The 63,569-nt window shown below is 37.2% G+C and overlaps 4 protein-coding genes across 7 annotated transcripts in view; 1 reads left to right on the top strand and 3 right to left on the bottom strand.

The window, feature by feature from the left end:
- The window catches only part of LOC139133197 (voltage-gated purine nucleotide uniporter SLC17A9-like), a 37,694-nt gene extending 27,900 nt beyond the window's left edge, over nt 1–9,794 (bottom strand). For 2 of the 4 annotated variants that reach the window (XR_011552546.1, XM_070699636.1), the window contains exons 1-7: nt 9,413–9,794; nt 7,731–7,857; nt 7,033–7,252; nt 5,651–5,750; nt 5,138–5,362; nt 4,915–5,011; nt 4,312–4,434 (exon numbers count right to left, since the gene is read on the bottom strand). Coding sequence is in view for 2 of the 4 variants with exons in the window: in XM_070699636.1 (XP_070555737.1) it covers nt 4,312–4,434; nt 4,915–5,011; nt 5,138–5,362; nt 5,651–5,750; nt 7,033–7,252; nt 7,731–7,857; nt 9,413–9,537 (1,017 nt within the window). In the remaining 2 variants the exon portion in view is untranslated. Of the gene's footprint in view, nt 1–4,311; nt 4,435–4,914; nt 5,012–5,137; nt 5,363–5,650; nt 5,751–7,032; nt 7,253–7,730; nt 7,858–9,412 lie in introns of those variants that run through there. The other 2 variants (XM_070699633.1, XM_070699635.1) reach the window with 2 other exon arrangements.
- An 8,607-nt stretch (nt 9,795–18,401) lies between these two features.
- LOC139133565 (solute carrier family 35 member G1-like) lies at nt 18,402–19,439 on the top strand. The gene has a single exon (XM_070700294.1). It carries the CDS (start codon nt 18,402–18,404, stop codon nt 19,437–19,439), a length of 1,038 nt encoding a protein of 345 aa, XP_070556395.1.
- Nucleotides 19,440–24,776: 5,337 nt separating this feature from the next.
- Nucleotides 24,777–37,327, bottom strand: LOC139133196 (voltage-gated purine nucleotide uniporter SLC17A9-like). Its single transcript, XM_070699632.1, has 9 exons — nt 37,069–37,327; nt 36,010–36,136; nt 35,073–35,292; nt 34,512–34,611; nt 33,168–33,416; nt 28,944–29,040; nt 28,391–28,513; nt 27,307–27,478; nt 24,777–25,756 (listed from the first exon to the last, which is right to left on the bottom strand). Exons 1-9 carry the CDS (start codon nt 37,188–37,190, stop codon nt 25,587–25,589), a joined length of 1,380 nt encoding a protein of 459 aa, XP_070555733.1. The 5' UTR covers nt 37,191–37,327; the 3' UTR covers nt 24,777–25,586.
- Nucleotides 37,328–51,227: 13,900 nt separating this feature from the next.
- Nucleotides 51,228–60,315, bottom strand: LOC139133195 (voltage-gated purine nucleotide uniporter SLC17A9-like). The gene is made up of 9 exons (XM_070699631.1): nt 59,080–60,315; nt 57,815–57,941; nt 57,113–57,332; nt 56,875–56,974; nt 55,390–55,614; nt 54,609–54,705; nt 53,418–53,540; nt 52,873–53,044; nt 51,228–52,069 (listed from the first exon to the last, which is right to left on the bottom strand). Exons 1-9 carry the CDS (start codon nt 59,295–59,297, stop codon nt 51,900–51,902), a joined length of 1,452 nt encoding a protein of 483 aa, XP_070555732.1. The 5' UTR covers nt 59,298–60,315; the 3' UTR covers nt 51,228–51,899.
- Nucleotides 60,316–63,569: the final 3,254 nt, after the last annotated feature.

The following is a 63,569-nucleotide window of genomic DNA, read 5'->3' as shown; positions in this document are numbered from 1 at the left end:
TACCGTCATATTTCTTTCCGTGATTGTCGTTCTAGAGTTGGCATATCAAAACTCGGAAACTATTACCACATGCATTGTTCGCATGAAATAAGTGAGAAGATGCAAAGACCATCGCTTTACAATATGCTTCAAATAAATCGAATATCGAACTTTGGTGCAGAATAGGAAGGTCCATTAATCAAATTTTGATTTTATGTTGTCTTTGACCTGGCGTCTTAAGTCGGACGAATATGCCAACCATAATAAGCTTTAACGTAAATGAACATTTCAGTCAGGCATATTTATTTACGTACAAACGAGTACCTCTGCTTTCTTTCCGAAACAGTGATGGTACATGGTCACCATGCCCCCTCCTAAAAGAGCTGCTATGGAGTTGCGTGAGAAAGAGTGGACAAGGTTTCATGGTACCTACCTTTCGGCTAGATGCGTTCCTTATTCAGAATGAAATAATTGATGGGGGTTGATAAATACATAATTGATTTGCCGTTCTCTACAGCTCGATGTCTTTTCTTACTTTCTTTTTTACTTTTCCTGGGATTAAGAAGTGCCTTTACGTAACTATCATCGACTGACAACTGTTCTAGATCCATAGCTGTCCTTGTGCCAGACTTTCAGATCAGCCTCAGGCCGAGTAAATAGCGTCTCAGCATAGATACTACCGTTTTATCAGAAAGTATCACAACGGGAGGAAGATCGCTAGAAGCCAGCTTTTTAGGCGTCAGCTGTTAAGGAAACCGTCGAAAGTATACGCGGCCGGATGTTTTGTCTAAAATGTATCAGTCTGAGTGGGACGGGATCATCACTAGAAATGTAAACATGGTCGGTTTAAAACCAATATCGAAAATCGCATATCCGAAATAAAGGGCTGTGTATCAAATTGCAATATTCGATTTTGCGCTGGGCGCAAAATGTATCGCATCTCGCGCAATATAAATTTTAGAATTCGTTCACAAATTCGCAGAGATTTATGTAAAAATTGCTTGAAATCGTCATTTCCTTAGGTCTGAAATCCGTAATAAAATGCAATTTAGACATATTCTATCATGTCTTTCTGTTATTTCCACATAGAAATATGGTTGGCCTAAAATTGCCACGGATTAGAGACGTTCCAAAAAGCCAATGAGATATAAAAAAACTTCATATATAAAATTTAATGATAAGCATGCTTTCAGGAAATACAAATATTATTTTGCAGGATAGTTTGGTGGTCATTCTCTCAGGAAGAATCTTATATGTGATTTATCCATCGATAGATGCAGGAATACTCTTACTTATACTGACAAAACAATTCAAATTGGAACTGGTCTGACTTCCATGTAAACGGCAACATTATTGTTTACACTGGAGTTTGAAATATAAAACTGGATCAGAAAACTGAAAAGCGCTGAGCAGTTCTACCAAGTGTTTTTGTACCCGTAGTAACCTTGGTGTTTATTAGTTCTGGTACAAGTTAATGCAAACTGAAATTGTGTGTACGATGGAAAGAAAATCAGAGTTGCTTGGAATGATTGATGGCGAAATTGACATAGGCCGGTACCGACATCAGTGGTTCAACAGTATTTTAGCATTGACATTCGTGAAATGCCCAATCTAAATGTAAGCCATGTACTGTTGCAAATTTCGTGAAAACTATTTTTATGTTCATAAAAAACATTTTTGTGTTCATGAATTTCATGTTTATGTTCATCAAAACTATTTTTATGTTCATGAAAACTATTTTTGTGTTCAAAAAATACATTTTTGTGTTCATGAATTCCATGTTTATGTTCATGAAAACCATTTTCGTGTTCCTGATTTATGTTTGATCATCAAAACAATTTTGATGTTCATGAAAACTATTTTTGTGTTCATAAAAATGATTTTTGTGTACATGAATTTTATGTTTATGTTCATAAGAACCATTTTTGTGTTCATAAAAGCTATTTTTGTGTTCATGAATTCCACATTTATGTTCATAAAAAACATTTTTGTGTTCATAAAAACTATTTTTGTGTTCATAAAAACAATTTTTATGTTCATGACAACCATTTTTGTGTTCATGAAAGCTATTTTTGTGTTCCTAAATTTTATGTTTATGTTCATAAAAACATTTTTTTGTTCATAAAACTTTTTTGTGATTATGAAAACCATTTTTGTGTTCATAAAAACCATTTTTATGTTCATGAAAACCATTTTTGTGTTCATGAAAACCTTGTAGTAGTAGTATGCCTGGAATAGTTGCATGTTTTCTGCTAACGTGCTGAGGGATTACGGGGTAAGACGTCGACTAAACTTTGCCACAAAGAAAGCACGTGTACTTCACCCTGGCTAGAAAACAAATGATCGTCCTTTACTGTTATTTTGCCTCGCGTAAACATAATCTCTGTAATCTCCGCGGTCTCTTGGTGATACGAGACAACCACAGCAAACCGGGACGAACAAACCTGGCAGCCGGGAAATCAGCGACCTGTGCTCGCAGATATATAAAACTATCGTTTGAAAATCGTTTGAAATCACGTGATGGAGTAATTACCAGTCCGTAACTAACACGCGGTTTCTCCTCGGAATAAACGTCGTGTTAGATCTGATGACACACAGAAACGCACTGTCCGTTGCGAATTTCAGTCCCTGTCGAAACTTTCCACCAGAAATAGCAAAGTGCGACAAAGGGAGTTTTCGTTTAATAAGGATAAGGCAGATGATAAATTCCATGGGCAGCTTGAGCTTTACACTTCCCTTGTATTTCATCCAGGAAACTTATGTAAACCGTAAGGTTCCTATCTGATTTAATGCAATCTCTAAATTTAAAGTGAATTGAATTGGCCAAAGTGGATTGGGACTCGTGAAAGGGGATTGTGCGCACTGAAGTAATTTACACTGTCGGGCCCTAAATTTTGCCAGACATTCCCAGAAACAGGCGATAGGCTTAATAGCAAGTTTGTCTTTCACAGCGATGATCAATGGTTGTCTGACCATGGCGGATGCACACTCCAAGAGAAATTTTTTTACAGTGTATGCCAGGGGCGCGATTTGCGCCTTAAGACGGATCTGTTATCGAGAAAATGGGTCATCATCGTGTCGTTTTAGCATTTTGGGATATGCCGCGATGACGGTTTGATGGGCAGCGTATTCGGAGGGTGAAGGGAAAAAAACACTGCGGCCACAAATCAGTCTCTCATAATATGGCCACCTCTGAGAGCCGCAGAGCGCCACGTAGCACTGAAAAAGTGCATGCATATAAACATGTTTTTTTTAGAATGCAAAAATGATTTTACGAAAAAAAATATGGTTCACACACGTAGACGTGAAATCTATGAACACAAATTGTTTTTCATCAACAAAAACATAAAATCTATGAACAAATGAATGTTTTTCAATGAACATAAACATCGAAATCATGAAAATAATTTGTTTTCAGGAACACAAACATGAGATTTGTTTTCAGGAACACAAACATGAGATTTTATGAACATAAAAACAAACTATAAACACAAAATTATGGTTCATAGACACAAAGATGGGTTTCTTGAACATAAACTTAAATTCAAGAACACAAAAATGTTTTCATAAGCATAAACGTAAACTTTATGAACATAAACATAATTTCAAGAGCACAAAAATAGTTTTATGAACACAAAAACGGATTTTATGGACAAAAACATACATTCAAGAGCACAAAAATAGTTTTATGAACACAAAAACGGATTTTATGGACAAAAACATGACATTTATGAACATAAACATGAAACTTATGAACATAAACATAAATTCATAAAATAGTTTTCATGAACATAAACATGGAATTCATGAACACTAAAATGTTTTTTATGAACACAAAAATAATTTTCATGAATATAAACATGGTTTTTATGAACATAAACATAAATTCATAACATAATAATGTGTTTCATGAACACTAAAATGTTTTTTATGAACACAAAAATAATTTTCATGAATATAAACATGGTTTTTATGAACACAAAAATGCTTTTCATGAACATAAACATAAAACTCACGAATTTTGCAACACTTGGCTTGCCATACATGTGTTCTCTTTAGCAGGCAGTCAGCATTGATTGTTTGACTCTGCACATAATTAGTGCGTAGTAAAATAACTAAACGTTAACATTCGTCCATGGAGTTGAACATAACGGGCGAATGTTTACTTGCTGAATTCAGATGAGTGCGTGCAATAAGGTACATGATTCTGCCCATCACGAAAACGCATTTTGTTCATTTTTGTGATAACTTTAAAGTAACCATCATATTCGGGGGTGAATGCCTGTATGCCAAAGGTCGTCACGGTTTCAAAGTTCAAAGGTCATGACTTACTTGTAAAAATTTCCTCGTGGCTGTAGTACTGATTCCACTTCTTATGAGTCTATCGGCGACCCATCCACCAAGAAATTCAGTGGTGAACGCGATCGCCCACGGTAACACGTTGAAGACCCAGCCCTGTAATTGTATGCGATGAAAACTCAAATTGAATCAAATTTAGATAACAAATATACTGCTCAAGCCGGAATCATGTCATGGCATTTTCCAATCCTGCCTGTAAATGTACGTCGAAAATAGGACGTGCTTTCACTGACTGTAAAAATGCTACTTCTACGAATATTTTTAGAATACATTCTCGGGAGTGTGCGAATGAAAAACAAAATAATGATGTAATTACAAACGTAAGTGTAAGTGTATAAGAACTACGGGGTGCACACACATTTTGGAATAAGATATTTGAAAGTTTTTATTAAAGTTTTAAGACCTGTCTTAATGAGCTTAAGATGTGACCACATACTTGTTTAGCCCTAGCCATGACCTGACCAGAGAACACGAGAAAATTCCTGACGCATACAATTACACGACAGTTTGCTGTATCGATAACAATAGGAAAACGTCATTAAAAGTTGCAGTTTTCATCAATACTTAATCAGTTACCTTCTCTCCTGGGAAGGATTCTTCAAAGTATGTTGGCAACCAGGAAACCATTAAAAGATACGTGCCTGTTATGCAAACACTGGCAGTGACCATTGCCCTACAAAATGTAATGATCTTTCATCAATTACATTAATGGCATTTACACAGCTACCAGAGGTACGCCTTGAACAACTGGCTGTAGCAACTTAAGCTTATTTGTGTACTCTTGAAATATGTCACTCACCAAAAGGCTCTGTGTTTGAATAAAACCGTCCATTTCTGCCGTTTGCTTAGCCTGTTTGTTTCAGGTATCCCAATTCTCGTGCAGGGGTGTAGGCACCTCTTTCCCATCAGAAGTATTCGTATTGCGATTGAGGTAACCGTTGCCGCCGTGCCGAAGAGGTAGAAACTGACATGCCATCCGTAATATCCTAACAAGAGGGACCCTACACTCCCAGATAGAATATTCCTGTGACGAAAACATGAGCAAATAATCAGTTAAATAATATATTTGATGCGTACATGCATGTATGTATGGATGGATGGATGGATTGACCGATGGATGGATGGATGGATGACACAATTGTTACTTCGGTTGAAATAAGCTGAAGGTTTCTTCTTTCATAGATCTTTATACTGAATATTTGTGTTTTAAACATTTTAAATACGTCTCATAAGAGAGATATATTGTTATGACTTTTATTCAAATGACATTTGATTGCCTGAAAAGCGAACTGGTTCGTCTTTTTTTACTTACCCTACCGTAGTGCCTGAGTTTATGACAGTGTAAAAGAAAGACCTATTCTGTTTTACGACTCTTGATGCGGCTATATTCGTAAGTGTTGGATAATGGAACCCTGTGAAAAGTAGTAAGAACACTCATCAATAAGAAGTGTATATAAGAATACCCATGATATCGTACACTTGGAAATGACTTTCATTATTAATTTGTACTCATTTCAATGCATATGGTGATTGGGAGATCTGCAGGATCTTCAGGAGCAGGTCTGTACTAGTTTTTAAGAACGGGCATTTCTTTTCAGTGACTTTAAAGAAGACAGAATGCACGTCGGCGACAGAAATACCGTCACTCAAACTTTTGCGATGCGTCTAACACTTGTTGGCTCTCATTTTGAAACTCTTGGAGTAAGTAATTATACTGTTCACTGGCTTATTTGCGTGAAAATTGAAAATGTCTTGCCCCATCCGTCGAGTCACCAACGGGATGGCAGCCATTTTGAATTTTTAAGTATCGGTAAATACTGGGTATTTTTTCTCTAGTACCGAATTTTGCACCCAATGTTGTTGTTGACTTCGAAAGGGGAAGGAATACAGTTTTCTTACGGAAAGTTTGAGAAAAGTCTAAGTCTTGCAATGTTGATGCGCGTGCTACCTTTATGGTAAAGCCCAAGCCCATTATAGTAGAGCAATGCCGCCATGTTAGAGTCCAGGTTTCGCTAGAACACCAACAGGCAATTGGAATATTTTTTCATCCGTATGATATGGCATGATACATCATCGCAACAAAGTAATCGTTGTAAACGATGCAGTTGCTTTAAAGCGATCAATGTTAAACGCAAGAAACAAACAAACAAACAACAAAAACACTGTATGGCCTTTCCATTTTGTTCAGTTCTAATACACATTTTAGTGCAGTATTTCTGTATTTCTTGGAAAAAGCTACTGCAATTACTTGTTTTTGTTAAACACAGTGTTCTATATTATTTTGTGAATCAGACAAAACGCAAAAACAAGCAATAACCACTCAAGAGTTCGCATTATTGACATTAAAGCTTGCTAGTTTGACAGAGTAGTTTGTTAAAAATATTTTAAAAATTGACACAAGTGCCAGTGTTTCATCAAAGATGGCTTACATGATTGAAATCTGATAAGTAGCAAAAGTCTATAATCTGGGTATAGTATTTAATCAATTCACTTACATAGCTAAACGACTTTAGGTAGGCAGATTTACAACAAAATAAGTCGGATAAAGCCCAAGATATCTTTAACCTAGGGAACTTTAAACTTACGCAGCGTATATAAAGAATTAGCAATGTCAACGTATAACCGAATTACATGTATTCTTCTTATGCAAAACAAAGGTTAGGTATTTGAAGAGGTATGGTAACTTATACTCACCTGTCATTACTCCGAAAATCACTCTATTTACAACGATAAACGCCAGCTGCGATGACTTATCGTCAAATGCATAGGCACAGAAGGGGTATATGATGGTCAGGGGACCCCAGATCATGGAAGCCATGGTGACCACTTGATCGCCGCCGTAGCGATCACTCAGAACTCCAGAAAGTATCTGCGATGTGACATATCCCCAGAAGAAGCTAGACAACACAAGACCCTGTTAACGCAAACGATTCAGTATTTAGCATGTCTTAAGGTAGTACGCGCGTTGGGAACACTGAGAAGTTCGGGGTTTCAAATTTTATCAATTCTCTTCTGATCTACCACTTGTAGGGGCTCATTTTGAAGCTCTTGATTAAAGAAAGGCTTTCACTGTCTTAGTTTTTCGAAAATCAAAAATTTCACTTGTCACCATAGAGTTAACACAGGGATGGCGGCCATTTTGAATTTTGAATTTCAAATATCGGGAAATCTTAGGAAATTTGTCTCTGTAGTACGACATTTTGCACGGTGAACCGCGACTCTTATTCTTGCTTTGGTAAGAGAATGTTCGAAATTTTCATTTTTTAAAGTTTTTCACTTTCGAGGATTGTACTACCCTAATGGTAACATCGCAAATGTTCAAGATTCGACTGTGGCTTTGCTAGCAACTTTTCCTCTTACCAAAAGTCAACGTTTATCGACAGCGCACTTACCGTTTCAGATTTGTCCCAGCCGAACTCCGTCGACATCGCCACGGCGCTGATAGGCATGCAGTTACGACACGCGTATGTCAGGGCGGTCAACGTGAAAAGTGCAGCACCCCATAGTATTGTTGACCTTCTGTAAAGGAAGCAACACTTATGTGACGCTGGGGTCACGGTGGCCGTCGTGTATCGGTTCACACGCGCGCTAGGGCCTACTTTTCTGTGGAACTTGAGGAACAGTAGCTGCAACTTCTCATAATATTGATATTTTCATTACTGTTCCCAGAGGGAAAGTGAAAAACCATAATTGCACTGTGCTAGTGACGCCAAGTTCCTGAAGGTCATTGATGTTCATACCATAGCCAAAATTATAAAGTTTTTGGGGTCTGAAACAGCAATTTTTATAAGTAACAGTCGATGGACGTCCATTAAGGCCTTATATTTGAACGTTTTAGTCGTGTATTATAAGCCAAAAGTGATGATATAAATTTATTTTAACATAATCAAGAGTGCTATTTATGGCACCGATGACAACAATAACATGAGCATGTGAGTAACATAATCTTCTCGGAACTGCATTGAGCTTTATACATTACAACGCGCGTATCTTTAGCATGCGAAGGCTACACGGGCCAAGGTTTAGAAGTCATGTTGGTATGTAAATTATCAATTACACGTGTTTTGAATTGATTCGATGCATGTATTAAAGCAAACATGGTAGAAACAGACTAAAGCCTGTAAACCTCGGTCAATTACCGACACTTTAGAAGAAACCAGCACTTACAAATTCGAAAATGAAGTGAAAACCAACAACATAATTTGATGGCCCAGTGCAAGGTGGCTTGTCGCCCGTGTTAAAGCATAGGAGATACGCCCCTCTTGCACTGGACCAGTTCGAGTCAGATCTGATAGTTGACTGGCTTGATACAAAATTAAAGTGACCGAATTGGTTCAGTTTCCAGTTGTATGCACGGCGAACTTCATATGTGTGGATCGGACAAGGAGGACTGGACCTTAGACGTGGAGTGCTTGTGTTCAGTGATTGGTATACCGCTACGTATACCACACTGGCAACTCCACGCGCCTTTGGCCTTGACAGGCCGTCGGAACAACAGGAACAAGCCACCTCAATCGAACGACATCATAAATCACGTTTTGTCTGGAATTAAAATAGTACAGCCAAATGTTTATCTACGTGTGCTCCACAGTATTCCTGCCAATTTAATATCGTTTTATGTAATTCGTATGTGATGGGGAGGCCATTTGGATTTTTGTCACAGATATAATAACGTGACTTATTTTCATAAACAAGGTCATTCATAACAAAATCATCCACTATTAAAATTATAAAACGTTAGTGATTCAAATATACGACTTACATTGGTATCACAAAATATAGTCACGTAAAAGGCCTTCCGCGGGCGCTCAATCATGCAAAACCTGCAGCTGGTCGTGGTGTTATTATATTGTAACAATGGAGGTAGCTTTAACGAAAGTGCAGTCTGGATATGACAACAGACCTGTGTTCACACTGAGATTGCCACGTAACGTCGGGTACACGTGTACAGTGTGCCCGAGGATATGCTGACATAATTTACGTGTGCCTGTGAAATTAAGGAAGGCTCTGGCCATGGAGGTAAAACCCGTCTATTATACCTCCATGCTCTGACTTCACACAACGAAAAACATACCTATTCCAAAGATCCACGCCGTGATTATCGTCTGACAAACTAACCGGGTCAACTGCAGACATGTGACCTTCGAGCAGCCTTGTTTTGCCGTCATCGGAATCATCCAATAATTCTTCGGAATTCATCGGATTACATGTAAAGAACGGAGCTGATAGATACAATTTCCCCAGCCAACCTAATATGTGACTCAAACAGAAAAGCTCCCTAATTCATGTTTGGTGGGTGAGCTCAAAAAGAGAACCCCATTACTATTGCTTCCTTGACACGTATCAGTAGCTGTAGTGAGTAATATCCTTCGACGGTGTCACAGTTTGTGACCCTTGTCAGAGGTCATGGATTTGAAGCTAATAATATGAACGCTCCTCAGGCGAGCACTCGGCCATTTTGGATTTAAATGACGTTGCTCATTTGACTCACCAATTACTCTTGCCCAATGAGCACATGTCAATGTCAACGTTCAAACTCGGCATGCGTGGAATGAAATCCTACTATTGTAAGTTAAATAAATCTAGGAACTAGGAAAACATTCGATACGTTCAGCGGCAGATAAACTCCGGAGACAACAAACCGCATCGGAAATCGCCGCAAATTTGGGTAGCTTCTAATAGTTTTGATCCAGAAAGGAAGATATAAGAGATAAAGATTGAAAAGCAGTTTTCCTCAGAAAGTGATTGTAGTATTAAAGCTTACTTCAGTTCAAATGAAGAAGCTGGGCCAAATATGGAGAATTTTAAACAGAGGCGCGTAGACGTATGTATCGAAGAAGTGGGACTCGGTAGACATTGTCTATCAGTGTTCGTATATATATATATATATATATATATATATATATATATATATATATATATATATATATATATATATATATATATATATATATATATATATATATATATATATATATAAAAGAAGTGGGACTCGGTAGACATTGTCTATTAGTGTTATATATATATATATATTATATATATATATATATATATATATATATATATCGAAGTATACAGATGTCCTTGATGTAAGAGTGTCGAGCTAGAAATCCTTTCACTCTATCTGAGGATTGCAAGATGCATGAAACTTCAGTAATAGATTTCATTACTTTGTACTTGAAGTAATCTGTTTATATATATATATATATATATATATATATATATATATATATATATATATATATATATATATATATATATATATTATATATATATATATATATATATATATATATATATATATATATATATATATATAATATATATATATATATATATATATATATATATATATATACAAAATGTATACAATGTGGCCTCCCGGTTATCACCATAATGGCTTTATGGCAACCTCTGAACTTGGGCACAGAGAGTACGGTTACACATTGTTGAGGATTGAAAATATGGACTCACCAGAGCACTCCAACGGCAATACATACCATGAGCGAAGCATAGTGCCACAGTGAACGCCCCTTATATTACGCAAGAGACTGCCCAACAATCTCAGAGTGCTCTAACTTCTATTAAAGCAGTGAGCGAAATACACAAAATGTATACAATGTGCCCTCCCGGTTATCACCATAATGGCTTTATGGCAACCTCTTAATGCTGCTGTTGTTACACGACGCTACCATTCATTTTGTAAGACTTGCTTTGTGAGGGTCTCTGCGTTCCTGGACAGTCCTTAAATTTTAAAGCCCCCCCTGGAAATCCTGTAAAATTCCTTAAAAATGAAAGTGAGTCCAGGCTTGTCGTAGAAAATAGACGATCCATCCATAATTTAAAATAAAAGCAAGGTGATAAGTTGCGAAGTCGTAAAAATGATATAATAAATAATATGCAAATGACACAGTGCACGATACAAGTTATAAATCACCTGTATATTGTTCAACTTAAACTTATATTTGAGATTGCGTAGTCTGTACAGAATCCACCGTAACAAACAAGACACTTCGTGTAAGAGTTTTAATTATTCCTTATGAGATATTTTAACACTGTGATAAGCCATTGTTGCAGGTTATGTATAGGCTTAAATTAGACCTTGAACTATACTTAGGTACTTTCTCTCAATATGTAGCTTTCGTTTTGACAAGAACTTTTCGTGTCACGAAATTACACGCCCGTTCCGTAAAAGTGCACAGGAACGCAACCCTGTCACGCTCACGGGTTCCTTTGTTTGTACCACAGGCGCCCGTTGCATTTCTAGGACTGTGATCTGATTTGAATCGCAGGGTTTCTCGATTTTGATATTCACCCCACTGTTTGTTGATACGCGTACTTTTTTGTTGTGAGTGCTACGGGTAACAAATGATATCATTATACATATCAATCCATGACGTCATGGGGTTATTGCCTTTGTGAACAAAGATCGAAACAAATGGCGAGAAATTTCTGACATTCCAAGCATTCTTATCTCCAAAGCTTTGCGGGATATAACTTTAACAATATATCTCTTTAGCATTCCATAAGGTATTATAAAATCTTATCGTGCTGATACAGGTCTTGCGGGCCTCGATAGTACAGCGTACAGGTCCTTCGCAAAATTCGCATCTGGGCCACAAAGATAAATGCCGGACTTACGATATGCGCACGCCGACATTGTGTGCAGTGCGCATATGCACTGCAACCGAATATCGTTAAAACGTCAACTCGACATTATATCAGAGATATAATTATCAAGGAATCCTAGGATTCGAAATCAGATCACCGTCTTAGACAAGTAAAAAGTACGCCTGCTGTTAATACTATCGTTTGAGAGATGTGCAGTGCGCACGTACGTTATTGTTGCGGTTTATACCCGTGATTATAGCAAAAATTCATCAACTAGCTCACCAAATAGAATACCACCTCGACAAGAAAGAGTATTTTTATGTACACAAGTCTAGACGAGGAGATCATATAATTATACATTATTTATATAATTGTATGTCGGTTTAGTCTTTCAAACACTGGCATACGCAGAGACAAAAATCGTTTCATATCATTGCCAAAATTTGAATTTGTTGGTACGTACATGTGTGTATGCATGCACGCGTTTATGAAAACAGCTACACATGGAACAGTCACTCATCCCCGTTATAATTTATGTTATAATTCATGATGCAAAAACCCTATTCAGTGTAAATTCTGATATGTCACAAGTGAGCCTGCGTGAGACTGGAGGATCCGAGTTTGTTTTGTTGATGTTGTTGATGAAGAAGAAAATTAAAATAAAGAAATCATTCTGCGCCTGATTTTCAATTTCTCCGTTGCTGAGTCCATGCGATGATACGAGAGCTATAATAATTATTTACCAAACTGTGTGCCATAATGTTTATTGTTGATATGTGGTTCATCAGTCTCTCAGTCTTCTGATGTAATTTCATCGTCATCAGTTGACATAGTAAGGAAAATTTGTTTCGCTGTGGCCGAGCAAACCTGCACAGATGAATGTTCGTGAGTCGAGAAAAAAGTATGGTGAATTTGATATGTTCTCTTTAAAATCGCTTCCGTTCTAGCTCATAGTAACTGTTTGCCGGTCCAAGATCATAAAAACGGACCATCCTACAAACATTATGGCCGAAGTTACAGTAAAGACGGCACTCCAACTTGCAAAGTATTCCAGTATGAATCCGCTGAGATATACACCGACGAACCCAGGTATCGAACCAAAAGCGTTCTTAACACTTGCAAAAAATTGCACTCGATCGATTAGCTTATCAATCAATCAATCAATCAATCAATCAATCAATCAATCAATCAATCAATCAATCAATCAATCAATCAATCAATCAATCAATCAATCAATCAATCAATCAATCAATCAATAATAATATTTAATAATATTTATTTCCTATAGAGCGCATTAAAAATCTCAATGCGCTTTACACAACAATAAAAAAGCGGTGAACTATAAATAAAAATTGAGAGAAAAACCAATAAAATGCAAAGAGATAAAATTTTAAAAATGTCTATGAATAGAATGATCTAAAAAGAATAAGTTTTTAACTGACTTCTAAAATCGTTATAAGAATTAGCAAGCCTTATCTCAAATGGTAAAGCATTCCACAAATGGGGAGCACACACAGAAAAGGCTCTATTGCCATAAAAAGCCGTGTTGCAAACAGGCTGATGCACAATGATCGCACCACTAGACTGGGACCTAAGTGTATGACCAGTATGACGTACTGTAAACATCTCTGCTAGATAGTCGGGGGCTTGGCCTGTAATGATTTTGTAAATGAAACAAAGAATTTTAAAATCAATTCGTTTCTGGACTGGAAGCCAATGTAAATTTTGTAGTACTGGTGTTATGTGGTCCCTTTTCTTCTTTCTGCTAACAAGCCGAGCGGCTAAATTTTGAATCAATCAATCAATCAATCAATCAATCAATCAATCAATCAATCAATCAAATCAATCAATCAATGGTAAAGTTGGTGGTGGAAATAATAGCAGACACTGCCATGTCAGACCGACCACGGTGGGGTGGTGTACAGAAATGTTTGGCCACCGGGTATGCAAGCTTGTTGTTGATCACGGTGCAAAGGCGTTCAGCAAAGCGATCGCCTAGGCGACGCTTTGTTTCGCAAATATATAACATGCTGCAGCGTTTGCATTTGATGCAGTAAATGATATTAACCGACGTGCATATGAACACGCCGGAAACATTGACTCTACCACGCCCTGAATAAAATTGCTATACAATATAAGTGAATTGTGAGTGTTTGAACTGAGTCATTAAAGTATGACTTTGACCATACAAATTGTGTGACTTTCGTGTAGAAGATTTCATCCAATTATCATATCAAACGATTCTTAAAGTGATCCTACTAGCTACTGATATAACATTCACGGCCTGATAGAACAGGTTAGGGGCCGTGGATAATGTCCATCATTACAACAAATGCCCGTCACCATATAGCAAATGCCCATTACTATATAACAAATATCCATCACCATATAACAAATGCCCATCACTATATAACAAATGCCCATCACTATATAACAAATGCCCATCACCATATAACAAATGCCCATCACTATATGACAAATGCGCATCACTATATAACAAATGCGCATCACCATATAACAAATGCACAGCACTATATAACAAATGCACATCACTATATAACAAATGCACATAACTATATAACAAATATCCATCACTATATAACAAATGCGCATCACTATATAACAAATGCACATCACTATATAACAAATCCGCATCACTATATAACAAATCCGCATCACTATATAACAAATGCACATCACTATATAATAAATAGCCATCACTATATAACAAATTCCCATCACTATATAACAAATGCACATCACTATATAACAAATTCACATCACTATATAACAAATGCCCATCACTATATAACAAATGCCCATCACTATATAACAAATGCCCATCACTATATGACAAATGCGCATCACTATATAACAAATGCACATCACTATATAACAAATGCGCATCACTATATAACAAATGCACATCACTATATAACAAATCCGCATCACTATATAACAAATGCACATCACTATGTAACAAATATCCATCACTATATAACAAATGTATATCACTATATAACAAATGCACATCACTATATAACAAATGCCCATCACTATATAACAAATTCCCATCACCATATAACAAATACCAATCACTATATAACAAATGCCCATCACCATTTAAAAAATGCGCATCACTATATTACAAATGCGCATCACTATATAACAAATGCACATCACTATATAACAAATGCACATCACTATATAACAAATGCACACCACTATATAACAAATGCACATTACTATATAACAAATGCCCATCACCATATAACAAATGCCCATCACTATATAAGAAATGCGTATCACTATATAACAAATGCGCATCACCATATAAAAAATGCCCATAACTATATAACAAATGGCCATCACCATATAAAAAATGCGCAGCACTATATTACAAATGCGCATCACTATATAACAAATGCGCATCACTATATAACAAATGCGCATCACTATATAACAAATGCACATCACTATATAACAAATGCGCATCACTATATAACAAATGCACATCACTATATAACAAACGCACATCACTATATAACAAATGCACATAACTATATAACAAATATCCATCACTATATAACAAATGCGCATCACTATATAACAAATGCCCATCACTATATAAGAAATGCGCATCACTATATAACAAATGCACATCACTATATAACAAATGCCCATCACCATATAACAAATGCCCATCACTATATAAGAAATGCGCATCACTATATAACAAATGGCCATCACTATATAACAAATGTGCATCACTATATAACAAATGCGCATCACTATATAACAAATACGCATCACTATATAACAAATGCGCATCACTTTATAACAACTGCGCATCACCATATAACAAACGCATTTCACTATAAAACAAATGTCCATCACTATATAACAAATGCCCATTTCTATATAACAAATGCCCATCTCTATATAACAAATGCGCATCACTATATAACAAATGCCCATCACTATAAATCGGCCATTTTTTATGAATTTTGTTTGATATGAGATTCTACTTATATTGTTTGACATGTTGAAAGATACTGAATGAATAGGTGACCATGCATATATACGACCCCGGTTTTGGACAAATTAAATGAAACCATTGCGAAAATGAATTAATGGTCATGACCATTAATTCATTTTTGCGATGGTTTAATGTATCGTGTCTAGAACCGGGGTCGAATTATGCATGTCACCCATTCATTCAGTATCTTTCAACGTGTCAAACAATATAAGTAGAATCTCGTACCAAACAAAATTCATAAAAAATGGCCGATTTTGTCCCTTTAATAATAAGTTTAATTGTTATGTAATTTACACACGGAAATTACAGGAGCGAGGGCTGACACTTTTGGAGGGAGGCTTGCAATTTATCACGCAAGCATTTTTGAAGAGTCATGCATTCACGGAAAGGTCACCATGTTTTGCACAACTAGGAGGAGGCAAGATGTGGCTGATATAGTGCTTCACCCAAAAATATCAAATCATATTACATGTGAGTCTATCAGGCAAACTATTGACCATCCCCCAACACAACAAGCTATATATGTACATTTACATATATTTGATAATATATGTAAATGTACTTTGCTTGAAGTGGGAAGTAAAAAGTGTTTGTGTGTACAAGAAATTTGAGTTTTGGATTTAATTGAAAATATTGATTTTATTATACATGGTAGTCTATGAGGAAACTATGAATAATGTTTTGCCAATACAAAAATAGGTAAATCTGTGAATTTATATATGCTAGATTGTTTTAATGTATTTGATTTGACTAGGGTGGTTACAAGTGGATATGTGTGCAAGAAATTGGAATTTGGAATTTCACCGAAATGTTGAATTCGCTGTACATGGTACTCTATGAGGAAAATATGTAGAATTTTTTTCCAGTACAAAACTCTATATAACAAATGCACATCACTATATAACAAATGCGCATCACTATATAACAAATGCACATCACTATATAACAAATCCGCATCACTATATAACAAATGCACATCACTATATAACAAATATCCATCACTATATAACAAATGCACATCACTATATAACAAATGCACATCACTATATAACAAATGCCCATCACTATATAACAAATGCCCATCACCATATAACAAATGCCCATCACTATATAACAAATGCCCATCACCATATAAAAAATGCGCATCACTATATTACAAATGCGCATCACTATATAACAAATGGCCGATTTTGTCCCTTTAATAATAAGTTTAATTGTTATGTAATTTACACACGGAAATTACAGGGGCGAGGGCTGACACTCTGGGAGGGAGGCTTGCAATTTATCACGCAAGCATTTTTGAAGAGTCATGCATTCACGGGAAGGTCACCATGTTTTGCACAACTAGGAGGAGGCAAGATGTGGCTGATATAGTGCTTCACCAAAACTCGGTAAATCTGTGTATTTATGTATGCTTGATAATTGATATTAATGTACTTGATTAGATTATGGTAGTTACAACTGGATGTGTATGCAAAAAATCGGATTTTGCAATTTCACCGAAATGTTGAATTCACTATAAATGGTAGTCTATAAAAAGAGAATGATCAATTTTTTTACAGATATAAAACATAAGGCTAACAATATCTGTGCATTTATAGATATTTGATACTTGATATACACTTTGCCATCTTTCCCATATGTTTTTATCTCATGTCTTTCATCAGTTTTAGCTGTTCAAGGTGTTAAATGTGGGATACTACAGAATCTTCTTTGCTTGTGAAGCTTGTCAATATTGTGTATGTTTTTTAAAAAATCAGTATATTTCGTCTTGTCGGCGATTTCCCATTCAGGAAATATCAAATAGAAATTCGAAGGTTTGGCCGTAAAATCGTCTTCTGCTAAAAGTGACCCTTCCGCCAAGATAGGTTTATATAAAGTGACCCCTGGACAGTTTTCTAAAAGTGACCCCCAATTCCCTCGGCTCATCCCCCGTAATTACTGAAGGCTCCCTTACGTGTTAACGTGTTAACATGGTCAGTTTACGACAGGCGCTCTGATAAAATGCCTGCACAAAATGCAAGTAGCCTAGAAATGTACTGACGCAGTCCCCTATTTGTTTAGACAGTGGGTAACCACGTTTTATTTCTTCATCAAAGGTAGCGTTTACAAAATTTTTACTGCTGTGTTAAAAAAACAAACAATACCCTGCCAACCATTATTAAGTGTCAGCGACCAATGAAACGACAGCTCGCTAGATGAAGCTGTCTGCCATCGATAACTAAGCTACTACGCACGCGCATTATCAAACTTCAATGGGTCATCGCAACTACGACTGCGCAAAAACCTCCGAATTTAAAGTGATAACGAACTGATAATAGTAATCCTATTCAGAAAAGACAAACATGCAAATCAGACTATCCCCTTTCAAGGCCTGTAGAATTTCTCACATTACACTAGAGATACCATTGATATGGCATCACCAATTGAGTCAACCTGGTTGTTCAAAGATAATGATGATAAACCAACAAATGGAGAACACACCTCTGCATCATGCGGTCAATCGTACCTACGTTTCTTCAGAGCTAATGTAGGAGTCCTACTAGCATTGCTCAGTGGACCAATAATAGCCGTGGCAAATCTTTGTTCAAAACTCGCATCGGAAGTACCGCCCATACAGCAGGGTTTCTTATCCACTGTGCCGTTCTTCATTGCTGCTGTGAGTTTGGAGGTCTGGCGAAGAGAACAGCTGGTTTACAGGAATATCAAGCAAACGTCACTTCTCATTCTTCAAGGAACACTTGCAGCAGCAGGGACGTTTGCAAATTATACAGCCGTGCGGTATGTACGTCTTGGCAACTATACAACTATAACAAAGGGTGTCCTAACACTGACATCAACAGTCGGGGGAGCCATATTTCTTGGTGAGCCTTGTGGAATCACTCTGATCATCGGCGCTATCACCAATATCATCGGGGTGGTGCTCATCAGTCGCCCTTCATTTCTGTTTCATTCAACTGAAGAAGTCGGTGAAGCCCTCTCAACAACAATATTGGGAAAAAATATAGTGGGCTATGTTTGTGCTGTTGCATATGCTGTGTGCTTTTCTCTTATGTACATCACAGTAAGAGCCTTGGGTGAAAATGTGTCCCTGATAGCCAAACTACTATATCAGGGTGTTATTGTTATTGTCCTTTCTCTCATAGTAACATTCAGCACTGAAAAGACTGTGTGGTCCATGTCATCGGATACCGCTGGGTACATTGTCGGTATGAGTTGTTTAAGCACTGTTGCAACTTACTTTCTGGTCACCACCTGTCATATTGACTTCGTAGGTGCTGCAATTCTTCTGAGTGTACTTGACGTCGTCGTCGCTTTCATTCTACAGACCTTTGTCAACGGCATTGAACCGGAACCCCTTGATTATGTTGGAGCCGTTATAATAATACTCGGCTGTTCAATCATTACGGGAAAAATTGCCTGGGATAAGCGAAAGATGAACGATCTTTAACGTCACACAAATGACCTGGAACTATATGTATTGATGCGACGATATTGTTACATTTGGAACATTTATTCTTAAAAGAACGCTTACAGTTGTGGGCATTGCGCTTGCATAAAAGCATCTAGTGTTACGGTTTTGAGTTAAACTTTCAAACCTACATAATGTTGCATGGAAGGTTTTTATCTTTTCCCCACTTGTGTTTCACTTCCACTTCAAAATATTAACGTGGCACTTTTTTCCAATTGAGGGTTTCCTATGATATTTCTCCTGGTACATATGCATCTCTCCAAGCTACAACATTGATTATTCGTACTGGCTGCTCTAAATTGCATGCTGCCATTCTTGAATGAATGCTTTCCTCCAAACATCATCTCATACATAGCCCGCTTTAAATAATGAATCAACAATGTTAACAGAAGTAGCCTCGACTGGTTGTTAGATAACTTTATCCGCTCTATATTTCCAAACGTTTCTTTGTATGTCAGTCTGCGTTACGCACTTTAACGTAACTGCAAAACCTTTATATGCGAATGAATACAGTTGTATGCCTCTCACATCAAAGTTTGCGCTGCATAACTTAATATAATCGTGAAAGATGTAATCCTGAAGCCCGAACAAATCCAGTGCTGTAAATTTAACACATGGCCTAATTTCAGTGATTTGTTAAAGATGCGCACGAATTCATGTCGGTATGAAGCCACAGCAAATGAAGCTTCTGGACATCGGGTAACCTTAGTATAACCACATGCACTATCTTAGAAATGAGCTCAAAGTTAGTAGTATGTTTTTTGAATTATGCCAACACTTCCAATAATCGCTTAGTATTTTTTAAAACTAAGCCATATATGTTGTGCCAAGCCTACGACACTTGACCATCACAATAATACCCAGATATGCTTTTTACTGAAACATGATAGTCTTTCCTTCGTCTCACTACTGATAGTACTTTTATTAAATGCGTCATGCAATAAATCAAATAGAAAAAAGATATCTTGTTAACTTAGTATGCGCCTAGAAAGTGAAAGACTTAAACTTCTGCTCAAACTTTCCTTAAGGAATGTTTCAACCGTTCTCTTTCAAAATCGAGAATAAAAATCAGGGATCATAGTGCAAGGTTTAGTACTAGAGACACAAATCACCCAATATTTACCGATTTGAAATTTAAAATGTCCGCCATCCCTCTGTTAACTGTTTGGAGGAAACATATAATTTTTCGGCTTTCGAAGAACTAAGCTGTTGAAAGTTGTGTCGTTCTCCAAGAGCTTCAAAATGAACTCTCACAAGTGGTAGATCAGAAAAGAGTTGTAAAATTTTGAGAGTCCGAATATCTGTGCCCCAGGCACGATCTTCCGTAAAGGATCAGTTAAAGCTTGTTATAGTGTTGTTGGGAAATGAAGTAAATTTGTGTATTGAATAATCACAGTTGACCGCCCTAACATCTCTCCTGGTATCACGACAGTTTGACTTCTAGATAAGTTAAGTTTAGTTCAGTGAATTTTAATTTATTCAATTGTGACCTTATGCACCGTTAGAATATGGAATAAAATAGGATATGCATTTAGCAGTCAACAAACTACTTAACGCTGTGTTATGTAAAGAATGACTATTTTGTTACACATGTGTTGGTGAATCTGGAAATTTTTGATAGCTGATTTCAGGATGGCCTGACAAAAATGGCAAAAATAGCTGCAAAAACCCACGTCACATTAAGATCACCCCTCAGAACATGTCTACCAAATATCAAAGCTATCAGGTAAGTAGTTTTTGGGATAAATTCTTGGACCAAAAACGGCAAAAATTGACCCATCAATACAAATTGCAGACTTCATCATAGCGCTTTTTTGGCAGGTATCGCAAGCTGGTAGATAAATACAATATATCTCTGTGATAAATGATCACTGATGGCATCAGTGACATTGTGCCTTAGTTGGTGACCACTACTATTTGACTTACAGATTGATATATGGCGGTGCCACATGTGGGCAGGAATTTGACTTACAGATTGATATATGGCGGGTGCCACATGTGGGCAGGATGCGCTTACTACTTTCGAAACACCTAAAATCACTTCTTGGTCTTTTTGCCAGAGGTCCATATATCTTTCTTTCATGAATTTGACTTTGTTGTGTGTACCGGTGATTTACCGTCTGTTCTGTGCTGTTTTGTATTTATAACTATTGTCTTACGAATGTTGACCTAGTGTTATCGGATTATGGATTGGTATGATTGCCATTATTTTTCAATATATCACATAAAATAATCCCTAGGAACCTGAATATAAATTATCAAAGCTATCAGACAAGTAGCTATTGAGAAACAATGTTTTGACCAAAATGGCAAAAAATTGCCCCATTAAATACAAATTTGTAGATTTCATCAAAATGTCAATATATTACATTTAGTTTAATCATGGGAACCTGTATACTAAATATCAAAGCTATCAGATGATTTTTGCCCAAAAACAGCAAAATTAGCCTCAAAAGTACAAATTTGCATATTTCATCTCAATTTGAACAAATCTGATTAAGATTATCCCCGGGGACCTGTACTCGAAATATTAAAGGAATCAGACTTGCTATTTTGAAGAAGAAGCTTGAAATGTAATAAGTCGACAGACGCAGGCCGATTCACTGACGACGCTATATATCATATAAGCTCCGCGTCTCTGACAGCGGAGCTAAAAATTAGACATCGTTTCGACCACTCTGTTCATCCTATCTTCCAAGCCGTAAGTTACCTTCGCCTCAAGTATTAAGCTGGCTTCAAGTTCCCCAGGCCGCTCGATAAAATGATCCGACATGCACCATTCTACGATTGCTTTCACTGGGCGGCAACCAATAACAATGTGGTCAGCAAATACCGATTCAAAAAAGGCCAAACAAGAAAACAACTAATAAAGCGAAAACAAAAAGCAAAACGGAGATTTAAATGTAGATGTCCACCCCAACGCGTGACTGACCTCGTTCTGGGATCAAATTATCCATTGACGCAGTATGCTCTAGGCATCATTTAAACCGCACTCCTGATGTTAGATCATGGTATGTTTCTTTCCAAATTTTACTCAATAGCTGAATAGGTGGCGCAGTCGTGACAGAAGGGAAGTTGCACGCCAGGTACTAAGTTAGTACGCTTGGTAATAAGAACGCGTGTTCGAAAGAACCACTGACAACAGGTCAACGTACGTGTAGTTGTGTTTCATTTGACTTGTTTAAATTAATATTTTTCATAGCTAAATCAAATCATTTCATAAAGAATGTCACTGTTTATGAAATTCCCAATTATCATATCATTAAGTCTCATGTTATGTAATAATATAAATGTTCTTGTTTTGGAGTATTTCTGCGGTTTCGTCCCGTGGATATTCAGCTCGGCTTAACTGGGATCTTAAGTAGCAGTGACTGGAAAAAAATTAAGCCAATTTAAACTATATTCTTTATTTCTATGAAGCCAAGTTTATTTGCTCCTTCTCTGATATTCTAGTGGTGTCATTGAGTTTGTGTTGGTCGACAGGTTTATCTGTCTGCCTCATTTCGTGTCTCGTCTGTCTACAATATCGGTGAATTTTGAGTGTTTAAACTGAGTCATTTAAGGTATGACTTTAACCATACAAATTGAGTGACTTTCGTGTAGGAGAATTCATCCAATTATCATATCAAACGACTCTTGAAGTGATCCTTCCGGCTACCTTTATAACATTCATGACTTATTTTAAGGTGAAAATATCTATTCAGACGATTAACAATGGAACAGACTTCCTTCATTGTTCTTAACGTAAACCAAGTATTCGGTAATTGCCGTTTACTTGTTATTAATCTGCGAATTTTTAACTGCCGGTATCGTATGTGATGTTCCACCAATACCAAATAAACAATCGCCATGTACATTATTATCTATACAAGATATTGACATCCCAGTTCATGGGTAAGCCAGCGTTCATACCATCATTTTTGGCAGGTGTTTGTTTTTAATGGAGGAAACTTTTCAAACTAATTTATTTCTTGAACAACTGCTAACGTGTTGTCCGTTTTCAGAACTTTTGAAATTTGTTCTATACTATTTGCTTGCATGTGAAATTGAGGAAATGGGGTTCTGCATTGTTAATTTTAGCAACGCTTTGAAATTCATAATTTTAAAGGGAAACGATTTCCCTTGAATGATATCACTGACAGATTCTTTCCATACGTCACTTTTAATTTCAATGAACAGACTTCTATCGCAACTTTGTCTCTTGGAACAGTTGCTCCTCGACTCCACATTCTTAAAAACTAATCGCACCTTCGTTACGCAGGGGTGTTCTGACAGAAATTCATCGACTCTTGGTCATGGCTAATAATACTCCCTGAAAAACATTCATCACTATGTCACTTTCAAGTAAGTAAGTAAGTCAGTACGTATAGGTAAGTACGTAAGTAAGTAGGTAAAATTTAAGTAAGTAAATAAATGTCATATTACTTTATGTATGTGATCCATCTAACTTCAAACTTAAAGGAAAATTGTGGCAAACGGGTATTGTGATAGTAAACTTCACCAGTATTATAGTCGCGTGTGCGTGGGTAGCCATTTTGAATGTGAGGTGCAATCAAATAAAAATTTATTCTGGATTACATCCGCATAATGGACGCTTTACGTAAGATCAACTTAGCATTAGAATTGACCGGAACAGACTGCAAGCAATGTCCATACAATTGATGGATTCTTTCGTTTATTTGTACAAAAAAGGCATCGAATGGCATTATTGGCATCGCACAGGGAAAATTATGTTCACTCCTAAATACATACAAAGAAATCGACACATATGTCTTGCAGTTTGCAATTACATCCACCTTTACGTAGACCGAAATCTCAACAGGCAAAAGCATGTGCCTTCATCTTCGAGCTGAGCTTTTGGCAAATTTTAGTGAAGCTTTCTGTGATTTGATATCATTTATGTAACCAAGGCAGCTTGTGGGTGAGCGACTGCATCCGATATGTTCTATAATGGAGAAACTTTATATCTATTACAGTCCAGCCGTCTCGATGGCGGCTATTGTATAATACGGCTAGTTTTCAATCGGGTTCGATTGTATAAGAATTACCGGATGTAGGAATCTTTCTGCGCATGGAAAGGTAAACATAATGTGTTTCCGTCTGTTGGTGTTTTGTATGATAGCGCGAAGAATATTACGCGAAAACGATGGGGTAGATGGTAGGTGAAAATGTAACGATGGGTTTTTAGCTTTATATGTTTTTACACATACTTCAAGCAGTGTTGGCGTTGAAGTTTCCACTACTTCTACTTCCATAGCTTGGTGAAATAATACCACTAGAATAATTTTTATTAAAAAACCTCAGAGGTTACAAAAATTTAATTTACGGAATAATTTTGTATTTATTGTAGAGAATGCCTAAATATATGTCAAGTTTATTACATATAATGATTTCGCAACAAATTTTCGTCTCCATATCGCTACTGAAATACCCAGCTGCACACTTCACTTTCCTTGTCCATTTTACTTCATTTCGCTGAGAGTAGATTGCCCGTCTAATGACATGCATGTACTGTGCATGTAAATAAATAACACAGCATATATTCTGACCTGAAACTGACGTCTGATCTGCCCAAATTTGGCCTGTTTCCACTATCAGGATTTCACATACTTGTATTTCAATTAACAGTAAACCAACTGACTTGCCAGGAAACCTGAGGGAATTCCCAAACATAAAAGTTGGATAAACAAGAAGACCCATGTCGTTCGAGAATAAGAAGTCCCTTGAAGAACGCCATACATTGCGTGAACTGATAAATATCTCGCAAAAAATATGACCTTGTATCAGATAACGATAGGATGACGTAGAGGGTCTTATTGATAAACTTCGTGCGTTGTGAAGTCAGCGTGTAGGTACAAAATGCAAGTGCATGTCGATGCAAAACCTTACATGCAGAGTGTGCATGTTCTCCAGAAATTGTACTACACCTCGCATTGTGACATCAGACGGAGTGTTCATGTATCTTAGCTATGCTTTATATGATCGATGGTAGACATGTGAGCCTCCTATAGATTGAAGTGGAGCACTACTTCGTCTAGTCCTGACTGAATTACCCGAGAGGCAATTCAAACAGCTGATGGTAAGGTGGGCTTCAAAAACTGGAAGTTGACCACGCACACGAATAAGTTACACTAGGCGTTTTCCAGTTCCAAAGACCATGAAGACAAGCCATCCTGACAGGCCTATGCACGCCGTCAAACTAAACACGGCACTCCAACTGTTGACATATTCCAGTATATGACCGCTGACGTAGACACCCAAAAAACCAGGTATTGCTCCAAAGGAATTCATAACACCTGCAAGTAGGTAAGGTAAAATAATCGCAATTCAGCGTCATTATTCTCAGAAAAATAATATTATACTGTCTTTTTGGTTGTCGAACAAAAACTACAATGTCTGTAATATCAGCACTATATCCATATTGGAATATCTGCTAAAACTGTGCGATGCATGTTGAATCAATATCTACACGCATGTTGTAAGCTTACATTATGATCTTATCATATAGCTATGCCCATATCGCTTTATCCTAGCGACGTTTACCGTAAAATATCAGCTGTGATATTTCATGGTAAACGTCGAGATATGCACGATAAAAGTCATCGGTTTTGGAGTGTTCCCGAACTAATTTGATGGTAAACAACGTAAACAAACAAAATGGCTGCCACTCTCCGCCTGCGAAGCGATGTCGCCGACGTAAACATTTAAAAGGCTTTGAGGAATATGGATATTTCGAGTTGTTAAATACAGAAATAGCATGTTACCCCAAGTGTAATGTTTTCCCATGGTTTTTCTGTAAGAGTTCTTATAATGTTTTAAACAAGATCTAGCAAACATTTTGCCGTTCGCATGGCACGGTCTAAGCTAACCTTCGAACAAAGTACAAGGTAGCGAGCGCGTGGCGTGACATACACCGATGTCGCGCGCGCGACGCTTATTGACATGGCAACTCTCAGTGCAAATAAACAAAATAACGGGCCCTTTTCTTGCAGTATGACGATCGAGCGCGATCGAAATCAGGAGAGATTTAAAGCAAAGGACAGTTTTTGATCGGTTACAATTGTAATAGCATAGTGCACCTTAAAAAGTTCCTCCAGCTGTACGACAATTTTGAATCCCGGTTCTTCTTTGGGTTCATTGAGATGTGGAGGACTTGCAGCGATGTCGCGCGTGATGTTGATCGTGTAAGCCCTTTATGAATGAAGCCTGTTCATAAATATTTCGATATTTATGAGAAAGACGTAATAAAATAAAGCCTCAAAATTTCCGTACTCTAAGTACAATTCTGGGCATGGGTATATGATAAATCGGTTATTATGGGGCCTACACAATATCACCTGTTCCTTGCGTCTTATCAGCATTCGTGTCATTTGTGCTGCTCCAGACACTCGACTTATTGTCGTGACTTACTTAACACAAATGACACTTATGCTGCTACGACACAGGAAGAGGCGATAAATTGGGTATTATATCGTACCAGTATATTGATGGCGCAAATACTGCGATATGATTGGTCGAGACGCAAAAACAACTGTGTTATATTCGCAATATACCACGCTGGCAAACGCGCGATTTTGACCAGTTCACTTAGTATATGCACGAGCGATAGCGAGTGCATATATGTCGTGAACTGGTCAAAATCTCGTGGTATACCGTGGCTGGGTGTGCTTTATTGCTTAAAAAATGTCTAAATATGCATACAGAACAAACTTACGAAAAGGCAGCAAAAAGCTTTGCGCCTTTGATATCGATCATTACGTTTGTCGAACCAAACTTACGGTTAAGATAGCCTCACAAACCTAGACATTTTCTATCATTTTATTGATCACGGAAAAACCCTCCTCACCATAAACGGCACCGGCATGAGCCGGGACCAAGTCCTGTGTGTTTGTGTACGCGCCTGCCGTTGCCAGTGAAACCATGGTCAGTCCGTATGTAACGAGCACGAGGGCTGTGACGTAACAATCAGTCAGACCGAGGCAAAATAGAGACATCGCATAGGGAAGTGCTCCGATCGACTGAAACCAAAACGGAGATATAGATTTAAACTACTTTGAGTATAATTTTTAACATTTGTTTTTATTTAATATCTGAATTCTCGGTATACTTATTTTTGTACCACTTTTCTGTTATATTCATACTATTGCTTTGTTACCCATAAAAATAAAATTTCAGTTAACCTTTTTAAGTGCTGTAAGTTTTCCCGCCACCTTAATTTTAGCGCAACATTTTACCAATTTTAATTAATTTTTTCTGTAACTCTTTCGGTAACTTGGACCAGAGGGACATAAAAATTCCATTGGCTACAGTTTTTTATCAAAACTTAGGAAAAAATCTGCAAAGAAATCGTCTGGATCTGAAAAAATTGTCTGCGTTACATTTTATAATTACTTGACTTTGACACTCAAAGGGTTAAGTTTTGTTGAAGTTTTGTTTCTCTGATATATTGTACCTCGCCATCATTGTATTTTTCATTTCATTTCGTTTGTTCATTTTATTCATGCATTTCAGTTTTTTATGTTCCGGTTGATTCAAATTCCTGAGTTTCATTTCAATTGCGACTACATTTCAAAGGGTCACTTCATGATGCAGAACACTTCCGTGAAAGTGCACTTGGCTAGAGTTAGATTTCACACAAGAGAGTATCCCACAAATACACCCAATAGCTTTTTTGGGAGGCCCGGGGGAGGGTTGCAAATCATGTGCAATTCTGAGGTAAAAAATGATTGGAGGGGGACGGGCAATGGCTTTTCTCGACTATAAGTGAAGCCAAACTTTAGTAACGTCAAGTCGTAGAAACAAAAGAATAGGAAACTCGATATGAATTTGACAGTCCCATGAAGCTCTTGTGCTTGTGACAAACAATTCGAACAAAAATTTTTATAGGCATACTCAATCCGTATGATTGAGATCTTTTTTTCCGGACTCACTTGCATGAATTTTCTGGTGGCGGTCGTGCTGAATCCGCTGTTTATGAGTCTGTCAGCGATCCAACCACTTCCAAATCCAGTGAATGTTCGTAAAGTCCACGGCAGCATGTTGTAGACCCAGCCCTTCGAGGGAAAATAACATTAACAACTGACGTCATCTTCTTCATCTCGGAATTTCCTGATTCTAAAACCAGCATCAGATAACGGTAGAACACTACACATTGAACTTGTACACAATGTCTCGTGTTTACAAGTCTAACAATTTTTGGTTCTACCTACATGTACTTTACGAAGTAGAATAACATTGATATGCTGTGCAGCACAACAATAAAGAAAATGGAATCTATGCATCGTCCCTTTTAATCAATATGTTTACAAACAAATTGCGTTTCTGTTTCGTTCACCGATCGTATTATTGAAAGAAATGTGAAACATCAGCCGTAATTCGAATGTCTGTTAGCTTCACATGAACCTTCCAATTAAAAACAAGAAGATGGTGTGTAATTGAGTAGAAGTTTGGATATAGAACCGATAAAATCGTAGGGGAGTTTACCTTCGCCTCTGGAAAACGCTCGCCGAAAAATGTTGGCAACCAAGAAAAGGCGAGGAACCACGTGTAAGCGTCGGCGGTACAAGTAAAGATCATTGCCCTGCATAGGGGAGAGAAATACAGGGTTAAGTCTTTCTATGGCTTGACTGGCGAATAGCGGACATGGAGTAAGGAATAAACCCGAAAATTTATTTTTCCCATAGAGTTAACTCAGGGATGGCGGTCATTTGGAATTTGAAATATCGATAAATGTTCGGAAACTCATTTCTCTAATATTAAACTATGACCTGTGACCCTAGCTTTTTATTCTTGATTTGGTAAGAGGATGGTTGACAGTTTCATTGAGGAAACCTTGAGCGGAAGTGTAAGTCTTTCACATTCGAGGCGCATACTACCTTAAGCGATTGAGATGCATATTATACGTCCTAGTATAGACTTTATCAGCATCTGCACAAAGAGTTATTTATCCGATGTACTTTTCCCATGTTAACTTCGCTCTCTCCTTTTTCCAGTACCAGTGCTAGTCGATTTCCCATCCACTCATATGCATACTAGGGGCGGCTTTTTAAAATTTCGTTCAAGGATTTGTCGAAGAGTTGACGCTTATTAGGCAAATTGACAGTTTGTGTAGTGAATTGCTGCATGATAAACGGTGCATATTGAGCTGACTCACAGCAATTCGGATCAACTTGTACAAGTGGCAAATACCGAGGTCGATTGACATTTGAGCACTTCCACAAGCGATATTTACTGCACTGGTAACCCAGCTCTGTAAACACATTATGCCTCTTAACTATACCAGGTGCGCATCACTTCGTCTTTCTTTCAAAAGATTGCTAATTGTCAAGGTAAAGGAAGGGCAGTAATACACACGAATTGGAGACAATTCGCAACCCATGTCATTTACATTGATATCGTCTAGGGCCAAGCCCTCGGTGTCGCTCCAGAGATTAAGATTAGAAATGTTCTTTCCGTCTGAAGATGGAAAGTCGTCGCTTATGGTTTAATATTGATTCCTGATCAGTAATAAGAAAGAATAAAATAGAATTAATTGTTACTGGCTACATACATTAGTAAAACCACTTTGCATTGCGTAAACAGTAAATTCAAACACCCAGTTTACCCTCTGGTGAAAACAATTCACACACGCTACATGTGTCAGACCCGGGCAGGTATGGGTTTTCTGTTTAATCTGTCAAAAAGTTGGACATAAATTGGCAATGTTTACCATGATAACAATCCATTGTGTTTAATAAGGGGCGTAGAGTGCCATCATTATCGTTGCAATGGCAACTGTACTGCTTACTCCTAATTGCAAGCTGAAAACCAGCGTACGGTTCCGTCTAAAAAGTGGTAATGAACTGTAAGGCCTTGACAGAAAAGAAGATTTTATGATTTTGGCTATGAGTTAATTCTCCATCAATTCATTTTTAAAATCATAGGGCCATTGTCCCTGAAGCTACTATAGACATGGATACAAAATTAAGTATTTCTGACTGTATGAAATTATCTCACTAAGGTCATCCAAGGGACATGTAAACCAAATATTAAAGCTGTCTGACCAGCAGTTTTGAAAAAACAAGCGGCTCAACAGTTGACAGAGCTCTGCTGTGTTATGTAGAGAATAACCTTTTGTGACACATGTATTGATGAAGAAGGTGGATATCTTTGATAGCTCATTTCAGGATGCCTGACCAAAAATGGAAAAAATTCCGTAAAAATACAGATTTGCATATTTCACCAGACTATATTAGTCTATAATAGCAAATAAACGAGAGTTAATTACATTCTAATTTAATTAAACAAGACTTGCTTAAATCAAGATTTACGTCATAAAAAACAGCATATCTGTCAGGTTATAAAGAATCTTGAGCTGATTATCTTTTAATATCAGTATTTTCATCCTATTAACCAAGCACATTTTAACTTTCAAATTAACATTGTAAGTAAGTTCTGTCGAATAAGTTGAGACTGTACGTACTCAGAGAAAGCACACTGAAAAGACAAATGTTTGAAACTTAAGAAGTTCAAGGTCATCAAAAGCATTATAAGGAATCATGTTACACTTTCATTGCACTGTTTACACAGATTGCATAACTGCTATAAATAGCACATGAGGAATCTTACAGCCCAGCTTTACCCTAAAAACCCTATCACTTTGACCACTTTTTAATTGACCACTCTATTTTTTATTTGACCACTCTATTTTTTTCCTCAAAAAGTAATCTTATTTTATCCTTACCAAGTCAACCATAAATGGAAATTAGAACTTTCTCTATCTCTATTTATTTGACCATCCTATCATGACAAACTATTATGAGCAATTTCTTTAGGATAACATAAATGGTGGTTCAGAATATATCAAAGTTGGGATTCAGGAAAGTTGCCTTTACATGTTTTAATCCTCAATTCACTATGAACTGTCAAAAAAAGTTGAACTTTCTGATAATTCCACACTATAATTATTTTGGCTTTGATGATTTCCTAATTAATTCAATTATTCAAAATCATATTCATTATTTTTTTCTGGATGAATTGATAGGGTTTATACAGTACAAGAATTACATACAATGTAAGTCAAACTTTGACCAAAAATGACAAAAAATTCCTTAAAAATACACATTTGCATATTTCATCAAAATTTGAACAAATCTAAGTTGGGTTATCCCTAGGGACCTGTATACCAAATAACAAAGCTGTCTGACCAGCGGTTATGAAGAAGAAGATTTTTTACCAAAAGCACCTTTTTGGCATTAATTTGCCTATTTTCAACAATATCAAAAATAAAAAAAAATAGTTTCTCAAAATCAATATTTTTCATCTACACAACAAATATCAAATCAGTAAGTACTGCGGTTCTCAAGATATTTGAGTGGACGGACGCCTCACAAACGGACATACATACATACATACATACATACATACATACATACATACATACATACATACATACATACATACATACATACATACATACATACATACATACATACATACATACAGACTGACGACGGACGCGGACGGATACCCATCCCAATAGCTTCTATAGACTATAGTCTATAGTAGCTAAAAACACATTCCAAGGCTATCTAATATCTCTCATAACAGATAGCCTTTTTAATCTTTCTGCTCCTATTTGTAATAGACACACTAAACGCATTTGTTTTTAGCTCATATTTGGTATTTATATAATACCAAAAAGAGCTTATATGTGAGTCGGTGTCATCTGTATGTATGTATGTATGTATGTATGTATGTATGTATGTATGTATGTATGTATGTATGTATGTATGTATGTATGTATGTATGTATGTATGTATGTATGTATGTATGTTGTGTGTGTGTGTGTGTGTGTGTGTGTGTGTGTGTGTGTGTGTGTATGTATGTATGTATGTATGTATGTATGTAGTATGTATGTATGTATGTATGTGCGGATGTATGTCCGTCACACCCAAAAGTTCCCATACCGCCTAAGCTACACCATCTCGGTATTTGGTGTACAGGTAGATGCAGGGGTTGAGATGTGACGTTGTTCAAATGAACACGTCAGTGTCAAAAATGTTCAAATGAGGGGAGAAAAAGGGAAATTCTGCAAATGTTCAGGAGTGGTGGCATGCCAATGACTGAAACAGGATACTCCATTGACTTTGTGTCATTTCCTGTCATTGTTTATGAACTGTTAATTATTAACAGACCTGCTCAAATAAAGGACGGACCATCAGATCTTGGGAGGGGGTGGTCACAATGAAATTGTGAACATTATTGTTTTTACAATTGTAAATTTCGGAAAAAAAAATTTCCAAATGAGAAAGCTGATCTAATTTTTTTTCTGAGTAAATTTTCAAATCTATAATTTTTGTTAGTTCGACGCTGTCCGAGGATACAATGTACATCTATATCACTAGCGCAACTAAGATTGCGTGCTGTAACTACAACATTTAGTTTAGTAGTGGTTGGTTGTCACTTTTTTATCTAGCTTCTTTGTATGTCACAACATTTTATAGCTTTTCTATCGAAAACCCTTGTGGATGTGTACTAGGTAGGTCTTAAAATGAATCACATATATATTGGAGTTCGAAACAAACAAACAAACAACAAATAAATAAATCACGAATACATAAATAAATAGAATTTGATCATGGCCTGCCGTTGGAATTGTTTTTGTCAGACCAGTTGCAAAACGAGGACAAAGTTTAACAATTGCTAAATAATTTTATTAGTACTCACCAAAAACATTTGTTTCTTAATAAAAATTTCCATATCTCTATATTCGACTTTCTCGCCGGGCCCTCTTCCGTCTCAACACGTGCGTATTTCCTGGCACGGTGTTTGCAGGGATGTAAACACCGTTTCCTCATCAAAAATATCCGTATTGCTATTGCCCATATAGTGGACACTGTTCCAAAGACGTAGAAACTCATCTGCCAACCGTAACGGTCCAGTATGTAGGATCCAAGACTCCCTGAGAGCAGAGTCCTTAACAAAAGGTTGTCAAGAATCATTAACAACAAATGAGTACGGAGACATTAACAGTATCAGGATATCGTATTCGTAGCAAATACTCACATGCCTCACTGTAGACATAAACGTAGGTAAGTATTTTATCCTCATTAATAATTGCATTATTATGGAGATAGCAACAGACAGACAGACAGAAAAAAACCCGGACAGATAGCTCGACAGACAAGCCTATACAGATAAGTAGATAGATTGATATGCAGACAGACAGAAAGCCAGACAGACGGACACACAGACATACGGAACAAGATTGGAAATAATTTGTAATGAATTTGTAGTATTCTTTAAAAGAACAAATTTACTATACATGACAGGATATTTGCTACCTCTTGAAAAATAATATTTTAATTTGCAGTGTGTGAAAATGTTACGAGTAAAAACCTAATGAATGATAGTATCTGGATTGAACATTGTTAAAGACTTATATGACCAATATAAGTTATTTAAGAATAATATGTGAACTAGTCTATATTTTCTAGGCCGCTTAATAGTACTTAGTCTGATCTTGATTTGCTATATTTTCTCACCCGAAATTGATTTTGTTCCATTGAATTGCGGTGTAGTCCGTCAGTGTCATTCCAAATATGCCCTGACTACATTTAGCACTTATTATGCCTTAAACTAATACACAAGTATGGGACTCACTCAAAAGTCATGGATTTCAATTTTTGGTCGTTGTATCGTTTCATTTTAACATTTTAAAACAAATAACACGTTTTCGTTGAAATCGACCCGATTGCAGTAATACATACGAATCGATGTGTCGAGAATTTTTTGAGATGGAATAAAACCGGTTTTCCATGTTTTGCACTGTCATATCACTTTGAAAAAAATGAAGCTGTTAAAATTTCGATTCAAGATACATTTCTATGTATTACTCCCACCTGTCGCAATGTAATGATAAGACAGACAGACAGATAGACAGACAGACAGACAGATAGACTGATAGATAGCCATACATAATACATTCATCTGTATACGTGGATACGTATGTACGTAAATATAGAGCATCTTTTCGATATATCTACAAAAAAAGTTAAAATCGTAACTTACCCTATTGTGGTACCCGAGTCTAGGGCGGAGAATAAGAAAGATCTACGCCCTGTAACTGTTTTAGAAGCACAGATACTTGATAACGCTGGAAAATGGAATGCTGGTGACAAAGCAGAAATATTTTATACCATATACCTTTGTCAAAATATTTATTTCCTCTATCATGTGAAATGGCGAAAACGATGCTAATTGTGCAGAGCACAGCAACAGCGCAATAGAAAAGTATCTCAAAATAAGTCCCATGAAATTTAAAGGAAAAGTTTTAATTTCTATCACATTGAGGGCAATGGATACACTTTTTCTGAAATATACAGATTTTAAAATTTGAATCGACATGTTGTCTTAATTCCTTAACAACCACGGAGTAGTCTACCATATTTTGTTTATTTACAGAAATTAATAATTCGCAGCATATATTGAGCCCTCACCGAAAACAGCAAAAAAATTGAAAAGTTATTTTATGCGTATTTTTATGTAGTTTGTTGTGACTCGAATTTCAATTATATATGTGTCTTTGAATGTAACATTTAGCACGAATCAAAGCAAACGACCCTTACTTACCTGTCACCACACCGAAGATAACCCTGTTTATAACCAGAAATGTAAGATGTGATGACTTGTCAGTGAAGGCATAGGCACAAAAAGGATAAATTATCGTCAATGGACCCCAAACCATTGTTGCAAGGGTTATCACTTGGTCACCACCAATGCGATCACTAAGCAATCCAGACGGTATTTGTGTCACCATATAGCCCCAGTAAAAACTGGACAGAACTAGACCCTGTACGAAAGAAATTCGACTCAGATTTGTTGTATGTATGTATGTATGTATGTATGTATGTATGTATGTATGTATGTATGTATGTATGTATGTATGTATGTATGTATGTATGTATGTATGTATCCATGTATCTATGTATCTATTTAATTATGTGTGTGTAAAATATATAATTCTGTAAAAAATACTCGACTTGACGGTTAGAAATGACTCTTATTTTTCGTCACAATTCAAATAAAATAATTTGATGTTGTATAGGCTAAGATACGAGACTTATATTTGAGAAAGGCAAAATTATGGCAAACTCCGAAGTTGTTGCACAATCTTTAAACACTGTAAAACGATCCGGATTTTCCACCGATTGCTACAATGGACTTTGAAGCTGATTGACGATCGCTTTGCATTTGTCATGAGTTCAGAATGTTTTATTATCCAATTGCGAATAAGAAGGTTCCAAGGAAACCTTGAAAACAAAAGCAAAACGTGTATGAATAATCGGGAAACAACAGAATAAAATCACAGTCAGGCTTTGCCGATGAGTACATTTGAATTGCCTGAGGTAAAAGTCCATCATACTTGCTGGCTGACATACTGATTATGATTTCGGTGTGGGGGGGGGGGGGGCGTTTAAAGAACTTTGGCAACACCACCGTGAACGAGACAAAGCATGCTTTTACATGGCATATCTAAATGTCATATACACAAATGAAACACACGAACCGTTTCTGACTTGTCCCAGTGGAATTCATTCGCCATGGCAACGGCGCTTATCGACATGCAATTTCGACAAGAATAGGTCAGGCCTGTCAACACGAACAGTGCTGTACCCCATGCAATCGTTTGATTCCTACAACAAAGTACACATAAAACTTTGGCAAGTCAAGGTATTGTGTTGGACCACTCGCGATGTTGTCTGGAATCAGTGATACCATTGCTTTGATCGAGAACAATATCTAAGCAATGAATTGCCTATACACTCATTGGAATCATGAAGATAAGCAATTCATGAGCGTTATTTTATTTATTTATGTTTTCCTTGGCAAGCCAGCTGATGATTCCAAAGCGTATCAAACACAAAACATGTTCAGAAAACGAATTAAGACGAACCAGTCGATGGAATTATCACTGTGATCGATGATCCTTTATTAATTATGAAGCTGCTTGTGGTAATTATATATTCTAATAATAGTAAAGGTTGTGTGTGGGTGTGTGTTCCAATGTCCACGCGATAGCGATATTGTTTAAGTGCATTTCTGCATATAGAAGACAGCAGTATCCAGTTATCGAAAAATATTCAATTTATACAACTAAGTAAATCAATTTGTGTATTAAATAACCCAGACTGCTCAGCAGTGATTCCTTAAATAATAAAACAAATGTTGTTCGAAATAAATTGTTGCTGTTGACACGAATATCGCAAAGAATAGTAGAGATAAATGGTCATAGTCTGCAATAACATACTCTTTTGCAAACACTGGCTTCCGGATATTGTCATTATCTTAGTATATTTGAAGATTTGCTGGCAGATTAGCAGAATATACAGCAACTCTCTCTTTTTGTACACCTCCTGTTTTAGTTTTATTCTGCATAGGAGTGACTTTAACGCGCGTGATGGTGCTACTTAATTTGCATAAAGTTATAGTATGCAAATATTATTAATATGAGGTCAGTCCACACACGACTTACCTCATATTAATAATATTTGCATAACCTTATGCAAATTAAGTAGCACCATCACGCGCGAGGCGTGACCTTGGGGACACAAATTTCAAACATTACCTGCTCCAGTAATCCGAAAGATCATTGTGTCCTGAGTTAATCATCTCGATGTCTCCAATAATGGAAGTGTTAGGCGTCACTGACTCTTCCAAATCCTCGTCCGATTCTGTGTTCTCCATCATTCTGAAAGACGTAGCAGATACAGTAGATTTTCGATCGGATTCAAACTCACAACGTACGGCACCCAATCACCCAGCGAACACATCACAATCAACCGCTCAACGTTTGGAAGTGGCGTCCCTGACATATGACATCTGCATTCACATCAACCACCACTTCCTGAGCAGTACGCTTGCGCAGACTGCCAGGATTGACAATGGCTCATTATATACAGGGCATTTGGGTCAAGGTGGAAGCTTGGTAAACAATCATCACAGCAGCAAAGTCCCTCCACAAAGCATAGGAGGTTGTCTACATGTCCGTCCCCGGGGTTGGGGTTGGGGGTAGGGGTATCATGGTCTCTGCATGGACGTAAATGTGGTATCAGCACAGTTTTTTTCTTGCTAATGTTTATTGCAATAAAGATTTACACTGCCAACCTTTGGTGTCTTGGTCTTATGTTAGCACTGGTTTTGCAAATATTTCTTTTTCCTTCCCTGTGTCATGTATTTGTCCTTTGACATTCTTACGCGAAGTTTTGTCACTATGTTGCGTCTATTATCTGATGCGTTTGCCAAAGCAAGCAAGGGTAATTATCACCAGGTTAACCTTGACCAAGTCAACAACGAACGCACCAGCAAAGTATCTTCTGATATACCTTTTTAATTTATTTTTATTGCATATTGTATTGCAGACTGGCCCCGGTCGCCTGGCTTTTCTCGGCAGCTGAGTTACTAGCTTGCCAAGCGTCTGTGAGGCCAAGGCGTTCACCGCCACGATGTACGCAACAGCCTACAATTAACGCGTCGGTTTGCTGATATTTAGTCCTTCAATTTACTATATATTTTGACACTTATATGCCCACAGACTTGGAGCAAGTCTAATTGTATTAGTTCATTTTCTGAAAGTGTAATGGGGTCAGAATGCTCCTATTTGAATTTAACCAACAAAGACCCGGTCAACTTACATGTACATGCCAGAGAAACGTTTTGGATCAAGAAACTACGCACTTCCTTCCCCGATGGACTAAACACGGAAACACCTCTAGCCGTGTAATTGACACGATCAAGTTCCGACAATCCCAGTTCAATCTCATTTTACTATTGTTCCTGTCATCTGCTCATAACGCTGAACTCCGTTAACACCCTATTGTCCTTTTTTCACACCTGTACTTTCCCGTTGGTTGTACTTTACCCCTGGATTCTGTTCATCAGTTGGATCTGACGATGCCTTGTGAACTAGGCGAAAGCTTGTCACTGTACATGTAAGAACCATAAGTTGCGTTTTGTTGAGACCATTCAAACTTTAAGATTTTGTGATATATATATATATATATATATATATATATATATATATATATATATATATATATATATATATATATAGAGAGAGAGAGAGAGAGAGAGAGAGAGAGAGAGAGAGAGAGCAGACAATGTGACAATTTGCCCGATGTGCCCGATGCCAGGATTGCAAATTGTCTCCTGCTGCGACAGCATATACACCCAATTTCAGGCAATACTATTTTTATTACATGCCTCTTCATAGGTAACGCTATATGGCATTTAGTTACATGCAGAGTATTTTCAAACAATTTTACGATTGTCGACCAGCATCAAACAGATTTTAACGAAAATTAAAATGTCTATGCGCTAACGGATATTTTACATCTAAAAATTTACATGCCGCTTTTATTGTGCGCGGTAGAACTGCACAGGATACTTTCCCGTATTTTAAAGGGGCTCTGGCTATGAATTTTAGAATTATTAGAATCCGCCTCGGGGACAGAATTTCGGACTCTCGAAGTTCTAATGTACACTTCAACATAGGGATATTAACATTATTTTGTACTTGCAGTAATTTGTGTTATTCTCTCTCTCTCTCTCTCTCTCTCTCTCTCTCTCTCTCTCTCTCATCAAGAATTGATAGCGGTTACAGGACGTTAATACTAATCTTCTAAGAAAAACATTTAAAAACTATTATCATATTATCACATTCCAATTATGTCTCACTACTCAGCAACAGGTGCTTACTTTTTATTTCATTTAAGGTTTGTTAAAACACGGACTATTATCCCTTTCAACAATTCATTCGCACAACAAATTCCGGTCGGGACTTGAATTGAGGTTAATAAAGTTAATATTGGGGACATCACATGCACGCGGCTAGTTTGGACATGGGTTTAGGACTAGAACAAGAACTTGACATTCACCCCTGCCCCCGAAGATGTACACACATAATATAAAAGATTGAAAAAAAAATAAAGCAACGGTTACTCCCCAGAAAGCTTCAATAAATTTATAACCTTAAAAATATAAATACAAGTGTTGTCTTCGGAAGTGTGAGATGTATGGTAGCTATATTTGTCATGGCATGTGCTTAAAGACATTTGACTGTTATTACGAAAACTCACAGAGTATCAGAAGAAATTACAGTGAATTTCAAAATAGCCTGGAATTACAACGTGCTAGGGTGTTTAGAAAAACGTTTCTGGCGATAGAAATAACGCCAACTACATCCATTCATTGCAAACGTTCTCCTTTGACTGATTTTGCAACAATTGAACCCAATACGACGTCCACTGTTCTCACTCACAGCACGTTCAATGTAGGAAATACCAATCGTCGTACCGACCCGTACACACTGCACAGAGAAAAAACCTATTGTTAACGTTCTGTGCAGTTCCATCGCCGGGAAATGTGATAAAGGCAATATAAGAATGTTCAAGCAGTCAGTGTACGGTTGAGTTTTTCAATGGGAGCGCGACAACACTGACGATGTTGACTATGGCACAGTGAACGTCGTATTGGTTTAAATTGTTGCAAAATTTATCGAAGGAGAAAGTTTGCAATGAATGCAGGTGGTGTTATTTTCTATCTCCAGAAACGTTTTTCTCATCAGCCAAGCACGTTGTAATTCCAAGCTATTTTGAAATTCGCTGTATATCTTGGTTACACCAAAGAGGTAAAAGCGAGTCTCATTTCAATACCGCCAAGGTAATACTGGCTCTGAAAAAGTCATAATAGTCTTTGCTAGAATTTGCAGAAAGGAAAATAATAAACGCTGCATACATTAGTTTTACTTCTTTGCTCTTCTCATAATAAATAATGAATGGTTTGGGGCCATTGAGTATTCTTCATTGATGATAGCTTATTATGAAGGAAATCTTTCTTCTTGGCGATCTAAATTGTGATCTGCATAAAAATCGTCAAGAATCCAAATCACTCCGTGAATTTTTCAGTCTATTTAATCTCACACAGATAATTTCTAAGTCAACAAGGATCACCGAATCCAGTGAGACTCTTATAGACATTATTGCAACTAGCCATCCTGAGAATGTTGCTTTTAGTGATGTAATTATCGATGGTACAAGTGACCATTTTATAACTTGCTGTACTGGGAAACTAAAAAAGCGAATTCGTCCCCCTAGTAGACATATAAAGTTTAGATCATATAAGCATTTTGATGATGCAAGTTTTAAACGTGATCTGGAAAAAGTTCCATGGTCAAGTATTGAAGCCTATGATGATATCAATGATGCATGGGCGCATTGGCGTACACTTTTTCTTGATGTCTGTGACGAGCATGCGCCGTTTAAAGAGCGGCGTTTTAGGAGTTCAGATCTGGAATGGTTTCGTAATGACGAGTATTTATCAGCATGTCATCAGAGAGATTATTGGAAAAAACAGCATGCCAAGCACAAGACATCGGAAAAGTGGGCGTCGTATGTTATGTGGAGAAATAAGGCAAATAATTTGGCAACAAAATTGAAAAAGGAACACTATAGAAACGAAATAAAGAAGAATAAAAATGATGGCAGTAAGCTTTGGAAAACCATTCGAAACTTATTGCCTGGTAATATATCGGCTGGACCATCAAATATCAAATGTGGTGATGATATTATTGCGGATGATATTAAGATGGCAAATTCTTTTAACGATTTTTTTGCCAATATTGCTTGAAACTTACAAATTCTTTTGGAGATTTAGCCAACAACATCCTATCAGCTGGTCACAAAATTCGAAAGTACGCAAGTTCGTTTTTAAAGAAATTGATCCAACTTTTGTTTTGGACCAACTCAATAGTATTTCAATTACCAAGGCAACTGGTCTTGATTCCATCCCGGCAAAATTACTCAAATGTGGAGCTCCTATCATGTATAGGTCCCTCACTCATTTATTCAATATGTCAGTACGTACTGGAAAAATTCCTGACCAGTGGAAAATAGCCAAGGTTACACCACTTTTTAAAAAGGTTAGCAAATCTGACATGAACAACTATCGTCCAATATCGGTGTTGCCTATAGTTACAAAGATTTTGGAACGTGCTGTTCATTCTCAACTTTATAGTTATTTAAATGAGAATGGCCTCATATGTGACAACCAATCAGGTTTTAGGCAATCACACTCTACCGAAACTTCCCTTTTAAATGTTGTCGATTATATTCTCTCCAACATGGACAGTGGAATGCTGACAGGTGCTATTATATTGACCTATCAAAAGCTTTCGACACTGTCAATCATGTGTTGTTGTTGGAAAAGCTGTCAAAGTTTGGCGTGAACGGTCTTGAACTTGATTGGATGAAAAACTATCTAGCAGATCGCACACAACGCACGAATATAAATGGATCTCTGTCAGAAGCATCACCTGTCCAAATTGGAGTGCCCAAAGGCTCGATTTTAGGGCCACTTTTCTTTTTGATGTATGTAAATGATCTTCCATCTGTAACTAAATTATGCAAAGTGGTTTTATATGCTGATGACACCGCATTGTTTTATGCGGCAGATGACTTACAAAAAATACAAAACTCGTTACTCAGTGATTTTATATCAGTTAGTAAATGGATGGATACAAACAGATTAATCCTTAACGTTGACAAAACTAAGTCCATGATTTTTGGTACACCTCAACGTCTCAGAAATAGAAATTTAGTTTTGAAATTTGATGATATCGAAATTGATGTTGTCCGTCAATTTAAATATCTTGGTGTTGTGTTAGACCAATACTTAAACTGGGAATCTCATGGTAATATGATTGCCGAATCTGTATCGAGACGTCTTTGAGCCATATGGCGTATACGCAAATTTCTCGACCAGAAAACGTGTGAGTTGATGGTGAAAGCGTTAGTTTTTCCATTGATGACGTATTGTGGCGTTGTCTGGATGACTTGCAGTAAAGGAATGCTTACAAAGATTCAGAGGTTGCATAGTAGAGCAGCCAAATTAGTTCTTGTTAGGGGAAAGTTTTCTTCGTCATCATTGGCCTTATCTCATCTAAAATGGCATCCTATAAACCATCAGTGGAATATACAGTTAGCTGTGATGACTTGGAAATGTTTTAATAGATTTGCCCTCCATATTTATCTACTGATTTTCAAGAGCTTATTTTGTTAAGCGCTTCCAGGCGTTTTACAAGATCTACTGTTAGTGATAAATTAATTGTACCCATGTCCCGCTTACAGAAGGGTAGAAACACATTTCTGAATAGAGGCACAAGACTATGGAATACTCTACCCTCATATATAAAATCTCAAAAAGAACTTTGCAATTTTAAATCTTTAGTGAAGAAATATGTTTAATTTGTACGCTTTGTGTTTTTAAGTCTCGTCACTTTGATGTACTTTAGTCAATTTTATTCATTCTACGTGTCTGTTTTTTATTTGTTTGTTGTGTACCTTTTGCTTTTTATGCAGGACGTCATGGGAGATCATAGAACACCTTGTGTGGGAAATGAATTGACTTATCCTGTTTAAATAAAGTAAAATAAATAAATAAATAAATAAATACATACTAAAGCAATGCTCATCAATACCCTTTATAGTCGCGCCAGCGGCTTACTGACTACGCATGCGCATATTTATAATATACTATGCCAGTAACCGGAAGTGTACCCTACTTTCATGGTAGTCTGGTTCCCTGACCCATTTCCCCGGTAGAGGGCGTGGGGAAATATAGGGTCAGGTACCGGGTAGCCATCTTGAACAGAATTTTGTTCAAGATGGCGGAGGTTAGTCACCTGACATAACATGCTGCAACAAATGTGGCTGCTACCATGAAAACGCCGGTCAAAATTAGACTTGATCAGAATTATGTTCGAACACATTGGCACACGAGACGGGAAACATAAACTGAAAGGATTAATCCAGAAGTACGGGGAAATAGAGGTGATTGAAGGCTGGCTGTGATATCGCAGCAGTACTTGTGGAGTGTATCGAACGTGCTAGGGTCATTGAGGTCATCGCCGACAGTGGCGTGACCCCAATGACCAGAGCACGTTCGATACATGCCACAAGTATATACTGCTGCGATATCACAGCTAATTGAAAGCAAACTTTGTTGGAACTGTGAACGACGATTCATTTCGATGAATGGTGTCCGAATTTCGTGAAAAATGCCAGGCATCATGTCGACCTTCTAAAAGTATCATGAGGTGTGCTAAATCACAGTGGCTAAATCATGGAGGTAAAAAGTCTTTCTTTCTACCTCCACGGCTTTGTGGAACAAACAAGAAGTTTGTGTCAAGTGAGCCTGAAAGTGCGAAACCCAAGAAACATGAGAAAAAGTTACAAGTGTTACTTTCATCCAATCACAGCTTGTTTTATTTTAATCCAATAGCGTCCATGTTTACATTAGCCGGTACCTGACCCTATATTTCCCACGCCTCTACCGGGGAAATGGGTCAGGGAACCAGACTACTTTCATGGGCGCCGCCATGTTTTTTTTGAGTACTCGTAAAGAAACAAATACGAAACAAATTACTATTATATAACATGCCATTTATAAAATATACCTCTTTTATTAGCCAGTAAATGTTATTATGCACCTTGTCGCTAATAGAAAATTTCGTTAATATAGATAAAGGGAGAAAAACTCTCGTGCATATGAACGGGGGCATACGCAAAGAATGCTGGGATTGAATTTTAAAAAAGCGCCCCCTGTGTCAATAACTAGATTAAAAATTACCAGTTTTTAGACGGAACGCTCTAGTTTTCACCTTGCAAGTGGAAGGTGGGCAGTGCGATTACCATTGCGATGGTAACGATGGCATAATACGTCCCTTGTTTAACACAATAGGCTGTTATCATGTAAAAATTGCCAATTTTTGTCCAACATTTTTACACATTACAGAAAATCTATACCTGCACTGCTGCAGGGTTTGTCGTCGTGTACGTACGTGAACTTTCATCAGAGGGAAACTGGGCATAGTTGTCACACAAACGTATATGAAGTAACAATTATAATTCTATTTTATCGTGAATCAATACAAGTAACATTGCCAATCTTAACCCCTGGCGCGACACCAAGGGCTGAGCCCTATATCATATTATAATACAATATATTTAATTAAGAAATCGGGCTATTGATGTTGCATAACTCAGTTTTCAATTTTTTGAATGGAAATTCATCTGTGTTATTCACCCTTTGAGTTCTGTATTTTTTTTTTCACCCATATTTTGCGTAAATATTTTCACAATATTTTTGAACAGTTCTGAAATTTTTCTGATAACTTTGGACCAATTGAACACAATATTTTCATTTCATTTCATTTCATTTCATTTCATTTATTACCATAAAGAAATAATAATAAGAACTACTATAATCTTTTTACATATTACTTAAAAAGGAAAGAAATGGCAATTTAGGAGCCAAAAAATAGCTTTTCGCTAATCTGGTTTGGCCCCACCTCAAACTACATGTGCATCACTTATAAAAGGGCTAGAAAGAAAAAAAATCCAGTACATACAACGAGATTAAAATGTAGGAATTTACATAACAGTAACTACTTTACGATTCATCGATGAGGTGTTGGTTTAACGCTTTTTTAAACAGATGTTGTGATGTGAGTGATTTCATGTGAATGGGTAAACTATTCCACAGTTTAGCGCCTGAATATTTAATCGCAAATTTACCGGCATCTGTGTATATCTTCGGAATAGCTAAGTTTTGCTGAAGTTTAAACCTTGTATGTCGGCCATGGTTGACCATTTGGAAATAGTCACTAATATGATGGGGAAGATTATAATTGTACAGATCAAAGATGAAATTTCCTATACCAAGTTTATAAAGTTTAAAGATATCAAGAAGACCTAGTTCTTTGAATAGTGTTGCAGACGGATCTCTGAATCCAGAGTAGGTTATACACCGTAAACACAGTTTCTGAATTTTCAAAATAGATTGCAAATATGTCGATAATGTACTCCCCCACACTTCTAATCTATACATTATTTTTGATTTAAGAAAAGCTTTATAAAGTAAAAGTAAAATATGTTTTGGTACAATGTTTCTCAACTTAAATAACATTTCTGACTTTTTCGAATACAAAGTGTTACATAATCAATATGATCTTTCAAAGCTACAGCTACAGTTTTTTTAATTAAAATTTTGGCAAAATCTGACAAAAATTGACTGAGGTATATTTTATAAGCGAGACAAAAATTGACTTTGACGCTCAAAGGGTTAAAATCTAGCGTGTTGAGATCAAAAGTTCATTTGACAGAAGTTTTCAATTTGGCTAAATGTCATAAATGACAGGGAGGGATTATTTCTCGATCTATGAGAGATCGAAAAACCGTTGACTGACTTGAATGCTGGCATCGGTTGACTATAGTATTCGCTCTCCCAAATAGTACAAACACCAACCATCCGATGAAAGACATACAGGATGCTATAGCACACACAGCTGTCCAACTCTGGAAATATTCCAGTAGGTGGCCAATCATGTAAACACCGAAAAATGCCACTAATCCACCGGCCTCCTGGGCCGTAGAAACTGACCAGTCCCTCATTCCCGCTAATTTTAAAAGTATCTTGTGCGAATTATCATAACCAAGCCCTCCCCCAGTATAATTGGTCACACTGAGATAAATGTTACACCTTAATTCCAATTTGATACAGTTATTTCCGCCATAGTAATGAAAACATACTGGGCCGCGCCAAAAATGAAATGGAAAAATTGGACATTTGGTATATTGGAAATTGAAAAACCGGAAAGGTGCATTGTGAGAAATAGAGTTTGTCAGAGGGAAATTTGAATGGCCGCAAAGTGCCATCCTCAGAATACACAACTATACATATACATTATACATACCTGTTTCCTATATTTCAATCTCAGCCCAAAGATTTTAATTCAGAAATTATAGGCCTAAAAGTTAATAATCAAGATGATAAAACCATTTGAAAATTGAAAATTAGTTCCATTTCGATTTTCTTTTTTGAAAATGCAAATTGGTTTATTGGTTGGCCGAAATGTGCCACGAATTATAATACTTGACGATGACAGTATTGTTTTAACATCTTCTAAAATTCTGTCATTTGACTTGTCAGTGCAATCTGTCCATGTCGCAATCATATATTACCAGAGAACAATGGTCAACACACAAGAGATGATATGCATGTATCTAAAGAGTGTGTTCACTTATCTAGAATCAGTGAACAATTCAAAAAGCCAAATGTAACTGAAAATTAATTTCAATTGAGGCTTTTAGAAAGACAAAGAAGGGTGCACGGAAATGAAAACGTTACATCCCGAAAGGTTCTTGCTGATACTGTGATAGATTTTTTTCCTTCCACATTAGCTTGCCAGTTTTTTTTTCATAAGTCATCTAAGGCAGAATTTTTTTTCCTTTGTATCTGCTGGGAATTTTTTTTTTCGAAAACCTTCCACCCCCCCAGGATATCAAATGGTCCACCCCTTAGTGGGTGAGCTCAAAAAGAGAGCCCCATTACAATTGCATCCTTGACACGTATCAGTAGCTGTTGAGAGCAATATCGTTCGACGGTACCACAGTTTTTGCCCTAGTCCCAGGTCATGGATTTTCAATATGAACGCGTGATGTTTGTTATCAGTGTTTGTTATGGTGTGCGCTTCTCAGGCGAGCACTCGGCCATTTTGGATTTAAATGACGTAACTGCTCGACTGACTCACAAATTACTCGTTTTCATGAGCGCAGCCAATGTCAACGTTTAATCTCGCTACGCTTGGATGAAATCCTACTAATAGTATCACTAATAGGCTTACTATCACGGATTAAGTTAAATAATATTAAGAAGCAGAAAACGTTCGTTACTGTTAGCGGCAGATAAACTACGGAGACAACAAACTGCAGCTAAATCGCCGCTAATTTGGGTAACTTCTCATTTTTTTTATAAAGAAACGAAGACATAAAATATAAAAGATTAAACGCAGTTTTCCTCAGGAAGTGATTGTAGTATAAAAGATTACTTCAGATCAAATGAAGAAGTAGGCACAAATATGGGGATTTTGTAGAACCAGAGGTGCATAAACCTATGCATTGAAGAAGTGGCACGTCTCAGGCTGTGAATGAATATATATATATATATATATATATATATATATATATATATATATATAATATATATATATTATATATATATATATATATATATATATATATATATCGCCACCAAGCATTCTGCTTTAGCATCGAACACTGTAATTTTCCTCGAGGACATCTGTATACTTCGAGATATATATATATATATATATATATATATATATATATATATATATATATATATATATCACAGATTAAGTTAAATGTATTTAACAATAATATGTGTATATATTTAACTTTATATATATATATATATATATATATATATATATATATATATATATATATATATATATATCGAAGTATATAGATGTCCTCTCGGGAAACTACAGCGCTCGATACTAAGCAGAGCATTATAAATAATAACACAAAATTACTTCAAGTACAAAGTAATGATATCTTAAGTTTCATGCATCCTGCAATCATCAGACAGAAGAAGTGAAAGGATTCTTAGCTCAACACTCTTAGATATGCATGATCGGGACGTACCATTCTATTTGTACTACTAGACATATATATATATATATATATATATATATATATATATATATATATATATATATATATATATATATATATATATATATATATATATATATATATATATATATATATATAATGATTCAGTCTGTTTTCACCCTAAAAATAAGACACAACTCATTGAAAGGAGGTAAGAGCTGTTATCAAGTCTCCGCTGTGTTTACAGTCTGTCGGCGCTCTTTGGAATGTAAAATATGTGACAAAGGCAACGGATGGGACCCTCTCCCCGTCAAAAAATGCTCGTATACACAACCAGGGGCAATATCACCTCTCACCAAATAGTTAAGGGATGGGGAGGGGGCTGCGCTAGCCTGTAGTCATGATGAGGCAATTGAATCAGTCGGCAGAGCATTAAATCAGGAAAGATCATCAAACAATTACATAATCAAGCAACCACCAGTTTTGTTACGATATACATGATAGCTCTGTTAGAAATAATCTTAAAAAAACAACACATTTGAATTCAATGATGAATTCTACCGGCAGATTTACGGGGTGGCAATGGGTTCGCCAACTTCGCCACAGCTCGCTGACCTCACATTCCACGAGACAGAAATGAGAATAATACATAAACACAAACAACAAATATCGACCTGGCTGAGGTTCAGGGACGATGTCTTTCTGATTTTCATCGGAACACAACACGAACTCAATGAATTCATATCAAACATAAACAAAATGCATCCCACGTTCAAATTTTCGTTTGAAAGCTCCCCTCAAGAAATCACATACCTAGACCTGACTATCTACAAAGGTCATCGATACAACAAAGAGAATATTCTCGACATCAAGACACACACAAAGCCAACAGATACATTCCAATTCTTACAAAGAAACTCATGCCATCCGGCAGCAACATTCAATGGTCTGATCAAAGGTGAAACATTACGATACATCAGAACATGCAACAACGAAACCGATTTTACACAGAAAGTCACACAATTTAGTGAAAAATTACAGGACCGACAATACAAGAAAAATGAAATAGAACGCATTATCAGAGAGACAAATCATAAAAAAAGAAAACGACTGCTTGAACAACAAAAAGAAAAAAATAACGCCACCAATAATACAATAGTCTTCATAACAACATACAGCCCGTACATAGAAACAACAAAAATCAAGCAAGCCCTGACAGAAAACTGGCATGAACTTGAAAAAGACGAAACACTAAAAAAACTGTTCCAAAACAAACCAATAATCGCATACAGAAGGAACAGAAATATAGGCGACACACTTATAAGCGCCAGACTTCACAAAAACTACAATAGCTCAAACTCAGGTTCACAAGAACCTATACAAACACAACGAGATCAAACAGTAGATATTTTAGCTTCCTTATATGAACAACAAACTCAAATGGAACAACATATTACAAAATAAAAACAATCAACCATTCAACACGTCTCACCGAACAAAACTGAATTTTAAGCGACTGATGAAGAAAACTCTCTTTTCGAAACGTAGCACCAAAGGATCGTAGTGTCACAGTAATCTCTCCGCCCCACCCGGAGTAACACAAGACACGTAGATTACGGGTACGTCTCGCCATGGCTAAAACAACAATTTACATGAAACAGCCAAACAGGATATACACTTATATTATACACGATATCATACATAAAACGCAGACAACCCAAATATCAACGATGTGTGGAGTTGCTTTCCCTTTACTACCTGTGTAGTGTGAATGGTTTGCATATATCTCGAGCACAAATAGTTAGAGAGGGAACATTCCCCAGATGCATCCGTTTGAAAGTTGAAGGTAGTTCGATTTCAGAGTGGGACACTCTTCGTATTCGATTTGTTTCACCCAAGGGAAGTTATATCCCACGCGTGTATCATCTTACGGTGCGGTCATCATACAAGCAGCTCTCTGAATAGATTCCTATAAATGTTCTTCAGTCGAAGATGTCGCCACAAAAACATTTTCAATGAATCATCATCTAAGTCGCAGAAATATTAATGAGTAGAATGTGTCACGGGTTACCCAAATAATGCTGTTGTCACAACATGCAAATCATTCATTTTGTAAGACTTGCACTACAGTGACTTTGAGCGTATGGACCTTGTGACAGAATACTTGTTCTTTGGCGCTTTTCTACATTAAATTTTACTGAGGTAAAGGAAAATATATCAAAAAGGGAAAAGTTTATTTTCATTTCTGAAATATTTACCAGACTGAGTATGATTCGCGCAGCAGAAAGTGCTGTAGCTGATGTGTAATAAATGCATGCAGACTCTTTTAGCTGATCGATCCAAGCATAGGAGTACAATGGTGATAGAATTTTGCTCGATACGTCGTTTCTGATTTCATTTGTATGGTAAAGTGAAACCACACAATCATCACTCTGGTAGAAGTACTCAGGAACGCAACGCTGTCACGCGTACGGTATCCCTTGCTTATTCTACGCTGTGACAGGCGTACGTTACATTTTTAGGACTGTGATCTTATTTGAATCGCAGGGTTTCCGGATTTGATGTTCACCTCACTCTTTGTTGATACGCGTACTTTTGTGTTGTGAGTTCTACGGCTAACCGAATGATGCACATTATGTATAACAATCCACGACGGAATGGAGTCGTTGCCATGGTGAACAGTGATAGAAACAAATGGCGAGAAGTTTTTGTTTATATTGCACGTGTTCTTATCTCCAAAGCTTTGCGGGATATTACTTTAACAATATCTTTGGCATTCCACAAGGTATGATAAAATCTTTGTCGTACTGATACAGGTCTTGCGGGCCTCGGTAGTAGAGTTTACAGGCCCGTACGCCGCACAACCTCGGTTCACAAAGTTCGTACGAGGGCAATAAAGAAAAACGCCGGACTTACCCTATGCACACGCCAATGTTGCGTGCAGCGCGTATGCACTGAAGCCGACTGTTGTTAAAACGCCACTGTGACATTATATCAGAGATAATCTTCTATTTGATAAAATCATCAAGGAATCCTACAATTCGAAATCAGATCACTGTCCCGGACACGTAAAGTATATTGCCCGGTGTTAGTACTGTCGTTTGGGAAATGTGCACTGCGCATGTACGTTATTGTTACGGTTTATACCCGTGATCATAACAAAGATTCATCAACTAGCTCACCAATAGAATACCACCGCGACAAGAAAGAGTACTTTTATGTATACAAGTCGAGACGAGGTGATCGTATATACACTATACATAGTTGTATGACGGTTTATTCTTTCAAATACTGACAATATGCAGAGACAAAGTTCGTTTCAAATCATTGCCAAAATTTGAATTTGTGAGTACGTACATATGTGTATGCATGCATTTATGAAAATAGCTACATATGAAACAGACACTCCGCCTTATCATAATTATCTAAATGTTATAATTCATGATGCAAACACCTTATTCAGTGTAACATTTTTACAACGTCGCAGGAGGGACTGCGTGAGGCTGGAGGATCCGAGTTTGTTTTGTTGATGTTGTTGATGAAGAAGAAAATGTAAATAAAGAAATCATTCTGTGCCTGATTTTCCATTTCCCCGTTGCTGAATCCATGCGATGATGCGAAAATGTACTGCCTATTGGTTTGAATTCAAACGTTGACGCATAGCTGGTGAGCTACAATACTTATTTACCAAATCGTGTGCCATAATGTTTATTGTTGATATGTGATTCACCAGTCTCTCACTCTTCTGATGTCATTTCATCGTCATCCGTTGACATAATCAGCAAGATTTGTTTCGCTATGGCCAAGGATGGACAGTATTTCTACCGTCTATGGGCCGAGCAAACCTACACACGTTCATGAGCCGGGAAAACAGTATGGTAAATTTGATATGTTCTCTTCAAATTCGCTTCCGTATACTAGCTCATAGTAACTGTTTTCCTGTCCCAAAGATCATAAAAACGGACCACCCTACAAATGTTATGGCCGAAGTTACAGTAAAGACAGCACTCCAACTTTCAAAGTATTCCAGTATGAATCCACTGACATATACACCGACGAACCCAGGTATCGAACCAAAAGCGTTCATAACACCTGCAAAAAATGGCACTCGATCAATTAGCTAATCAATCAATCAATCAATCAATCAGCCAGTCAATTGATCAATCGATCGTAAATAGACAAATAAGTGTATTTGTTTATAAATCTCTCTGTCTGTGTCAGTCAGTCTCTTATGTTTCTATCAATCTATTACTTCTGTCGATCTATCGATATATCCGTCTTTCTATCCCTTCTGCCTGCCTGTTGACCCTCTATTAATCCATGCATGGCCTATTGTGGCCGGTAGACTGATTTCCATCGGCCGGATTCAAATATTTTGCAGCGAAGGCTTCATTAGCATACTTCATGCAAACCCATTAACACCTTAACTAGGGTCTCCTCAGACCAGCTGTCTTGCCTTTACCTCCACCATAGATCGGATACAATCTACGAGCAGTGTACTCAATGTGTCGGCATGTATGTCTAGTCTCTCTGTGTATCTATCTGTACGCCTTTCTACCTACCAAACTTTCTTTCTTTCTGTCTGTCTGTCTGTCTGTCTGTCTGTCTGTCTGTCTGTCTGTCTGTCTGTTTGTTTATCCATCTTTCTATCTATCTATCTATCTATCTATCTATCTATCTATCTATCTATCTATCTATCTATCTATCTATCTATTTACCTACCTACCTATTTAACCATCCATCAACGAATCAAATTTTATAATGAACGATTACTGAGTGGTGGGTTTGTAATTGTTTGGTTTCAGTTACTTGACATAGTAGGCTCTAGACTTGCTCATTCATAACTGTCGCATAAAAAACGATTTCAAGGAATATATCGGTGATTCTTAACTCACCGTAAACAGTGCCAGCCTGTGTTGGAACCAAGTCCTGTGGATTTGCAGACGCCCCCGCAGATCCAACGGCATTGATCGTCAATGCATACGTCATAAGAAGAAGGGCTGTCAGGTAGCATTGTGTACGCCCAACAAAAATGAGAGCGGTCACATTTGACAATGATGCTATTGTCTGCAAGAACAATAAACCGCATTTACAGACAGGTCACGTGTGATGTATAACATTTTTACACACGAAGATGTATCCACCTCTTTGTCTCGGATACCAGTTTCTTAGGGCCGCTGACGTATTTATGTCTGAATATAAACAGCAACGATGTTTAAACCGACACGCTCCTAAAAGTACTTTGGTTTCGACAGAAGTGGTCAAATTGAAGCTTTCATGAAATCGTGCGGTGCATGGTCACGTTATAAGTTGTCACGCTATAGATAAGTCACTGTATAAAAGTTTAATGATAAAGAATGTTGTCATAATTTGAAAAAATTTGACTTGATGATGATCATAGCATAGATAAACATTACAGGTTTGCAAGAGTGAAGTTCACCTGTAAAATTTTTCTCGTTGTCGTTGTGCTAAGTCCACTTCCCATAAGTCTATCGGCAATATAACCACTGGCGCCATCCACAAAGACCACGAATGTCCATGGTAACACGTTGAAGACCCAACCCTGAAAGTTCAAATTAAAGGGAAGCGGTCGTCGGAACTGCGCATGTGCAACTTTCTTGTTTACAAATAATATATTTCATGCGCTATATATAGATGCATTATGTCAACATAGCTGCAACATTTAAATTTGACGATGTACATTATGACAAACACGACCTGTTCCAAGGTAGGTCAATTTGGACACCAAAAAAAAACAGTGGATATAACGAAACTTGAACACTCGGTCAAACAATCGAAACACACAACACTCAGACTACGCTGTAAGATATCAAGATCCGGGCATACCGAAAGAATAAATGCGTAGATCAAATGAAAATGCGAGTCAAAGTTGACGAAAATCAAGCGACTGATGAAGAACCCATATTTTGAGTTTCCAAATTCACATCAATATATTTCAAAGTAAGAAGCTTTATTATATGTGACCAGTTTCAATGGCATGCACCCAAGATCGAAGCGGCAATCCGATTCAAAAACGGTAAACTTATACCATAACAATTTACTGTAAGCTATCACTATCAAAAACAGACCCCGTGTATGAAGTTTCCTTCCTTTCATTGCCGTACAGATGAGAAAACATAAACTGCTAATACATGTCAAGTGTGTCATATGATCTACATTAGAAAACTGCGAAAACAAAGACAATATGTTTTTAAAATAAAAAAAGTCATCAACTAAGCAAATCAAAACATCTGGTATATATCATGACTGAATGAATGCCAGAAACGGCATTCAGCATTCAGTTTCATATAATTTAATTGGTTCCCCTGTGAAAGGATAACACAGACAGGCAGACAGACAGACAGAGAGACAGACAGACAGACAGACGGACTCACACATACGGCGGACACAGAGACACGCACAGAAACACAGACGGACACACAGACAGACAAACAGAAACACAACACACACACATGCACGCACGCGCACGCGCGTAATGAACGACACTGCTTGCCAAAGTTTGAAACCTGCTTGCCTAAAATTTGAACATTCTTTTTTTTCCTTATAAAAGACTTTGGGACTTTCCTCTTGGTTCGTATAGAATTACTTTAAGGCAATTTTCATCCTTTACCTTTGCTCCGGGAAAAGTTTCTTCAAAGAATGTCGGAAGCCACGAGAGTGTTAAGTACCATGAGTAAGAATAGCAAGTATATTGAACAATTAGTGCCCTGTAAAAATGAAATGTAAAGAAGCTATTAAAGGGACAAAGTCGGCCATTTTTCATGAATTTTGTTTGATGCAAGATACTTGTTATATTGTTTGACATGTTGAAAGATACTGAATAAATGGGTGACCATGCATATATTCGACCCCGGTTTTAGACAATTTAAATTGTCATGGTTATGACCTTTAATTCATTTTCGCGATGGTTTCATGTATCGTGTCTAAAACCGGGGTGGAATATATGTATGGTCACCCATTCATTCATTATCTTTCATAATGTCAAACAATATAAGAAGTATATCGTATCAAACAAAATTCATGAAAAATGGCCGACTTTGTCCCTTTAACTAGTCAGTTGCAGAAATCAGCCGTATGCAGTGTGGCAATTGATGTTTCTCCACAATAAATAGTGAAAATCGCATTTGCCTTACAGAAGGTTATGCGATTTATCTGGGTGTCAAAACTCCCTTGGAAAGGGAAGATAAGATTCTTTGGAGAACCAAATATCGATTGGACGTTCTTCTCAGTAATCCCATCTTGCTTGTACTAATAAATCCTCCTGAAGTTAGGGAAACTCATTTGGCAATTGTATTAATTCGTACTTCAAATTTGAGTACGGAAAAGAAAATATAATCTAAATTTCGACAACGCAAAGGAATCAACTGAGGAACATTTTTACTTGGCCTTACCAGAACCCTCTGTGTTTAAGTAGAATAGCCCATGTTTTTCTCGTGGTTGGAACTTCCGCTCGTGTGGATGTTACTTTGGTGCAAGGATGCAGGCATCTTTTCTTCATTAGAACTATCCGCATTGCAATCGCCCAAAAGGTTGCAATGGCGCCAAACACATAGAAACTGACATGCCAGCTGAATCTATTCAATAGGTATGATCCTAAACTCCCTGAAATGACGTTCCTTTTGGATGGAAAAAATACAAGGTTTCATAATAATGTCAACATGCTTCTGCAATACAAAGAATGATATTAACGGATGCAATTTCTATATCAATGCAGAATGAATTATTTTGTTCGGGATGACCGACGTATCCTTACAATAGCTGACGGCAAGACTGGCTTTAAAGCCACAAAAGCTGCGAATGTGTAATAAACCGATATCAAAATATCCTGAGTTTCCAGGAGTTTTCGTTGAATAAGACCCATTAAAGACTGAAAAAGTTTATAACACTGTCATAAGTGTCGAAAGTGGCATGTAAATTCAAACGTTTTAACATCATTTTAGATTTCCCGCCATTTTCAAAAACTAATCATGTGACCGAGAAAATAAAGATTACGACAACCAATGTCGACCATCGTGTGTTGTGCATTCAAGTCAATGGCATCATGCTTGTTTCTTGGATTATCACGGTGTTTATGTGCAGGAAATACTGCATTTTTTGTACTTTTTTGTTGGTGCCATTTTATGAGTGCGGCACTCCGTTTATTATTTAACTTGTTAAAATGTGTCAGCATGGTCCAAATTAGTGAGCAGTCATACTTCTATATACGTCCTTCAGTTAGCACATTTACACGAACCAACTTAGGTTTGAAAATAAAATCATGAAAATAATGCATAAAATACGCAGCCATTGTGCCTTTAAGTCACGTACCTTTACGCAGTTAATAAAGTGGCTTTTCTGGGAGAAAACATTTATCAAATCCGATTATATCGCGGCTTCGCGTTTGGATTAATTAAAACAACTGTATATCATATCTAAACAGGTGAAGGTCGTGAGGGAGTCTCAGCAATTTTTTTTTCTGCTTCATAAATAATGAATATTCTTGAAAGTTTTCTGTTTTAGAAGAACTTGTCCTTGATACTTGATACGGGATACTGTTAAGCTGAAGAATATGATTTAATTCAAAATGCAAGAAACGTAGGGCCTACGGAAGTGCATCTATGACACTTTTTTCAAAAAATGTCCTATACAGACCTTCAACTATTTCCGGTTTTCAATTTTCCGTGCATCATAGGTGACTGTATTCTTGCTAATTCATTGTTCAGCAAATACACTTGCAAAAGTTAGTAAAACAATTTTCGTGTTTGTATATGTACTATGTGATACTGGCAGTCACTCGGTGTTAAATGTAATTCTGAGGGGTAGAATATTTTCTCAGGACACATGACGTCACTATGTATTACAGTCTGGTCCATGGTAAATTTGCGAAAAGCTCTTACCCGGCCGTTGTACCTGCGCCTATGGCGGTATAAAAGAATGACCTGTTTTCCTTTTCAACTTTTGCCACACTTATACTTGATAGTGTCGGATAATGGAACCCTGAATAAAAACAAAAGACATAATAACAATAAACAAATTTTGGTCAAGTGGAATAAAAGATTCGTTAATTACGGCTAAAACATACCAAATGAAATAATACGTAATGATGTAGACATACGTGAAAAGGTCGTAACTTGCCTGTCACCATTCCAAAAATGACCCTGTTTATTACTAGGAATGTTAGTTGAGACGACTTCTCCCCAAATGCATACGCACAAAACGGAAAAGCGATGGTCAGCGGACCCCAAGCTATTGCAGCTAGTGTGATCACCTGGTCGCCACCGTATCGATCACTCAGAAACCCAGAAAGTATCTGAGTTGTGACGTAACCCCAGTAGAAACTCGATAACACCAGACCCTGATGGACAACAGAAAAAAAGACTCACAATCCTAAACAATATGTGCAACAATCATTTACATATGACATGAACCTTATCATAACTTTTCAAGCTGAAACAAGTAATATAAATCTACATAGTATTACGTTTGACCATCAATTTTTGGATGTTACACGTGGCTGTGATGCTTATATGTTGACTAAAAATATTCCTATTGATTCGAGTGAAGATATGATGATAGGTGTAAATGGTTAACCGCTGTAGTCGTGCCATAACTTGGGTAAACATCGATGAGCGAATACACTAATTGGTAGGTCCGTAAGTAAGTTGTTACTTTTTGTAAACGACGCACTTTCCTTTTCAGAACTTTGTTATACAGGATCATTTTCGTAATCATATTATCTCAATAAAACTGGGGGACGTCGTTCATCGATAATTTTTTTCCATATGTTAAATAAACATTCGTCGAAATTCACTTAGCAATACCATTGCGATATCTCACCGTTTCCGACTTGTCCCAATCAAACTCCCGCGCCATGGCAACAGCGCTTATAGGCATACAGTTTCGACACGAGTACGTCAAGGCAGTCAGTATGAATAGTGCACCACCCCATGCTATGGTTACCTTCCTGTGTAAAATATGTATTTTGACCAGCGTGCATTTGTGTGTGTGTGTGGGGAGAGAGAGAGAGAGAGAGAGAGAGAGAGAGAGAGAGAGAGAGAGAGAGAGAGAGAGAGAGAGAGAGAGAGAGAATTGCTAGAAACAAGTGCGTTACTACACAGATGGATACACACGATTAGAATCGACATCTTCGAGCGTAACATGTAGTGTTTCCCATAAGGATCGTACGATTCATAGAGCAGTACGTACACTCACCGTGTCAATTTACGGACGTATGGTCCTAGTATCAAGATAGGAAAATGATATTGTCATCGTTTGTGAGAAATTTCTCCGGCGATACCGCTTTTTAATATCATATGACGGCATGTGAATCAGGTGACACAACTGCATCATTTTGTGATTTCCCCTGGGCTGAGCCACATTGGGCGCTACTAGCGGCGAACACAAATTGTCATCTATGATCGCAGCGTTGAAGGTATCGCTGAAAATTCATAAAACACTTCATTGTTCCAGTATATTTACGAATGCAACTGGTATTTTTCTTTTATATAAAAGATTTTGCACGATTTATATAATTTTACAGTTTTGACACTTATTGAAAAAACTATGAGTAACGTCTCGGTAGGCCCATTCACCATGCGTAAAACAGAAAAGGAAAACACCAAATTGAAAGACACATAACGTTCCTCGTGTAATGGAGTATGAAATTAGGGTCTGCAAGTTTCAAATTATTTCAGTTAAGGTGGGTATATTTGGCACACAAAGTTAGTTAGGTAATTACCTAGCAACTTAGCAGAGCAGTTTGCAATATGACCTGGCGTTTGCCTAAACAAACTCAGTTTTATTTTCTGAAGACTGATAAAGAATCCACCAAACTCAGCAGGCAGGTTCTCCACTGAGTTAACTGATATTGTCGTTGTTCGGCAAAAGAGGACAAAGGACTGGTCCATATGTAAAGCGAAGTAAACAATCGTCTCTGATAAGAGCATTGACCTGACTAGACGTACGACCAGACGTACAATGACTCAACCGATAACCCTGACCCTACCACACTTACACGGAAGCTCACACAAACTAGCACCAAAGCTAGGCCTGTGCACTTCCGTGAACAACAAGCCATCCGGCAGCATGATCGTTAGCCTTACCTCTTCCAATGATCTACGCTGCTAGGTATGTGCGAAACCTCCAACTCTAGATCTTCTTCAATTAGCGGCCTGTTCCCTTCAACCGTCTCTTCGCAGACTTCGCCCTGATCAAGGGTACCAAGCATCACGCAATATATTACCAGCACAACCTCATTGGGCTCTTGCTCGGCCTTGAATTCATATCGTTGTTCGACCTTATGTGACCCTGCGCAGTTCATAAGCGCAGAAGTTGCCTGTAAAAGTGACAGTCACCACACTATTCAAGAGATAAACATTGTTGAATATTGCTCTGTACATTTAAGAAACTATTATCACCAAAAGTCGGTTTAGATTTTTAGAACATTGAATAACTAATTTTCATATTTAATGGACTTTCCTAATTAGGGATATATACCTGGATCAACTTGATCAAAGTTGGCGAAACATGCTATGTACATTGATGATACTCGGTTTAAACAATATTGAAAGTCATTAGGCATTTTCACAGAAGTCAATTCCTAATTTGCAATTCAATGATTTTCTAATTAGGGTCATATATCTTGATTTACTTGACCAAAATTGACGAAACTTGCTATGTACATTGAAGATACTATGATACAACATTGTTGAAAGCATTTTTACTTCAGACGATTTCTAAATTTGCATATTGAACACACTTTCCCAATGAGGGATATATATCTGGATAGGCATGCGCGCATGATCAAAGTTGACGAAACTTTCTATGTATATTTGAGATACACTGATATACCAACTGCTATAACAATGAATAATGAAGATCGTTTTAGCAGTTTTAGTAGACTTGATTCAAGTCGATGTAACCTTCTAAATCTAAATGTCCAAAATCTGGCTGCCATAATGCAAACTAGGGAGGATTTTTGAATAAAAAATTTTGAAGCATATGTGAATAGCATCTTACTTTAGATAATGTATTCTTGAATACAACATGAGCAGTGCTTTTGTAACTTTGTCATTCAAGACCTCTTGTGCTTTCTGCAGAGTCGAAGAGATGAAAAGACAACACCGAAGTATTTGAATAGGATACAGCTGATATTTGCTTCCCTTCTTAAAACCATCGTTCATACTTGTGTAGCGGTCCGCCCTTTCTGAACATAACAATATTTGTTTTGTCAAGATTTACCTGGAGTCTTTGTAATTTAATATCACTCTCTGAAATAAGTACAAGGGCATCCGCATAAAAATGTAAAAAAAGCTAAACCATACCAAGAGAGCATCCATCTACCCATGCACCTTTCTTAAACTCCTCAATCAATCAATCAAAAGCATTTATATCGCGCCAAAATCCATTACGAGGTAATGTTCTAAGGCGCTGAACAAGAACACAAAAATCAAAAAGCTCTCTCAAAGAGATGCGATTTCAAGCCCTTTTTAAAGGTGATCAACGTAGGCGACTGGCGAAGTTCCAACGGAAGACTGTTCCACAAATCGGGAGCACATCTTGAGAAGGAGCGTTTCCAATACGTTTGCAGGTTACACCGTGGCACATGAAGAAGACTCTTTTTCATTTGATCGAAGTAAGCGAGATGAAGGTTTGATGTGAAGCAGATCTGATAAATACACAGGAGCAGTGCCATTTAATGCTTTGTATGTAATCAGAAGAATTTTGTAATGGATCCTGTATTGTACCGGTAACCAATGAAGTTCCTTAAGTGTAGAGGTGATGTGGTAAGATTTCCTTATCCTTGACACAATCCTAGCTGCAGTGTTTTGGGCATGTTGGAGTGGCTTGATGTCCTTTGAAGGTAGTCCAAACAGGAGAGCGTTACAGTAGTCTAATTTGGATGAGATGAAGGCATGCATAACTGTCTGACAGGTTTCTTTTGTGAGATATTGACGGATGTGACCAATTTTCCTGAGATGATAGTAGATGGCTTTGCATGTGGTGGCAATATGCTTCCTGAAGGTGAGTCGATCATCAAAAGTCACTCCGATATTACGGGCTGAACTTACAAGCTGAACAACAGATGATCCAATGTTGATAGAGTCGATGGGATGAAGTGTTCGGGCAAATTGGGATCGAATTAATAGGACTTCTGTTTTACCATCATTTAGTTGAAGTTTGTTTTGAGTCATCCACGATTTAATTTCCTGAATGGCTATTTCCATCTTCCTCACCGCTGATGATGTGTCGGGCCGGGAGAAGAATTGGTATAACTGGTTGTCATCGGCGTATTGGTGAAAATCCAGATTGTGATGTCTGATGAGCTTAGCAAGTGGAGAAATATAGATGCAGAATAACAGTGGTCCTAACACAGAGCCCTGCGGTACTCCAAAATTCAGGTGTTGAGGTCCTGAAGTGCTGCCAAGTATGGATATTGAACTCCTCGCACATGTCATCAATAAAAATAAAAATAGTGAGAGAATAAAGCTTTGCATACAACAAGTTAAAGAAATCCAAGCCCCATTCCAAACTCTTATTCCTAAAATAATTTACTGTCCCTTTTATAGAAGTAACCTATGACCTCATTTACATAAGTACACACACAACTTTCACGTCATCTCTTGTTGGCCATACCACTCTAAAATGTGCCATCGGCTCTTCTTTCATCGTTCTTTTAGACATGATGTATCCATATCTTTTTCTACATTATCAGTTCTGTTAGAGTTTTCATTACCTTTCTTCCAAACTCTGCAGTGTGTCTTCTTTTTTGTTCATACTAGTCTCCAAAATTGCAAATTTCTCCCGAATTTCTTTCAAGTAGTTAGAAAGGTCATATAATTTCTCCATTATATTTTCCACATCTTCTCTAGTGACTGCACACGCTAGCGAGTTTGAGCGGAAAGTTTTAGATCCTAGGTTAGCCTTAACCTTACCAACTACCAATAGTGTAAAGAAGGATATCCGAATGGCAAGGCTCAGCTTTCCTTGATTGCATGCACACTAACATGTTTTCATTGTCCACTCGTTTCGGGTCACAAGCACATAAAAATATGTTGACCTCCTTAAATATCTTTATATGACTAAAATACAAATGTATACATAGATACATAGATACATACATACATACGGACACACAGTCAGACAAAAGCCATTGATACTATCACTTGAAGTGCCATTGTCATTTATCTGTTATAGTTTATGATGCATTAACTGGTAACTTAAGTGTTGACAACAGTCGCGGTTGAGTGAGATCATAGTAAAGAAAACATTGTATATATGTTGTAAGTTATCGAAAAGATGATATAAGAAAGCATGACACAATTAGATATTATTCCCTATTGTAATATAACTTTGTCAATACCAGTGAATTTTGTGGCGTCATACCCCTGATTATTTATTACTGATAATATATCCGATTATTCAGCATTGCGGCCCCACAGCGAGCATAACAATGCCAGTTTTGTTTTGAAAAAAAAAATGCTGCGCATCCGAGCGAAAGTATGGGACAAACCTTGTAATACACAAAACGATAAATCTTGATAATGGTGCACAATATCGATAATGACGTCTACTGTACGATTTATCAAGTTTTGAGTCCTTCCGCATGCATTCGTCGTCTGCTCTGTCTGGCTCGCGCTCAGCATGCAGTCCCCATTGGCCGTGCAGTGCACTGAACCACCACTACTGCGTTGTTTGCAGCATGGCTGGCTTTGTTGATGTATAGGTGAAACAGAAATTACTACGCTTGCAAACTCCTAGCCGATACTGGGTTAGACACATGGCATATTATCTATGTCAGTGGCAATGTAAACGATGCAATCGTAAGGGAGCGTTCAGTTATTATAGCCGGGGTGGGCCGGCAAAATCCAGGGGAGGGGTGTCACCTCAAATTTGAAAACTGCAAAGGGGGAGGGGTCATGTATTTTTCAAACAGCTCAGGGGGGGGGGGGGTTCACTTAATTTTCATAAGTATCCGTCCCGTCAAAAAGCAGTTTCAGTGTTCAGAAATATTCCGGGAGATAAAAATGATTCGTTGCATGATTTCATTCTCTGAAGTTATTCACCAGTAAATCTGAACAAAAGTAATATTATATAGGGCTCAGCCCTTGGTGTCGCGCCAGGGGTTATTAAAGATTGGCAATGTTATTTGTATTGATTCATGATAAACTGTAATTGTTACTTCATAAACGTTTATATGACAACTACCGGTATGCCCAGTTACTCTGATGAAAGCAGTTCACGTACGTACACGACGTCAAACCCTGCAGCAGGGCAGGTGTAGATTTTCTGTAGCGTGTAAAAATTTTGGACAAAAATTGGCAATTTTTACAATGATAACAGCCTATTGCGTTAAACAAGGGACGTATTATGCAATCATTATCGTTGCAATGGTACCCGCACTGCCCACCTTCCACTTGCAAGCTGAAAACTATAGCGTTCCGTCTAAAAACTGGCAATTTTTGAATCTAATTATTGACACAGGGGGCGCTCTTCTATAATTCAATCCCAGCATTCTTTGCGTATGCCCCCGTTCATATGCACGACAGTTTTCTCCCTTTATCTATATTAACGATATTTTGTATCAGCGACA

This window comes from Ptychodera flava, chromosome 5, assembly GCF_041260155.1.
Source record: "Ptychodera flava strain L36383 chromosome 5, AS_Pfla_20210202, whole genome shotgun sequence".
NCBI lineage: Eukaryota > Metazoa > Hemichordata > Enteropneusta > Ptychoderidae > Ptychodera > Ptychodera flava.
This window is presented reverse-complemented; position numbering and strand designations above follow the sequence as displayed.

Coding starts and splice junctions, on each gene's coding strand:
- LOC139133195 (XM_070699631.1), bottom strand. CDS start 59,297: ATGAACTGCGCAGGGTCACATAAGGTCGAACAACGATATGAATTCAAG. Junction 56,975..57,112: donor CATTTTTGGAATGGTGACAG/GCAAGTTACGAC, acceptor GTTTTTATTCAG/GGTTCCATTATCCGACACTA. Junction 52,070..52,872: donor ACAGGCTGGCACTGTTTACG/GTGAGTTAAGAA, acceptor CATTTTTTGCAG/GTGTTATGAACGCTTTTGGT.
- LOC139133565 (XM_070700294.1), top strand. CDS start 18,402: ATGGCATCACCAATTGAGTCAACCTGGTTGTTCAAAGATAATGATGAT.
- LOC139133196 (XM_070699632.1), bottom strand. CDS start 37,190: ATGATGGAGAACACAGAATCGGACGAGGATTTGGAAGAGTCAGTGACG. Junction 34,612..35,072: donor TATCTTCGGTGTGGTGACAG/GTAAGTAAGGGT, acceptor CTTTGTCACCAG/CATTCCATTTTCCAGCGTTA. Junction 33,417..34,511: donor GACTCGGGTACCACAATAGG/GTAAGTTACGAT, acceptor CCTTTTGTTAAG/GACTCTGCTCTCAGGGAGTC.